At 37.7% G+C, this 70921-nt stretch overlaps 5 protein-coding genes and 1 long non-coding RNA gene across 16 annotated transcripts; 2 read left to right on the top strand and 4 right to left on the bottom strand.

Annotated features, from left to right (window-relative positions):
- Positions 1–12942: 12942 nt before the first annotated feature.
- LOC137730497 (uncharacterized) lies at positions 12943–13768 on the bottom strand. Of its 2 annotated transcripts, none has more exons than XR_011068168.2 (3): positions 13483–13768; positions 13188–13287; positions 12943–13095 (listed from the first exon to the last, which is right to left on the bottom strand). It is a non-coding gene; the product is annotated as an uncharacterized LOC137730497 (long non-coding RNA). The 2 variants fall into 2 exon arrangements; XR_011068167.2 differs by having other exon boundaries at positions 12943–13088; positions 13483–13762.
- Positions 13769–22000: 8232 nt separating this feature from the next.
- LOC137730609 (plastidal glycolate/glycerate translocator 1, chloroplastic-like) lies at positions 22001–27150 on the top strand. Of its 9 annotated transcripts, none has more exons than XM_088687722.1 (8): positions 22001–22368; positions 22521–22805; positions 24522–24777; positions 24921–25036; positions 25582–25691; positions 26142–26319; positions 26512–26641; positions 26808–27150. In XM_088687722.1, exons 1-8 carry the CDS (start codon positions 22131–22133, stop codon positions 26953–26955), a joined length of 1461 nt encoding a protein of 486 aa, XP_088543848.1. In that variant the 5' UTR covers positions 22001–22130; the 3' UTR covers positions 26956–27150. The 9 variants fall into 9 exon arrangements, 7 of the variants coding, with proteins under 7 accessions (XP_088543848.1, XP_088543847.1, XP_088543852.1 ...); XM_088687721.1 differs by having other exon boundaries at positions 24516–24777; XM_088687724.1 differs by having other exon boundaries at positions 22038–22368; positions 22490–22805; positions 24516–24777; positions 26811–27150.
- An 835-nt stretch (positions 27151–27985) lies between these two features.
- Positions 27986–31344, bottom strand: LOC137730608 (phosphoribulokinase, chloroplastic). Its single transcript, XM_068469594.2, has 5 exons — positions 30193–31344; positions 28984–29068; positions 28818–28902; positions 28460–28704; positions 27986–28328 (listed from the first exon to the last, which is right to left on the bottom strand). The coding sequence occupies exons 1-5, from the start codon at positions 30735–30737 to the stop codon at positions 28080–28082; spliced, it is 1209 nt and encodes a 402-aa protein (XP_068325695.1). The 5' UTR covers positions 30738–31344; the 3' UTR covers positions 27986–28079.
- A 1223-nt stretch (positions 31345–32567) lies between these two features.
- LOC137732507 (secretory carrier-associated membrane protein 4) lies at positions 32568–41046 on the bottom strand. 2 transcript variants are annotated; one of them, XM_068471825.2, is made up of 12 exons: positions 40710–41046; positions 38152–38265; positions 38011–38073; positions 37558–37591; positions 37341–37463; positions 36183–36245; positions 35985–36078; positions 34839–34884; positions 34693–34760; positions 34475–34523; positions 33335–33400; positions 32568–32839 (listed from the first exon to the last, which is right to left on the bottom strand). In XM_068471825.2, the coding sequence occupies exons 1-12, from the start codon at positions 40776–40778 to the stop codon at positions 32807–32809; spliced, it is 822 nt and encodes a 273-aa protein (XP_068327926.2). In that variant the 5' UTR covers positions 40779–41046; the 3' UTR covers positions 32568–32806. The 2 variants fall into 2 exon arrangements, with proteins under 2 accessions (XP_068327926.2, XP_088543559.1); XM_088687433.1 differs by lacking the exon at positions 38152–38265 and having other exon boundaries at positions 40710–40895.
- A 476-nt stretch (positions 41047–41522) lies between these two features.
- Positions 41523–49730, top strand: STRS1 (DEA(D/H)-box RNA helicase family protein). The gene is made up of 13 exons (XM_068471824.2): positions 41523–42159; positions 42252–42376; positions 43611–43718; positions 45259–45339; positions 45646–45724; positions 47327–47412; positions 47488–47544; positions 47648–47715; positions 47962–48030; positions 48114–48207; positions 48860–49024; positions 49125–49217; positions 49367–49730. Exons 1-13 carry the CDS (start codon positions 41649–41651, stop codon positions 49457–49459), a joined length of 1629 nt encoding a protein of 542 aa, XP_068327925.2. The 5' UTR covers positions 41523–41648; the 3' UTR covers positions 49460–49730.
- Positions 49731–56725: 6995 nt separating this feature from the next.
- On the bottom strand, positions 56726–60189 carry LOC137732552 (transcription factor bHLH18-like). Its single transcript, XM_088687332.1, has 5 exons — positions 60073–60189; positions 59497–59581; positions 58703–59311; positions 57238–57609; positions 56726–57150 (listed from the first exon to the last, which is right to left on the bottom strand). Exons 2-5 carry the CDS (start codon positions 59521–59523, stop codon positions 57076–57078), a joined length of 1083 nt encoding a protein of 360 aa, XP_088543458.1. The 5' UTR covers positions 59524–59581; positions 60073–60189; the 3' UTR covers positions 56726–57075.
- Between the last annotated feature and the right edge of the window lie 10732 nt (positions 60190–70921).

Here is a 70921-nt window from a genome sequence, read left to right as displayed (position 1 = left end):
TGGGAAACAGAAACTGCAAACCAAATTGCAGTAGCTGCCTCCCTCCCTCATCTCTCTTGGAGGATATTAAAATCTAGAATTCCCAATTATTTGGTTTCCCTCGTGCACTCGTGAAACTGAATGAAAACCTTAAAAGAAAACCACTAGTGTAAACGTTTTAAATTGAAGATAGAATTAGTTCATTGTATTCTTATAGGGTCGTGGAGTGTAATTGTAAAAAACATCAAATCAGAGCTAAAATAGCTGTTAAATTGTGATTTTTCATTTAGAACCATCGAAAAATTTCTTCATGTTACCTAATCTCAGAATGTTTATTTTTTTGCAATTTTTTACGCATGCTATCTTGGAGTATATACAAACAAGTTTGACGGTTTGATCATTGAAACCAGTTTTGTAGAATGCATATCTCATCAAAACGATAGATTCAACTAACACTTAGAAACTATTTAATACTTTTATTAAGTATAAAATAAGATTTTGTGTCCACTTGTGCAAATATTTTAAATTGACAATCGAATTAATTCATTGTATTCTTATAGGGTGGAGGAGTGTAGTGGTAAGAAAACATCAAAATCGGAACTAAAATAACCGTTAAATCATGATGTTTCATTTATAACTGTAAAAAAAATTCGTCCCGTTAGCTAATCTTTGAATGTTTTTTTTTTTTTTTTTTTTTTTTTTTTTTTGCGATTTTTAACGTATGTGATCTCGAAGTATATACAAACAAGTTTGGCGGTTGGATCGTTAAAATTAGTTTCGTAGAATGCATATCACATCAAAATGATGGATTCATTAACACTTAGAGTTTATTTTATACTTTCACTAGCCTTTATGAACGTGCTCACGCATGTGCATAAGGCATTTTTTAAATCATGACATGTTTTAAATGTATTTATATGCATAAATTGACAAAAGAAAAGTTAAATATTTGAAGTAAATGAATGATCTTAGATCATGCTAGAAGAAACCCCTCATAAACCAATTAAAGCAGCTAAATCCACGTAATAAAATCGATCTCTATTGAATTTATATTAAGAATAGAGAAATAATATTTGATAAACCACTAATTGAATCATATTATTGATAGCCGATTGTGAGGTTAAACCCACCCCTCTCTCTAGTGTAGACAATATCGTTTGTTAAAAAAATAATAATAATGATTTGACAACTAATTTAATCACATTATTATTGTGAAACCCCACCCCTAAATTAAATTGTATTATCATTTTTGTCCCTGAAACTTTATAAAAATGTGCAATTAAGCCCTTTATCCTAATCTAATCTAGACCCTCCATCTAGATTGTTTTTCTCCCCTACACTGCCATGTGGCAGGCCACTAGCCCACTTACCCTCTCTCTCTTTCCCCGGTCTCTCTCTCTCTTAGCTCACTCTTCTCACTCTCTCTCTCAGATCTCTCACTCTCTCGTTCTCTTAGCTTAACTCTTTCTCACTCTCAGTACTCTCTCTCCCTCTTCCCTGATCTACTCACACATGCACGCCGAGACACCACCACCATGCCGACGTCAACAACACCACCACCATCACCATTGTGGACTCTCTCTCTCACTCTCCCTCGTCTCCGTGAAGCACATGACACTTAGAATCCACTCAAAAACCCTTGGCGCACCCGCAAGCTTTAAACCCATATTTCGGCCATCTCCAGCCCTTTTCACGATGAACTAAAGGTACCAACTTCTCCCTCTCACCTTTATCTTCATTTTGGCACTTAGATCGAAGGTTAAATCGGTCGATTGCCGTTGACCGAAGCTCAGGAGGCTCCGGCCTTCTTCCTCGACGAGAACAGGCCTTTGAGCCCAAACCAAGGAGACGAGGCCCTTTGGGCCGTTTTAGAACTCGGGCTTAGGCCCGTTTAAACCCAAAAACTTTTATTTTATTTGTTTTTATTTAATTCTAAAACCTAAAGGCCTATGGGTCGTTTCTTTTAGGGCATTAGGCTCGTAAATCATTTTAACCCAAAACCCTGGGCCAGGCTTCCAAGCCCAGGCCCATGTGAGCAACCTAGGGCTTCAAGCCTTTTCGAACAGACCTTCGGGCCATGTAAGAAGCCAGGCCTTCGCCCCGTTTACCTAGAACCCTAAACCCTAAACCCTTTGGGCTTTAGAAGCCAACCCATTTGCAAAGCCCAAGACCCAACCAAGCCCAAACCCACTTGGGCACAACCTGGTCCGACCCGAACCGGTTGACTTTGACCTGGTCAACTCTGATCGTTGACTTTGACCGATCAACGTTGATCGTTGACTTTTTGGGTTTCGTCCGGAACCCCTTTTAGGCTAATTTCGCCATTCTTGACTCGTTTCTGACATCTGTTTTCCCAAATTAAAATGTTTGAGTACAATTTTATTAATTGTACCCTTTATGTGCTTATGTGCAATTACTAACAGCGATTTTGTTATTCCTATTTCGTACGGCTCATCTACGACGGAGTATCTGTGAATGGACCCCCTTCTAAAATGCATGTTTTAATAGTTGGTCTGTCATTTAAATATTTTTATTAAAAAAAGATGGGACCCATCCCTTACAAACCCATGACCCTACCCCTTATTCCAAGTTCACCCAGACATCGAACTCACCCATCTCCGGTCACCCCAACCTCTCATTCATCACCTCTTCGACTGCCCCTCCATCCATTCATCTCTGTCCCTCCATTCCACCAGATCTCTACGTCTCACGAGCTTGAACCTGACTCGATCCCCCTTGTCTTCTCCTTCGCAACCACCTCCCTTGCTCGCCGTCATTTACTCCAACATTTCCCACTTTCTCTCTCTCGTCTCTGTCCTTTTTAAACCCTAAAAAGCAAACCACCAAACTCTCCCTCTCCTCACTTTCTTTCTCTACAGAGAGCCAGTATAAGCCATGAAAGAACCAGACCACCAATCTTTCCGCCGGCAAACTCCGCACCCAGAGTGGCGTCAACTCGATCCTGGCCTGCCTTGACTGCCATGTCGCCAACTCGATCCTAGCCCGCCTCGACCGCCAAGTTGCCAACGCCTAATAGGCTTGTTGGCACTTCAAGCTCTGAGCTTTTCGAAGAAGAACGCGAGGGCATTTGGGTCTAAAGGTGGGGTTTCGTCACTTTTAGACATTTGCCAGGGTGGCATGCCCAACTCTTAGGCTTCGGTGGGTGTACTAAGAAATTTGGCAGGGTTTGCGAAGAATAAAAAAAAATTGGGTTTTTTTTTTGTTTCAAAATTTGTTTGTTTATGGGGAGAGAAGAGAAGAGTGGGGGAGTGGGATGAGTGGTCAGGGTGGGGGAGGATGTTGGTGCGGGTGGGATATGGGTTTAGGGTCGTTCTGGTTTTGGGTTGGGGGAAGACAGGAGCAGGGAAAAATTGTGATGGGGATAAGGGGTGGGGTGATGGGTTTGTAAGGGATGGGTCCTACCTTTTTAAAATAAAAATATTTAAATGATTTTATTTTTTATTTTTTTAATATTTAATTAATCTTTTAATCCAGTTGGGCTAAGGAGTGGGCCATTCCTTAAGCCACGTCAGCATTTAATGGAAGAATTGACAGACAAACTGACGGAGGTATGACATTGCAACAAATTTGTAAGATAAGGTATGACATTGAAATGTTTTTAAAATGGGTTATAAAACTGTGGTTGGTCCAATAGTTGAAGTAGTTTTATGTAATTTACCCTAATTAAAAACATTTGGAGGAGGCGGGAGATTAAAAATTTGGAGGGTTGCAAAAATTTTGGCATGGCGCCCAAAATCTTAACTCCCTATTTCCAAAACCTTAACTCCCTTTCTCCTCCATTTCATTTCTCTCTCGCAAATTCTCTGCCTTTCCTCTTCATAAATTTCCAAACGCCTCTACCTCTACATACCCGAGCCCACCAATTCCACCTTTTCGAAATCAGAAACAAAACGATCTATGATTGCAAACCTAGCGAGTTCCTCGCGATTACGTCACGCACCCAAGTCCGCGTCTTCTTCTGGAAGGTAAAAATCCCAAGGCTTGTTCCAATATGCTCATGTATGTGTTCTGTGTGACATTGCATTTAACTTGTGATGAATGGTTGAAAAATATGACCACAATATGGATTGGAACTTTGCTTGGATACACCATGGCCTCTGTGCTGCTTGGATACTCAATGCTCAAAATTTGTTTGGACATAGTTTCTGTCGACAGTCTTCTTACCCATATGATCATCATTCGGTTATTCTTGCAGGAGGGAGAGAGAACTTGAAGTGGTTATCAAATTTGCTGTAAGTAATTTGGGGTAAGCATAGTATGGTGTTTGACGAAATGTCTCAAAGAGTTATGACATTTTGGAACGCGTTTGGAAACTGGGTTATTTGCTTCTTTACTTGTAAATCCAAGTTTTGCTATGAAATTTGTATTGTTCAGGAAATTCGAAGAAACCACTTGTTGTTCTTAGGAAATGGGGTTGTTTCTTATGCTATAAGATTTGACGTGAGTGTGATGTTAATCAGCCATTGAAATACCACAAATTTTGGTTGTAATCATTTTCTTTGTGTCTCTTTCTTTATCTATTATTTATTAATTAATAGTTTTCTAATCTCATTTGTAGGTAATGATACCAAGAGGCAAAGACAAGGGCGGGTGTTATCAAGTGAGTCATTCTTTCTACAAAAATGTGGTACCTCATGTTTTCGAATAATTTTGTATTTAACTCCATTATACGATCTTCTTCTTCTTTGGTTGGGTACGTAAGTTCTATTTTCGTTTGTATCGTTTTGTATCTTCTTTTAAATTAGTAGATGTTGTCAATGTTAGTCTTGTGCCTGTCCTCCCTTGGTCAAGCATATGCTCCATGCACACACTATGCATCTAATTCATGTCGGAATTTGATTAACCTCAAGTGTCTGATTTGTATTCTGGAAAACGGGGACCTGATATTACTTTTTTATTTTTTTGGGAGTTTTAACGAAAAGTTCGCGGTACTGTTCATTTTAACGAAAAACCACATTTTTATACTAAAAAGTCAACACTAGTACTATTCACTTTACTATTTATTTTGTCCTTATCATTAAAACTCAAAGTTTTCAAGCCCTTTTCATTAGTTTTTTTTTATTTATTTTTTATTTTTAAATTTTTTTTGTTTTTTATAGTGCATGTTTGGTTTTGTTGTATAATAACACAGGGGAATTTTCTGGATTACCTCCCTGTTCTGTTTTGTTACACTTACAGAAATAAGTTGTATCAAAATAATGTAGGAATGTAGAAGTCTCTACGTGCCTTAGAAGGCATAATAGATATAGGAAAGAGACTGCGGCATGCCACAACCTAAGTTGTGAGTCTTGAGGCCTTGCTGTTTCAAAATCCATTGTTATCCTCTATATTGGTTTAGAAGTTGTTCTTCGACAGATTCAGACTTAATTTTTTTTATTTTTATGAACTTGTTTGAAGAGAAGCTTGTATTTGGGCATCTTATAAACAAGAGTTTCATATTAATGTTGTATTAATCATCACGAATACTAGTGATTACTGATAAATGAATGCCGCAACACAGTGTTTTAGTGTCGGGATTAAGCATTTCTTTCTTTCCGTCGTTAAGTTTTGTTCTACTTTGTCACATGCTTCCATGGATGGGGAAAGTTTGGACCTAATGATTTTTTCTTTATGCTTGAGATGATCACCCACTATCTTCTTGTGTTCTCAATCTCATACAAGCCTGTGAAGCACGGTAAACTGGTCCTGCTCCACCTTCGATCTCTCAGCCACTTCACCTAACTGATACCTGGTAACTCGATGCATCAAACCCGGACGACTATTTGTTGTAGTTGTTTTTTTTAAGACAACTTTTACGTACATTTTCATATATTTTATAATTAAATACTTTTTCTTAGTTTATTATTTATAATTTAATTAAATATTTATAAAAATTAAATAAAAAATATATTGTCAAAAATAAAAAAATAAAAAAACTTTGGGCGATGACAATAACTTGCGTCGCGCAACTATGTTTCGTGCGACGCAGGTTATTATTGTCACGCAAAGTCTTTTTGCGCGACGTAGATTATGCTGTCGTTGAGTCTTGCTAATCCTTAAGTGATGTTTTTTGTCAGTTCATCACGCAAACTGTTATTTGTAGTAGTAGCAGTCCCAAGTTTTAATCGCAGGACGCTTGCATCCGAGCAGTTATACCCTAATGAAATATAACGAGCTCTAATAAGTTTACCTTGGTAGTTCCTAATGATGCATGGATCGGTGACAATTTGTCTAACCGTAAACGGATTTAGATACTAATAAGGGCATGAACTAGGATTAATACCTGCATAGAAATCTGTTTAATGCCCTTAATTATGTTTAAACTACCTTTATTATTCAGTACGTGCTTCATGTCTTGTCCCGAATTGACTGGGAAACGGTGAATGCCATTCTCCTGGTTAGAAGTGGGAGTTTGGACTAATTAATTCCATGTTTCACTAGAAGTGGTGGATTATCTAGGTGGTTAGGTCATTCCACTTCATTGAACCTACTGCATCCGGATTTAAACCCTCCCCCTTCTCTAGTGCAGAACATTATATTTTTCCTCAACTTTCACGCCATCTACTTCCTTTGCTAGTGTTTTTTTCTTTGTTGGAATGTTCTTTCCTTTTCGGGAAGCTACTTCAATACATGAAGAGGCGTATTGAGAATATAAATTTAAACCGAGGAAGGAAAGCCTTGACTAACAGTTTAAATAATCACGAGCTTCTCATTCATATTGCCAATGGGTTAATGAACGCTCACATTCTAATATGTATATCGTATCATATTCATAGGCAGAATAGCGTCTATCAAATTGCATGCCCATTTTGCTTTGATTCCTCGGTTGATCAGGAATACGGCCTGGAACATCTCTTCCAAAACATGTTTCCAAACAATGGCCTTAACTACCTTCCACGACAAGAAAACTAATCTCTCCATAAGCATGTACTCATAGAGAATCGTAGGAGTTCCCATCTTTTCAACATATCTGAAATCTTGTCCGTCTCAAGTGCGTGACTTGAAGCCTTGAAGTGGTCGACAATGTAACCTAAACAATCGACTTGACCTCATTGTTCTGAGCTTGCTCAAGAATTTTCAAGTACGACTCATCATCCACATCACTTTCTCCATCACACAAGCAGCTGAGGGCAGCTTTGACACAATCCCATGTCAAACTACAACCAACTTCGCTCTTTATCACCTCTTCGTAGATGGTACTAATTGATAATGGAACTAAATTTTGTGTTTGTACTTTTGTTGACCTTAAAAATTACAAAACCTACGTGGCACGCAGGCTGAATAACTAATAAGCTAACTACGTCCTTTGGTTAAATGTGGGGCGTGCCAACTCGTCGGCCGAGCTCGGCCGAGGAATAAAATTTGTCGATGTTGCGTGAAGCGCGTTGCTGACTTCTTTATCTTGCGACTGCGGCCGAGGAAGGAACAAATCTTGGCCTTTGGATTCTCGAGCCTGAAGACAAGGCTGCTAGTTCTGCGAAGTTCACAAATCGTCGGTGCCGAATTCGGTCACATTGATTATATTCATAAGAGTATAAGCACGTCGAATCGACACCAGACTGTATGGACACAAGTATTCAAAGGTGATGTATGTCTTGACGCTGAAAGTGGTTCGGCCGTCAAAATGCCGAACTCTGAAACTCACTTGTGAGTATTCAATCATAAAATCACTTGGCGTCCAGTACGCCGAATGTCGTAACTCGTAACACCTTACTTCGCCGAAAAGGCTAATAAGATGACCTCTGCCAATAAGGATTCGAAAACCCTTCTCGACCGAGACTTGGATAGGTAACCAGTCGGCCTTGACGCAATGCTGTTTATCCAAACTGAAGGTGCTCCTCGGTCAGCTGATTCTACGGCAACAATGTTGTTTATCCAAACTAAAGGTGTTCGCCGGTTGCCTTCACAATGCTGTTTATCCAAACTGAAGATATGTCAGTGAGAAAAAGAAAATAAAAAATCTCAAGATGTTTGAGACGTTTTGCGCAGGGCAATTGTGTGTTGAATTGAAGGTCCCGAATTGTTGCATGATGTCTTGTATTTATAACACCAATTCCTTCTTGAGATCGAGTTAAAATCATATCTGGATAGGGACTTCTTGTTCTGTTCCAACTTTGCTTCGACCAATCCTACCCCCATTAGGACTTTGAACTCACCCCTTTTTGAGGCTTTATTCATTGTTGGTCGAGAATCCTAATTGCACTAGGACTTCCTCGACCCCCTTTTCTTATCTGAACTACTCCTTCTTATGATAGGACTCGACCATCCCTGCTGAATGGCCCGGAATCACCAGACAGCTCATAGTATTTTTAAAACGGCTTTGGGCCGAGCACAAACCTACACTCGGCCCAACAATATTATTTTGGGCCCAAACAACTTTCTTCTCTGCAGTTATAGTAAGCATTGCTCTTAAGACAAGTGCAGCAGCTCGTTATCCAGTCGGCGTGTTCTCACATTCTCAACGCAAGCCTTGAGCCTTAGACAGCGAATGAATTCCTCAAAATTAGCACGCGCCAAAGAACAATCACTTGATCATTATTACTTCGTCCAACTGATCCAAAGATCATGCTTGCGCTCATGCTTGCGCTCATGCTTGCGCTTGTCCCCGGCGCTCATACTAGAGGAATTATATATCTGTCAGAGTTTGAAAATCTCATAGCTTCTGAAGGCGCTGCTGCCCTGCTAGAACACGTTGCTATACAGTCTGTGGTACTTCAAACATCTTTTAAGCAGACTTATTAGGACCTCACTTCTTTGCAGGAGCATCTTCTAGTTTATTTACTGACTTCTTCAACAAGTGCTGCTTCAGGAGTCGGGCAGCGTTCAATCAAATGAGCCTTCACAAGTTTAAGAAAGCTTTCTTCAACAGTAGTATCCTTAACTAGAGATTCTCCTCCAATTATTTGTTTTAGTGCAAGTCTACCATTCTTAAGCGTATCATTAATAATTACTTCACAATCTTTGTCGATGAAACGAGCGCCATGATTCTGGCAAACCTCCATCGATGGAGTATGTTATCGACCAGCGCTACATAATGAGTGACTTTTGGGCTGCCCTCAGATTGATCGACAGCAGAGAAGGGATTTTGCTGGATTTGTATTAGGAGAGAGTTCTTGACTTTCTGAGGGGTGACCTCTGTGAACCCAATTAGTTGTTTCAGGGTTAGGAGTCCTATTTTCGGAAGTTTTTCACACTTTAGCGACGAGTTCGCCGAAGTGGCAAGTGATGATGTTTACAGCGTAGATGCTGCCAACATCTTCTTCCCCTCCCTCGCTATACTTTATTCTTCTCCATAAAGAGGTATGTATACAAGTACATAAAACAAAATATAAAAAAATAAAAAAATAAAAACTTAGCCTACAAGGACAAGGAATCTACTGAATCAAAACAAACCCTAACCCACAGAAACAAGAAAATTTATACCTTAAATAGGTCGACATAATAAGACAAAACAAAACGGGTTGGCTGCCGGCCAGTTCCCAGGTAGACAAATAATACCCAACTAAAGCAGGAATTAATTTAATCGGAAAAAAGGAACCAGGTAATCTGAATTTTTAAGGGGCTAAAAAAGGAAACCGAGAATCCTCAGTCGTTCAGAAGTTGAATGCCAACGGGAAAATTCCCATTGTGTCGGGATCCACTACCGATTTGGATTCATCTTCTCCAACTTATTATAAATAGGACTCCTACACATACACAAATCGATTAATTCTCGCTATTCTTCTCACTCTCTCACCTCTCGTGCTTGCCTAGTTTCAAGCTCAAGTTTGAAGATTCGAATTAGAATAATGGAAGGGACGACGCTGTCAACAGGACAAACCCTTGGCCGTTCAAAACCAAGCCCACAACTACGACGATCGTCGCATGATGAAGTTTCTACAGTATTAGCTTTGTGGGATCCGACTTGGCCTACAAGTTTTAGTACAGATAATGATGATAACAAGAAGAAGCGAAAGGCGGACCAAGTACCTGACCAACCCTCTCCTAATACTAGCCCTCATGATCGTGATGAGACGACTAATAGTTCATCGAAACGTCAAAAACTAGTGTCGACGCTTCCACTCTTTCCCACTGGTGATCGCTTTCGGGATCTCAGTCATGAGAATAACATGACAAACAATAATAAAAATATTGCAACAAAGGAGGAGCAGATGAAGAGGAATAAAAGAGATGAACTTGTTATTGCCAATCTAAATTTTATGGATTCATGGGAAATCAAAAAGAAACTGACGGCTAGAGATCTCACACACTTCTACGTGCCAGCAAGCTTGATGAACAAACATATCCTCCCTTACGCAGACGACAAGTTTACCAAAGCCCTTGAGAACAGACAGGGCGCAGAAATTACGTTCCATGACGGCGATACGCACACTACCTGTCATCAGTACGTTTTCAAGCAGAGCGACAACAGTTACGTTTTTGTTTGGCATCGGGCATTCGTCAAGAGGAGACAATTGAAAAAGGGCGATGAAATTGGACTTCACTGGCTCAAAACAAATTCCAAACCCGTCATGTTTTTTTCTCTACTCGAACGGGCAACCAAACAACGCCCTGCACCTCTTGCAACCGTTGATTTATAAACCAGCCAATTTAAGAGTTAGGAGTTAGTGTACCTTTATTCTCTTCATATCGGTTGACAATTACCGAATGTACCCTAATTTTTTTCTTTTTCTAATCTTAATTTTATTACTTGTGTGTACGGAGAGAGCTTCCGTATTTATTAAAGCTGATTACATACATGCACTGTGAGAGCTTCCAATTACTGATCTGCTTGAATGGGGAGCTTGCTTTCTGATAGAATAGCTTTTGTGCTAATTAATTAAGAGAAATAGCAGTGCGCTTTATGATCTGTTGAGAGCTGAGAAATAGTCTGGTCTAAAGACGCACATCATCCTCAGTCCAAGTCAGCAGTGCCAACTAGATTCCAAGTCAACAGCACAGTACTCCACCTGTTTCTCTTCTGTTCGCAGAGGTTGGGAACTTTAACGAAAAACTTCCGGTACTGTTCATTTTAACGACAAATCACATTTTTACACTAAAAAGTCAATCTTAGTACTATTCACTTTACCCTTTATTTTGTTCTTATCGTTAAAACTCAAAATTTTCAAGTCATTTTCATTAGTTTTCCTTTAATTATAAGCAAAGCTAAAGTGTATTTGATTTATTATGTGAGATTATTGTACACAACTCGTTAACATGACCCAAAGTGATATGTGTTAGAGTTGAACTTTAATGGGCTTGGATAGAAATGGGTGAACCCGCTAGCAATCTGTAAACTAACGTGACAGTTCACTATCACTCACGTGTACTTGTTTTAACCCGTTAAAAGTATGGATCCCGAAAAGTTGAGTACTTTTCTATAATGTAGAAGATAACAATGGGATAATTTGGTCTCGTTGATTGTTGTTGAGCGCTACCCATTTGAAGGGAGTTTCAAGTTTCATTCCGCAAAAAGAAGTTCTTAACAAGTGACACGGATTGGATTAGATTAAGATTTTTCTACCAGTTAGTTTAATGGATTGGCACGACACGACCTAGCTGTTAACATAATGGGTTAAGACGAACACAACAAACACAACTGGTTTACTAAGTTTGGGTTACAATCGCGACATGTTTGGCAAGTCTAATTAGACCTAAAAAGATTGTACTAAACACGTTAACGCAACATGAAAAATAAACTGTTTGGGTTGATCCTTAGTGGGTTCAAGTTGAAACAAGTAGACCGTTAGCTAGTGACCCGTCTAACTTGTTAAGAGTGTATATTTTAAAATTTTACATTCCTAGAACCCCTTTCATTGGTTTTTAGACTTGAAAAGGAGAATAATTTTCTATAGTGTGCATGATTATAAGATTAGAGCTGAATGTTTCTTATCTTGTTAATTCTAAAATGAAGTTTCAAGTTTCATTCGGGAAAGAAAAATTCTTAACCACGGGCCAGGTCGTGCTACTCATTATTGTAACAAGTTGAGTTTGGGTTAAAAGATTTCCACTTGTTAGCTTAACTAGTAGACAAGAGTGTTAATATAATTGGGTAATATGTGTGGATGCAAATTCAGGTGAAATCTAAAAAACAAGAAACAATGTCAGCTTAATTGACGAACACCTAAGAAAATGGGAGAGAGGGGCCGCTAAAGGGCCTTTGGTGCCTAAGTCAGAAACAGTTTGAGAAAAACTAGAACAAAGAGAATTATGAGTAGTAAGTGGCAATTACCGATTTTCCTGTTGGACTTAGCTATTTATAAAAGAGACTCTGAAGCGCGGAACACATAAGGAAGACTTTGAAGTGTCAACTTCTGCCTCATTGAGCCCAGAAATGCATGGTGGTAGAAGTGGGATATCATCGATCCGAATGACTCCTTAATATATATATATATATATATATAGGCCCTAAGGCCAAAGACCAATAAAGCAGATAGATGCTTAGCCCCTTAGAGTTTGGTGTGGTCTACTCATGATGTCAAGGGTAAATCCATCATATTGAGTTAAAAGTCTACGTGTTGTTCTTCTATTGGTTATGTGGTTACTTTATGTCTCTACAATATGAACATGAAATATGATATGCATTATTTCTTATGTTTTTGTATCATTTATCCTTAATCATTGCAAGATAATTTAATTTAAAAGAATCTTAGGGCACTACAAAAAAATATGGTCACTGAGCACAATAAATTTTATGTGCCCTTTGAGGCCAAAGACCACCAACATATGTGCCCATAGACCAATAGCAACAGTGCAGCAACTATATTTCTATATGTGCCCTCTATGGGCGTTACCTTTGCTAAAAGAACACAATAGATTGTTTCGTGCTTAAAGAGGCAGGCACAAATGGACCACTATTTGTGACTCGTTTCTGACAACTTGTTAGATAACCTTTTCCAGACAAGTTGGCACTTTATATTGTAATTGTGCCAACATGAATTAAATATTAAAAAAAATCAAAATTTGAAACTAAATTTGAGGAAATGAAATTTTTTAATTTTCTTAAAATGAAAAGGCTTGCAACACATTCCCAATCTCACAAACATAATGTAACGTTACATATTTTTATCTCTAATACAATAAAACTTGAAAGCACATATTTTTGGACAAATGCATTTTCCCCAGCAAGCCTTGCACCTCATTAAAAGCCATTATAGATACAGTCGAATTCAAAACAAAATTAGTCCAAAATTACACCTAAAAAGCAATTAGCTAAAATCAATACGTACAAGTTCCAGATTTGCCATATCAAAGATTCATATTCCTCACTCCAGGTTGTAAAAGTAGCTTCTAGGTCTAAGACAACACATTTCTTCAGCTCATAGTCACCTGAATCGAAAAAATATGTAAGTTTGCATATTATTTAGGGTCAAAGTGAGTTGCTTAATTTAATGACATATCTAGTATACATCATCAATAAACCTGCAATTTTAAAGGAGAAAATAAGTCTTAACTATTGGAAACAATGAATAAATAGAATATTCACAAATATACAACTAAACAATGGAGAAAATGAGTCTTAACTGTCAGTGATACTTAAATCTTCAAAGTGTGGAATGTCCAAATAGGGAGGCCAGCTTGCTAGTACTTCCAAATCTCTGGTAACAAGACAAACACACAAACAAAAACCGGTACTCTTTAGTCTTTAGTAAGAATAATTAAAGAAAAAAGTGCATCTTATATACAGTTCCAAGAAGACATAGTATAACTAGAATGCAAAATAGCAAACCCCTCAAGCCATTTCTCCTTGCAGAGATTGATAAAAGCATTTGTATATCTTCTAAAGATACCATCCGATCCACCAAAATATCAATATCTTGTAGTTTAGGCAATTAAACTATGGGTAGGGCAAAAACAAGCTTTTATGATAAAGCTCTACAAACTAATTCATACAGATAATGAAACCAATAATTCCTAATACCATTGCATTTGAATTCATCGGAAGCCAAACAACCTTCAACCACCACAAATAACCCAATATTGACATCCCTTGCTCTGACTGTGACAGCCCGTCCCAGAAAAGATGATTTTGCCCCTAGTGTGATTTTTCGTTGTGTAGTTATTCTTTTTGGCTTGGTGTGGCTGGTTTTGCACCACACACTCCTCCCCACACTCACCCTCACTGTTTTCCCCTATCCCTGCACCTGTCCCGAGTTCCCTTTCCTTCTTATTTCCTATCCAAACGTACGGACACACACACAAACCCATCAAACCTCCACAGATCGAAGAAACCAAGCACATATTCATGCTCGTGAGGCTTGTAGGAGTCCAACCATACCTATTTTAGGTGAGAATACCTTCGTTTTCACGTCGAACTCACAAGGCCCGATTTTGGTACTGTTCATGCACACGTAATTTCTCACGTTTTTGGAAATTTCAAGCTTGTAGGAAGCTTGGTGAAGTCCCTAGGAGGCTCGGGGTGGTTCGTTTGAAGGTTTTGGACGTCGGGATCACGAGTTTCGAGGTTGGCCGGAGTTGGGGTGATTTTTCAGGTGATACCTATCCCGAGGACGAGCGTGGTCACTCGAGGCAGGGGGGTTACGACCCTTCCACATACCATTGAGTGGGCTTTTGATTTTCCGTATATACCTATATACTTATATTTTCCCAGAAAATGATTTGAAATGTTTATTCGTTTTATGCCATATATTATATTACCGTTTGTTATGCATGGTTACTTGCATTGTATATATGTGTGTATCGGTGCTGCGGACGCACAGGTAAGTGCCAGGTGAGTGGTGATTTATATTTACGTTCAGTAGTGATTTTAGAGGCATAGAGAGCTCATAACCTGCACCCCGGTGTTAGTGCTCCCGCCCAGAGTTAGGCACAGTCCTTCACGTGATGTTCACCTCCCGCACCACACGCTCAGCTTGGATCCAAGTTAGGTGCACAGCCCTGTCGTATAGACCACTTTAGGTGGTTCCGACTCGTAGGTGACCCGCGATTATTCGCACAGCCTTCACGTGATCGTAGCACTTGAGCGGTTATATGTATTACACCCAAGCCTGTCGTACAGACCACTTTAGGTGGTTCCGACTCGTGTGCAGGTCTAGTTAGTGAGATTGAGATTTGAGCTCTAGATTTAGCCGTACAGGTCACGTTAGGTGACTCCGGCTGCCAGATTATATGACTGTGATATGATTATACCTGAGCACTTGCATTTTATTCTGAGGTTTTGGCACGGCATATTCTTGAGCATTGGTATATATATCTACATATCTATTTCTGGGAAGTATACAGGTTTTACGGCGAGGGGTTAGAACTTATTTGTTAAATGGTTTTCGAAAAGCTTTGTTTTTACCCACTCACGCTTTTGTTTTGCGCCCCTCTAGGTTTTAGAGTTGGATAGCACATTTGGTGGTTCCCCAGAGGATTCTCCCGGCATATCTGACAGACGATCACCAGCGTAGGGCCACCTTCGGGTGTACTATTGTTGCGTCGTTTTCTTTTGGACTGCTTTAGGCTTTATGCTCTGAACTTAGCGTCACATTTACGCTTGCACTTGTTATTACCTTGTGTAAGACTAGTTTTTATTTATTCGTACTATTTACATTATTATTTTATTAGCTTCCGCACTGTGCACATGGTTACGTCACCTCCACGTGACGGCCAGCATGCCCTGATCTCGATCGGGGTGTGTAACTGACAGCGTCTAAAAATGACCATGAGTAAGAAATAAATCAAGCAGTAAAATACATTATCATGTTGGATATCGCTGAAAAAATGAATTATAAATTTAGACTACCAAGAAGCTCTTGAAAATGAAAGTGACATCATTTACACAGAGCAACAAGAATGAGTATGTAATGGCTTCCAAATTTTTAGAGTAAATTACATAAAAATACCTCAACTATTGAGTCATTAACAGTTTCATACCTCGTCTTGAAAAAGTTTCAATGTTATACCTTATCTTCGAATTTGTTGCAATGTCATACCTTCCGTCAATTATTTGTCAATTACTCTGTTAAATGTTGACGTGGCTTGAGACGGGACCCACTTTCTATTACAAAATTAATTAAATATTAAAAAAATTAAAAAAATTATTTAAATATTTTTATAAAAAAGAAGGTGGGACCCACCTACCCTCTTCCCTCCCACCCATCTCCCCCAACCGCTCCCCCCCCCACCCCCACCCATCTTCCCTCACACCTCTCCCCCTTTCTCTCTCGATCTCTTCCCCCGCCCCCCACCTTCTTCATATCTCTTTCCCGTTAATCAGTTGTTCGATAGCACCAATCCCATCAGACCTTAAACAAAAAATCAAACCCAATCCAAAATTAAATCTCATCATCCCACCCCCAGAACCCCCAAAAATCAAAATTTCATCCTCACTTCCAAACCCATCAAGAATCAAATCGCATCCCACCTTCTCGAGCAGTCGCCGTTATGGGTCGTCAACGTTAACGCTGTGTTCATCACCCTTACAACCACAAGAAAATGAAGAGGAGGAACGCCCACAATAGAACAAATCGCATTCTCCATAGGGGGAACGTCGACGTCGTCTCGGCCGTATGCATTTTTCCCTGCATAGGTCTCGAACCCGGACCTAGTTGCGTCCGCATTGGCCTCTCGCTCTTCCATTCTTTGCTTTGGTTGTGGAGATTCGAAGAGAATAGAGAAGACTGGAAGAGAAGGGGGAGAGGTGTGGGAAGGTTAGTGAAGCAGCAGGAGGAGGAGGGGATGAGCGCCATGGGAGGGAGGAAGAGATGGAGGAAGAGAGGGCGCGCAGCGGTGGGGTTTTGGAGTGAAGGGAGGAAGGGTCCGGGGGGGGGGGGGGGGAGATGGGTGGGAGGGAAGGAGCTGGGTGGGTCCCACCTTCTTTTTATAAAAATATTTAAATAATTGTATTTCAATATTTTTTAATATTTAATTAAAATTTTAATAGAAAGTGGGTCCCATCTCAAGCCACATCAGCATTTAACATAATAATTAACAAACAACTGACGGAAGGTATGACATTGCAACAAATTCGAAGATAAGGTATGACATTGAAACTTTTTAAAGACGATGTATGAAACTGTTAATGACCCAATAGTTAAGATAGTTTTATGTAATTTACCCTTTAAATCAAGATTCCTTTTCTTTACTTGTATATCCTTCCTCCCACAGATTAATTGGTGTAATTCTGCTATGTATACGTGCACTCATTCCTGATTGAAATATAATGACTTTTGCCAGACACTTTAGTAACGTTTTTTATTTCTTCATGCATGGCAATCAATCTTCACACAGATTAACACATGCAAAAAGCAATCCACAGTCCCAATAATGCGATTCTACCTCTTTCGAATGTAGAATAAAAGAGAGAGAGATGCAAAAAAAAAAAAAAAATCTCAAAATAGGTCATTTCCTACAACATATAACAAACACAAATTTTAGGAACTTAGGAGATAATTAGTAGTTGGTCTGGAGTTTAATTGACATAACACATAAGTGTAATGGAAAAAAAATGCACATCTCATCATGGGCATCGCAATTAACTGTAAGACAATGACAAATTTTCACATTCAATGATAATGACGTTATCCTATAGTCAAATTGAAACTTCCCCAAAAGAAACCTAATGTAAATTACCTAAATCAGAGTCAAATCTGAGCAACAAAAGAAACCTAATGTAAATTACCCAAATATTATGAGGGGCATTCTTAGCTTGATGGAAAATAGAGAATATTTGTACTATATATGAACACTTCAAATTTACAGGTTACGTTACCTGCATGCACGTCACATTCATCAACTACCATCATACATTCCAGGACAACAAAGTGGAACCAGGCGCCCCAAACGAAATAAGACAATTAACTACTTCAAGTTTAAACGAGTAAAATGAATGTGAATCTTTTCATAAGCTCTTCCATAAACTTCCAGAAGCTACTTGTGATACTAAGATGAATTTAAGCAAAAACCAAAAAAAAAAAAAAATTACAATCTTTGACATGCATGCAAAAAAAATCCATACGTGGGTGGGTCTAATTCTTCTCGGCCCAGGCTGGAAACAAACTTGATTCACCTTCCTCGTCCCAATCTTTGACATGCATACAGAAGATGGATTTTAAATTCGAAATCTAGAATCGACCCCAAAACTAAAAGTTTTTATTTTGGAAAAGAATTTACAGTGGAGGACAACCCACAAGGAGAAGATCATTTTTACCTCTTGGGTCGAGGTCCGATTCTGGCAGGTTTGGCTGAAAATTTGTCGGAAAATTCGTGGCCACCACTTCTTAGATGTGAAATTGACGAAATTCAGCTACGAATTTGTAGAAACTAACTTGGGGTTGGAAAGAGGACGTGAAGAGGATTCTGGAGGTTTAATTTGACGGTCGTTAATGATTGGTGGACGGCTTGCGTGAAAGAGAAGAGAGAGAGAGAGAGAGGACAAAGGGAGAAAGGAGCAGAGGGAAAATGAGGGGAGAGAGGAGTTGGACGTTTGTGAAGGGAAGAGAGATTTTTTTTTTTTTTAAATTTTTCATATTTTTTATAAATGTATTTAACTTATCCTATCTGAAATCTGAAGGCAGGCACAATACAAACCTCCTTTGCCCCATAAAAATCCCAAAAGTAAATATGTAAGGACACGAAACTTATTTTTTATTTAAATATATTTAGAGGGCACAATAACTTTTTGATTTCCTTTCTTGCCCCCTAAAAATCCCAAAAGTAAATATGTAAGGACACAAAACTTACTTTTTATTTAAATATATTAAACTAGCACAATAACCTTTGTCGTGTTTTTGCAAATTAATAAAAAAAAATTCAAATATGACACATGCAAGGCTGGATGGACATACAGCGCTGCTAGCAAACATATTTTATAGACATCAAATGTTTTTTTGTGCCCATCTTCAATAAAAAACTTGTCATCTGACCTTACTCGACATGATTTCCCTGTCCATTACTGTTTTGTGTCTTTTTTTTTTTTTTTTAACATTGGGCACCATCTATGGAATGGGAACTGTTTTAGCCTTTTGGTGGTCAAACAGACACAAAATTCTCAATTGTGCCCTTTATTTTATACCCAAAGGTCATTTTTCTTGTAGTTTACTTTGCTTATCATATTCCCTTTTTTTTTTTTTTTTCTTTTTTTTTTTTTTTTTTTTTATTTGCGCACTTAAAACAATTTTGATGAAAATTAACTTTACGAAGAAGTTTGATGCAAGTCCATTTGGAGAAGCTACCCAAGAGGTCGATCAAAAAAAATTATCCAAGTTCTAGATTCTTCATGTAGATGTTTATTTCAGTTTGTCAAGTAAATATAGCCGGAATTGCATTCCTGTCAGAATTACACAACATGGTTGAATGAAGATGCTAAGGGATTACTGACTTTTTCAATAGAAGTGCGATATATTCCTAGAAAGCTAAAACATAGAGCTATGTTTCTCATATTTTACTACAATTTTCAAGAAAAGAGAGCGACTTAACTAACGTGTTTCTCAAATTAAGAAGAATTTCGTTTCTCGTTTGGTTTTACAAGTTGTCTAGGTTTTTGTTTTTTTTTTTTGGGGGGGAGCTTTTTCGAACTACTTAGGATTATGGTTTTGATACTTCTTCTATGGGAGGCCGCCCTAATTTCTCTACACACGGTCTGATACACAATTTCAAGTTTGAAGACGAGCTCGCGAGTTTGAGTTTCTAGTCTTTCAGATCATTAAAGAGCATAAACGTAATTTGACCACCCAATTATAAGGGCATAAAAAGCATGGGCATGCCTTATTAATTGACACTACAATAAAAAAAATAAAACTAAATAAATAAAATAGTAATAATAATTCTTAAAAAAAAGGTAAATTTATTTTTTTATTTTTAAAATAAACGATATTATTTATACTAAGAGAAGGGAGTGGGGTTAGCCTTACAATGAGATATCAATAATGTGGTTTAAATTAGTCTATGGCGAGAATCAAACCTAAGATTATCACTTATAAATGAAGAGAAATACAACTAGACTATAGTACTAAGTGACAAAAGAAAAATTTAAATTAAACATCAATCTTAATAAAGGTTTTAGGAAAAAATGCCAACTTTAAGGATAATTTCTGCCACTCAGTATTATGGTATGATGATATTCCTCTTCACTTAGAAGTGAGAGGTCTTAGGTTCGAATCTTATGAATGGTGAATTCGATTAGGATGCCCATTGTGCGGCTTAGCCAAACTCTCCCTTCTCTAAATGTAAAAATATCAATGCTATAAAAAACAAGAGAGGATAACTTCTAATCCATTCTCATACTACATGGATTAAGCCATAAATTATGGACAAACACATTTATAAGCATAAGAACATTTATATTTTTGTTCCCATTGCACATGATCCACATGCCACCGGTGCCTGCGCCAGAAATTGTTGTCGGCCACGGTCATTGTGCTTGAAATTTTTTTCTGATCGTCGGAAATTTCAAGTCACTGTTGTGGTAGCAAAAATCTACCGCCTTCAGTTTTGATATATTTATACCTACAAAACAATCAACACATTTGATCAAAGACCAAAGCCCTATACGCCCATGAGGTTGGGGGAAGGTCTAGCTAATGGATCTCCGATGCATAGTAAAAAGCTTACCAAAATTTGGTGGAATGGAGGTATTTATAGGAAGAGGTGGCTAGTCATAGTGTGTAGTAGTAGCCTTACACATGGTGGCATTCTATTGACCAAGGTGTGTCATCTGTAGGATGAATAAGGAAAGAATATTCGCAAAATTGATTGAATTAGGGATTACTTACTTGATGAAGTTGATATTTAATTGAGAATGTAATAAAGATAGGATTTAGTAATTAATCTTTACCTTTAAGCCTTTGACTTTTTTACGTCACGAGTAGGGGAGTTTTGAGTAGTCCTAGTCAGCTGATTAGACCTTTAGAGGCTGATATACGCGTGAGAGTATTTGAGAGCCTTACCCATTTAACGAGATTGAGAGCAATTTTGTTGAGTTGGAAGTACAAAAGGGCATTAGGTGTAGAAATCCTATGCTACTTAGGTGTGCAAAGAGTTGTATCCCAATTTAATGTAGACCTTCCACCTTATTTTGAAAATAGAATCTTTATAGGAAAGGGAAAACAAATGCTACCAAAACTTATTTAAGCCTGTCATAAGTAGAGGGCTAAATTTACAATTTTTTCCCAATATCATCCGTGGTCTCCCTTTGTTGGTGATTTGATCTTCATTGGAAACCCTAGTTGCTTCCCATATTCTTTGTAACATGCAACTAGCTCATCAATGTTGTAAAAAAACCATCCCTACTTTGGAATGTTGCACGTCAGCTCTTTTGTCCAATTCAGTCTCGTTGGTTACTACTTCATTGTCAAATTTTTCTATTTCGACCTCAAAATCTTCTAGACCAATATATGAAGACTCTAAACTTCCTAAATCAATTAAAATAGGTAATCTTTAGTTATGTGTGTTACCGGTAACAATAAGAAAATCACTTGACTCTAAACTTTAACACAACTCCATTAACTTACAGTTAGAAAATTACCAGTGAGAATAAGAAAATTACCTCGATCATCCATTTTGTTGTTATTTGTGGGGTTGTTGGATTCTTCAATGTCCATATTAAGGCACCTAAGAGCATTTTCAAAGGAGATGTGAAAATGTCCAAATCAGTAATAACGGTAACAAAAGACAACATTAATGTTTTCCAACAAAGAAGCCAAATTTGATATGACATGACATGAATTGACATCAGTCACGTTGGTGGACTAGAGGAAGGAGGGAGCAGAGAAAAAGAAGGGAGAGCAGTCGGGAGAGAAGAGAGAGGAGGAAGAAGAAGAGTACCATGTAGTCAAACCTGCAAATGGGTGATCATAATTATCGTTAATTTTTTTTATTAAGTAATTATGAATTTTAAAATCTAGATTAATTACATGGCTACGCTAACTCATCAGCCACCTCGTTGGATTTAGGGATTTGATTTTGAAGATTTGATCTCCTGATATTATCCAAATAAAACATATACCGTGGCATCCAAGTGTAAATTTTGAAAGTCCCGGATAAGTTTCCAGCTTTATATCATGTCACGTTGTCGGCACAAATAGCATTGGGTGGGCGGTTGAAGTCTCTTCCTCCTTCCTTTGACCTAAAACGTTCGCTTCGGGTCCGCACAATTTCAATGGTTTCCTTTTCCCTGTTGCATCCAAATTCCAGACTAACTCCCTCACTTTCTCCCAACTTCTCTTTCCATGTCGACCGTTTCAGCCAAACCCAATTATTTAGTCTCGAAACTTCAGAAAACTTCACCTGTTGTTGCTTTCAATGGCGCCAGGTTACAACACAAGCAGCGGTGGACTAATCCTCAAACCACACTTGCTATAGTACCCAGTTCCATCTTCTTGCAAAGGGGTTCTCAGGATGCCTCCTCTGAGACACCGATTTTGGTGAAATCAACAGAGTGCTTCCACTTCCTCTGCCTCTCAAACTGTGAGTAATTCAAACTTTCTGCGTTTAAAATCGGCCTGGATAGTCACTTTCCTGTTGTTTCAATGGTATTTTGTTAAAAGTTGGTGGCTTTGGTTTAATGTATGATTCTTACAATTTACAGGTGGTTGGGATTTTGCATTTGGTTGTTTCAGTTGGTATTTTTCTTGCAATGGGCAAGTTTTCGAACAAGGCATTTGTGGCAGCTGCCATTAGGTTCCCAAGTGCGCTTTTCGGGATGTTTTGCATATTCTCCGTTCTTGTTATTCTTGATTCCACCGTCCCTGCTGTGGCAACGAGCTTGATAGACTTCTTTGAGCCGGCGCTTTTGTTCATCCAGAGATGGCTCCCATTGTTCTACGTTCCTTCTCTGGTTGTTTTGCCCCTTTCTGTAAAGAGTATTCCCACGGCTTCGGGTATCAAGCTTTGCTTCATCATAGGTATGCAAGTCTTTGCTACGCTTTCTAAGATAACTTCTGTCCGATGAAGCTGCACACTACTTATATTTTCCATTGGTCATTGGCCATTTAGTGATCATAAATGGGTCATTTATTTTCTAGATCAGCCAGAGCAACCTAGAGTAGTTAGCGAAAATGCATAGAAAAGTATCCAGTTAACTAGTTCTCGATGAAACAACACAGATAAGGCGGGGGCTCAATTGCATGAGTGCAAGGATAGAATGATCTCAAGGTAATTTTGCCAAGCTGATTAGATATTTCATTTTTCGATCTCGGTCCTGGCATCCAGGTGTCAAGTCTTTTCCTTTGAACCATTGTTTGTACTGTTTATTTTTCACGATTAAGCGGTCTCCTCAAAAGAAGACAAAATCATCTGAATTTGGTTTTGTAAACTATTATGCTGAGATGAATTCTCTGCGTTGATGCCAATTCGATCAAATAAATGGATGTGTGGTTTGGTCGATCAGATTTCTTCATGAAATATTTTGCACAGTGTTGTGCAAGATTTCTTTCACCTAATTTTCTACCTCCATAGATGATGAGACTTCATGTTACTTTGTTCGAGCATAAAATACTCAAAATTTTGAGCAGCAGTGGAAACTTTCTGTAATACTTCAAGAATTAGGGAGTGATGCCTACAGTAATAAGTTTCTGTTTTGATTTATGTATTGTACCTATGGTTCTGTTATGCCATCCGATGCAATGAATAGTGAAGAGAGACTTCTGTTCTTGGAGAAGCAAAAGAAAAAAATTTAATTGCAATGCAGATTCTTCCATACATTAATTCTTTGACTGCGCAATGCTAATATGGAGTTGGTTTGTTTTGAATTTAACTGCTATGGTCAATGTCAATTGCTTAGCTTTATGGAAATGAAGTAAGCGAAAATAGCGTAGAAAGGTGCACAATTCTGCATCATAACTACTGAAATGTCAAGTTACATTTAGGATAGAGTTTCATAGATGGTTTCTTACCAAAAACAAATAAATGGAAAGATGGTTTGGTGTAATTAAAAATTTCACATTCTTGTTACCCACATTAGGGAGCCGTTGATTAGTTTCAGTAATGTTATTTAGGCCCCCAAAGTGGACTGGAGATGCACGGAAAGTATCAGAGTTGCATGATAGAGTTTCATAGGTGGTTTCTTACCAAAAACAAATAAATGGAAAGACGGTTTTGTGTAATTCAAAATTTCACATCCGTGTTACCCACATTAGGGAACCATTGACTAGTTTCAGCAATGTTATTTATGCTCCCAAAGTGGACTGGAGACGCACGGAAAGTATCAGAATTACATGATAGAGTTTCATAGATGGTTTCTTAACAAAAACGAATAAATGGAAACACAGTTTTGTGTAATTCATAATTTCAGATCCATGTTACCCACATTAGGGGACCGTTGATTATTTTCACTAATATTATTTATGCTACCAAAGTGGACTGGACATGCACGGAAAGTTTCAGAGTTGCATGATAAAGCACATGTTTGACAAAGATACTAGTTCATGCTTGGTCCGTGTGTGTAGTCAAATAGTTATGTTAGGAAGCATCTGCATTGTAGTTGATTTTTTCTTCTACTTAATAACAAAAGTAGGAACTTCTCTGTTGCCTCTTACTGTCTTCCTTTTGGTGTCTGCATGCTTTGTTTTTCCCTTTATTACAGTTACATGCTAGTAATTAATGATTTTCTGCAGTTGGAGGCTGGCTGGCTACTCTTGCTGCTGCAGGATATACGGCAATAACTGTAAGAAGAATGGTAAGGACAGAAATGACAGATGCCGAACGTATGGGAAAACCCTCTCCTTTTTCCAATGTTGAACTATGGTCATGGAGTGGGGTCTTCCTGATATCGTTTGTTGGGGCATTATTATACCCAGCAGCTTTGGGGACGAGTGCTCGAACATGCCTTCCATTCCTACTTGCATCAACTGTTCTGGGCTACATAGTTGGTTCTGGGTAAAACTTCTTTTTCCTCAGTTTACAACAAGAACCTTTTCATGAAAAGTACACAAATATATATAAACCAAATAAAGATTTTGATTTAGTACACATTTTCTCCTCTTTTAAGGTCTCACTCATTGGTTGAAATCAATTTTCAGATTTCCATCAGATGTGAAGAAGGTTTTCCACCCCATTATTTGCTGTGCACTATCTGCAGATCTGGCAGCATTCGCTTATGGATACTTCTCCAAGTCCGGGCTTGATCCTGTTCTTGGTATACTTCTGAAACGACATTCTTGGTTTTGACTAGAACATTGTGCCCCCTTTTATTGCTGAGCATTAAGATTAAAAGTCTAAAACAAATTAGAAGGCGGAATTTTTAACAACTTGCAACATGTACTTGTTAGATTTCAGATTAGCTTTTCGGGTCCCTTAGTTCATCCTAAGTTTACCTATTTTCTTTGTTCCTTCCTTTTGGATGTGGTATTTTTACCAGTGTGCTAATTTATGTTTTTATGTTCTTCCATGCAAATTTATTTAACTGCAGAAAGGATGATTACCTGACGTACTATTGGACTAAATGGACATCTTGTTATTAAATGATTTGAAGAATTATATAACTTGGGTCTTGAAGGAGACATTTTCTTCTTCTTATCGTGTAACAACAATTTTGAGGTTTCAATGATTTCTAGAAACACCTATGATGTCATTCGACGACAAATGCTAAATTGTTAGCATTGGAATTATGGGGTACATGGTGGTTCATGATACCCTTAGTGCTTTTAGTATGAAGATCGTCATTCTTCTTGATATGCACAGGATCTTACCTTACAAAGGTTTCATCGAATCCTGGAGCTGGTGATGTTCTGATGGGATTCTTGGGGTCCATTATCCTCTCATTTGCCTTTTTGATGTTCAAACAGAGGAAGGTAAATAATGTTTGAAGAGCCCGGGTTTCCCATTTTTCATTAGCTATACTTGTTTAAGTTTGGTACATTGTTGACTAGAAAAGCATAAGAGTATCTGGACTAAATTTTATGGATTATCCATAGGAATTACTTGTTCTAGAAAACATTGTATTCCGACATGTGAAGCAAATATACTTGGGAGACTACCACTCTTCAATGCACTACTGGTTGTGTAAATATATGAGGACATAGCAGCAAGTTGAGAATCGAGGCCTTGGGAAAACTTTTAGATTTTTAGAGAGATGGGTGCTGAAACCATAGAATTTTGGGGTTTTCCTGCAGCAAGGCTCCGTTATAATTTTAACCTGATTCAACTCTGTGCACTCGCCCAATTGGCGTCTTACCTTTCCACCAATGTCTAGTTGATACTGAAACCATACTTGAACATTATTTTTGTGCTACAAATTTCAGCTCGTCAAGAGGCATGCAGCTGAGATTTTCACATCTGTCATCCTGTCTACCATATTTTCATTGTATTCAACTGCTCTTGTTGGACGTCTTGTTGGGTTGGAACCTAGTTTGACTGTCTCAATTCTACCGCGATGTATAACTGTGGCATTGGCTCTCAGCATTGTGTTGTTGTTTGAAGGTACTAGTTCATACTTTTGTAGTTGTAGACAAGCAAATCTCTGACCTCATAAATGTGTTCTAAGTTTGACATGATTTTCTAAGACGTTATTATCTTTACTTTTCTTTCTTGCAAAACATTACAACTTTATAATGCATACAAAATAATATTGCATGTGAGACGTAATTGAAGCCTGTATCCTTGAAATTGTAGGTACCAATCCATCTCTCACAGCCGCCATGATTGTGTTAACTGGTCTGGTAGGAGCTAATTTTGTGCAAGCAACACTTGATAAACTACAATTTCGTGATCCTATTGCTCGAGGAATATCTACTGCATCTAGGTACACATCCGCAAAACCCTGATCTTATGCACTTATATTTTGTTTTTGTGAACTGTCTGTTATGCACATACGTTTTGTTGTAATGATTAACTGTCTGTTATGCACTTACGTTTCGTTTTGGTGCTGTGTTCTTTTGTTGCTCCGGTGCTCATGGGACTGGGAACAGCAGCATTGTCAGCCAAGGAACCGGAAGCTCTCCCTTTTTGTGCCATCGCTTACGCTCTGAATGGTATATTTGGCTCTTTGCCTTGTTCAATTCCAGCAGTCAGGCAAAGCTTGCTTGCCGTAGTTGGATGACACTATCAGCTGCTTAGTTTGCTTTCAAAATAAGCTACTGCTTCGAAATCTTTTATTAATCGTATATAAATATACACGATATTTTCTCATCGGTACAGGAATTCAGTTTAAAAACCGAACTATATAAAACATAAACTGTAAACATGAACAAACACCTGTACTCGGTTACCTTATTGGAATTATGAACACTCAGTTACTGCTGCTCCAGAAAACTTAGGTTGGTAGGAAGCCAACCTGAATAGTTTAGTTTTTAGCTGAATCAGCGTACCCTAACACCCTTGCGAACATGTAAGCTGCACCTAAAAGCGATGAACTTGATGTCATGGGGAATCAAAGAAATTAACATAAACGAGTTTAGGAGGTTTTTGAATAGAGGACCAAGTGGTGAACAAGTTACCCTAAAACTTTACTGTGATTAAGCAAGCCTAATTACCATGAGATGTTAGTTAGGGGTGTAGAGTGGCTACACTCCCCCTTGGTTTAAGTGCACGCGGAGATTAATGGGCTGGATAGATTCAAGTGATAAAGGTAGAATATCGGTTTCTTTAAATCTCACTCATTCATTTCACGTTGCATTGAATACAACATGGTATTGTAGATTTTTCTGTTAGTTTAATAAGATTGGAAGTTTCTGGACGGGTCCGACCCTGAGATGGTGCAAGCGGAGCCACCACACAAAGCCCCGATTTTATGGGGCCCCCAATTCTTATGCCAATGTGAGACTGAAGATGGTAAAATGGAAGATGAAGGAGTGTATTGCTAAACTCATTCCCTAGTCCCTATGAAAGAAGAAGCAAATATGGAATAAAGGACAAGAAAGGGGGCCATCATATTCATAGGGTTGTTGGTTGGTTGGTTACATGAGTGATGCAATCATGTATTGGGAAACTGAAATGCTGAATGGATAAGATAGAGAGGTGAACCTCATAGCTGAAAATTTTTCCAACTTTTTTATTTTTTATTTTTTATTTTTTATAATTTTATTAAACTTGTTTCTCTATCATACAAATACTCTTCCACAGAATTACAACGTAAAGAAAGAAAGAGTGATAAAAAGGCATGCTTGCATTCTCTTAAATAATTAAGTAGGTAGAAATATTAATAACAATATAATTCGGCAAAGAGATTTGATGAAAGATTTCTAAGCTTTTGCTTCTGCTGGAGTTTTGGCCCTCGCTGCAATGAGCTGCTCGTAGAGGTCGCGTATCTTCAATCCGACGATGGTTTGGAAGAGACCGGTTCCGTTGTTGCTTCCGGGGAAATCAGAATGCTTCAACATTTGTTGGGTGACTTCTCCATAGAACTTGGTGGAGATGTTGCTTAGATGGCTCTCTACATAGATCAGCTCATCTAGTCTGTCAAATTGCCCGTCCATCTCCAACACTGACACCTAATATACATAACCATGCATAACAAAAAACAAAATGATCAGTTAAAAACGCTTTTGTACAGCACCAAGGCGGGATGCATGGTGACACATCATTTGGTGAACAGATTTGGCAACGAGTATTAAATTCGTACCTCGTTGCCAAAGTAAGTGTCGGGGCCGTAGTTGAATTTGATTCCAGGGTAAGAGCAGGTGAGCTTCCTTCCGCAAGGAATCCACGAGATGGTGGAGCCCTCATCAAACAAGTAGACTGGGTTGAAATATTTCACACCTTCCTTCATTATCAACCTCACTCTCAACACCTTCCCCTCGTTGTCTCCTGGAATCAATTGGGTTGGCAACACTTCTATAACTGCATCTGCATACTGCTTTTGGGGATCTGCATACAATTGACAAACGGTTAATAATTACGAGAGTGCAGAATGACAAACTAAGAGTGCGAACAAGATACATTTTCGTAAATAAATCATGCATAGGTGGGTGGCTACGTACCAATATAAGCATCGAAATCAGGCTTTCGGGCTTCAATGCTGGCTTTGATGCTCTCAAGACTGTGCCCGCGTTCCGCCATGTCTCTCTGAACAATCCAAGTTTTAGCTTAATTACCGTGGTAAATTTATCGAAATTAAGTTTAATTATGCGAGGTTAATTTAATTACCTGAATTTTCCATGCAAACTTAACCTCATTGCTGATGTCCAAGTAGATACTGAAGTCCAACAAGTCCCTAACTCGCTCATCATACCTACACATATATATATATATATATATATATATTGATGGATTAATATATATGTTCCTGCTTAATTAACTATCAGGTAAGTACGTTGCATAGTGATATTTCTCTTTTCAAGTTTCAAATCCTTTCTCCAACAAGCTTGTAATGAGTTGTACATGTAAAAAAAAAAACTATTTGTGGGACGAAAATTTACGCGACGCATGCCATTGGTTCGGTTGTGCATTGTTTGATGTTGATGGAATTAATTAATTTATCACTGAGTAATTACAATACTAGTAAAATAGTCATTTAATACTACATTATAGCCTTTACTTGTAAGTAAGAGATAGTAAGTGAGTATAAGGAAGTCATCTTAGTCTCCTTTTTTTTCGTTTTCGTTTTATTGTTTGGCTAACGACATCAGTTTTTTTATTTCTTTCTTTTCATTTTACTGATGTTAGTTAAATTCTTTTAACCATTCAAACATAAGGAAGTCATTTTAGTAAAACATTATCTGAAATTTTGTGGAATTTGACTACAATACTTATTTAATATTATTTTAAATACATGTATGTAAGTATTGTAATCATTTCCAAAATTATGACCTACTCCAGCATTTATTTATTTGAAAATGAAAGTTCCTTAACTCCCCTCCCGTCTATTTTGAGGTTTAACTTAATATATAAAGGAAACTATTTTCTTGTCAAATATTGACTTGATACTATTGATCAGGATAATGTGTTTATATAAATTTTGTGGTACAAATTCATGGTCTTGCAAAAAATTCCAGTGGTCCTTAGAAGACATTTTAACATTAGTACACACATACATGTAGAAGTAACTACTAATACAAAAATTAAAAGAAGGTTTGTTTTCCTCTCGATATAAATTACGTGGATACTCTCATTCAAAAAATAATAAGAGAAGTGGTTGTGTGAAACTATTTTTCATGAATTTAGTGTAAAATGCCGTCTGTTTAAACAAACAAAAAAAAGTTGAAATAAATTAGAAAGAAGATCCAAAATAAGAACAACTCCAAGATTTCATGAATGTTTAGTGAAAAATGAAAGAGAGAGTGAAAATAATAAAGTAGTAGCTAGTGTAATCAAAGTGATTATGATGAGTAACTAGTCAATTAGACAAGCACTTACATTGGGTGTAAACCTTCAATGACAAGAATCTTGGGGGGCTTGATGAGCTCAGGAGGATCCAAGAGACCAGAAACATGGTTGTAAATAGGTTTCTCAACAGCCTTGCCTTCCTTGATGGCCTTCACCTGTTCATACATAAGATCGAAGTCGTTTGCTCTTGGGTCCAACGCCGTCACTCCTTTCTCCTTCCTCCCTGTCCTGTCCAGGGAATGGTAATCATCCAAGCATATCACCGTCGTGGTGTCGCTGATGAGCGTGTTGGAATCAGGGTTTCCACCTTTAGGCGGCTTCGCTGCTCCTCCAAACACGCTCGTCAGCCTCCTCATGAATGTGCTCTTCCCACACCCTGAGTCCGCTGCTAAACCGATAACAATCGTCTCTTGCTCGCATCTTATCACACTCACTCCAACTCTCCTGCTGCTGCCGCTTCTCTGCTTGTAAAACACCGCCACCTGCTGCTGCTTTTGGCCGTTAAATCCCAAGGACGAGGAAAATGAACACGTCGGGTTCAGCTGGCCACTTGTGTGCACTGCACAAATCGCCATTTTCCCACTACTACTACTACTACTTTCTCTCTCTAGCTCTCTGTGTTCTTGCTTACTTGGTTTGATTTGGGAAAGAAAGGCTACACATATTATTCTTTCTTCTTTTTTTTTTTTTTTTTTTTTTTTTTTTTCCTCTGGATGCTAATAATAACAAACTAGAAAGTTTGGGACACAAATAAGAGGATGGAAGAGTTTGATGAGAGCAAGTTTTTTTGGGTTGGAAAAGAAAAGAAAATGTCGGCTAAGACCGCTGCTGTTGACGTGTCATGTTGTTTTTTTTTTTGGGGTTTCTTATTTTTTATTTTTATATACTTCTTATTTTTGTATGAGGTGATGTCATATGGGTAGGTGATAAACGCAGGCATGGGGGCAGAGGAGAGGAGGAAGAAGAAGCTTGGTGGTCATTTGTTGTGGTTTGGATATTTGATGCGCCACGTGGCAATGCAGTGGTGGCTAGTTAAAGATTAGGGGTGAAGGGTGAGGAATGGAAAGAGGATATCTCTGGAGATAGATAAGAGTATGTGCTCTGTGCCATCCGCTTATGATTTTTCCCCCCTCTCTCTCGCTCTTAATTTGTCGTTTTATATTATTCTACAAAGTTTCGACCAAAAAATATTATTCTATAAAATATTTAAAACTAATCTTGTAAAAAATCTGCTTCGCGCCAATGACAAAGACACAACGTACATGAAACTAGAAACGTACAGATCAACGGGAGATTTTTCAATTTGACCGGAACACGGAATGATACACTACATGTTATTATACAAATGGTGAAATATATGTGTTAAAAATTAATAGCTTAAAAACTAAAAATTTTCACTACTTAAATAAAAATACGTAGTATACCAATCCGTGTTCTATCACAATAAAAAATTTATCCAGACCAACGTGTTAAGATTCGTCATGGAAGTCAGGCATGACGAATTACGTGGCATCGCATGCATTTATATTGGCATTTTAGGGAATTTTTGAAACTTTTGATTGACTGTTGTTTAGGTCGTAAACTGATGAAAATGTCGAGAACCCATCTCTTTCTTTCTGCGACCCTTGTCTCTGGCTTTGTTTTCTTGAAATGTTCCCACCCTTGTCTGGCTTTTGCCGGATCTATGGCAGAGACGCACTTCAATCCTCTCTGTCTGCTTTGAGAACACTCTGGACCTTGAGGAACGTTTTGACAGCAACACTGGCTTGATAGGAACGCTGATTGCAGACCATGAGCCGCCGTGCGTTAGCGGTGGTCGAGGAGGTTCTAACCCGGAGGATTTAGGAAGGTAACTCTTGGTTTGTTGCGGGATACACGTTTTGTACAGTGAAATTGTGGCCGCTTTATCACTCCCTAGATGACATTAAGCGCATGGAGCTCCACGCCATTGGTGCACTCAGAAGAACGGTAGAGTTCTTGCACGTGTATTTTCTTTAGTCCTAATAGTGTTGGTGTATTAGATTTCCAGTCGCTTTATTTAAGAAGAGAGAGCTGTGCCTTCTTTTACTTCTCACACACACCCTTTTAATTTTCGACCGTCAGATCAGATAAATTGAAGAAGATCAAATAACATAAGTTAACAAAGAGTGAAAAGTTCAAAGATGTGTGTGAATAGCACTCCCAGGATATTGTACCGTTGCTCTCGAAAATGGAATGATTAAAACTAGTTTTTGTCCATCTATGTATCCACGTCTATTAGTTTTGAACAAACAATTCACAACTTTTCTGGATTAATCTAGTGATGGTGATGGGAAGTAAATCCTCGGCACCAAAAGCCTATTTGGCTTGTAATATTATAACGCAACACATAAAACAGTAATATTATAACGCTGTGAATACGAAAATGCAACACATAAAACAGTAATATTATAACGCAACGTAGTTTGACGACAAGAAGGGGAGAATAAACATACTATTAGAGTCTGGGTGGAACACTACATATACAGCTTACTCATCATTCTTTACTAACTCATATCGCAACGAAATGGCAAACATAATACGCCGCACAAGAATATACTAAAACCACTCTAGAAAGGCAATGCAACTCTGAATCTCAATCGGATCACGATCCCACCATCAAATCTCACTTGTTCCCCCTGAAATACATGTATACTTTCTGCACAAACAAAACAGGGAAACACGATCAGATCATTAGTAACGATAAATAACATGTTAACAATGACTTCAATCTGACTAGAACACAAAAAAGAGGCATTCGGACTAGTAATGAAGTTCAAATCTTTTAGGAGACGACAAATGAAAGTGAATAAACATATTCCAGATATGGTTGTACAAGCTTTTGTAAACATACCTAAATGGATATATTTCGTGAAAGTGAGAATAAAGAAACAAACATACTAGTTGTTAACGGTAAAGATTAAGTTTCTTCTATAAGAGGAAAAACAAAAACAGAATACATCTGAAGCAAACTGGCGGGGTCACGGTGCTCTAGGAGCAGTCACAACAATCGAGACCTCCATAAATCCATAACTAGAGACTATTCAGGTAAATGCATGCCTTTGTAAACCACCAGAAGCATTTTCTATACTTCTAACGAAAGGCTATTAATTTTTAAAATGTACATAGGAAACAAGGGAACTCTGTCTCTCACCTGAAGTACCCATAAGCTTAGAAGAGACTCCAAGCAAAACAAGGCAAACCCAGTTAAGTAGAATATCTGCACAGGATACAACAAAAGAAATAATATTAGTCATTGAGATTTGCACCAAACAATCCAACCGACAACTAAGATCCCTTGGTTATCAGAAATCCATATCATGATGCTAGATGTTACCCTTTCTGTTCTTATTTGTAAAGCTGGGCAATATGGCTATGAACCGGGAAGCAAGTCTTCATGAGTTTTATTAATAGTTTTGATCCATTTCCCCGACAGGATTGATATTTAGGGTACATAAGATCTCATTAGAACCTAAAATCTAACTGAGTAAAGTGTGCCAGCAACCAAGAAAAAAACCACTGGGCGACCGATGCACATTAAGGAACCACCTCCGATCAAGAACGATAAAGTGGATATATATGTGTGTGTAGCATAAAGTGTATCCTTCACTGTTCTGTGTTGAGAGAACCTTTCAATGCTCAAGTAAGAAGCATAAGGAATGTATTATTGGCCAAATTTAAAGGGCAGATATTCTTTTACCAAAATTTGCTCCAGTATATTCTCAATGCTGAGCACAAATTCATGAATTGACCAGCCAACCAGAGCAAACAAAAGTTCGGCAATAATCTGATATTCTCAATAAATGCATAGCATTGAGAACCTGAAAATGGAATCTTGGTGAAAAGAGGGTTCTCCCACTTTAGATCATTGTGAAGGTGGTTACTGGTTCATTTGTTAAGAGTGCTTAGGAAAAGAAAACATTAATTCAGAAGTCAAAAGTGAACACAAGTCTGAGTTTTCAGTTTTGGCAGAAAACCAGCGCAACTTTGTATTTCTTCCCGGCCTACCCCATACCTTTTTGTTGCTGTGGCCTACTTCATAGTTTAGAGTCTAGACCATGATTTTTCTTCCTTTTATCAGTTAAATGAAGTAGTCCAAATTCTTTGTAACTGTTTTGATATTTTGAATCTTGAACAAAAATCTCAACTACGAATCTATTCTCTTCTTCAACTTTAGAGGTTACATTAAAATTGAAGACACTGAGATGATGGAGATGAGAAATAAAACAAACATTACACTTCCAACAACATTCTAGCAGCAGTGTCTATAGATGCAGGCACGTTAAAAACTTACCCCTACCACCACATGGTCAGAGAAAACATCAACTGCCGAAAGAATGCCCCTGTATATAAGAAGCAAAAATAAAGAAATAAAAGGAGGAAAATATATTGGATCAGTTACACAGCATCAAAACACTTATTAAAGACAATTGGAGGAGCCATCACGACAAGTAAATAATATTAAATGCAAGAAACAAAAAACAAAAAACAAAAAAGAAGGGAAGAGCTTACGTCAATGATTTCCCATTAAAGACAATTGGAGGAGCTATCGCCGCAAAAACACAAAACCCAATGTGGAGCTGCCACAAGAAAATTGATTAAAATCAGATTGATAAGTCAAGCATAATAAATCAAACATATACGGTATCAGTACATACCATGTAGAACAAGAAAAACCAACCAAACTTCAGGGCACTATCAGTCCTGCAAATTGGAAAAAATACACCTCAACAGAGTCAGCAGAAGTGCATGATATTACCGATTTCAATTTAACAAAGGAAAAACAATTGCACATTCCATTTCCATCCATATCGATAACATTGACATCATACAACTGATTCTCTACCCATTTGTACAACAAATGTGAAGGGTCCCATAGATCATAAACTTCTTTATCAACTATAAATGGAAAAGGTCACAGCAACAGTAAATTTTTTAGAAGTTCCAAAGAAAAAAAGAAATTTGTTACTGTACAGTGGCTGAAAAACTGACGAGGTGTCATCTTTGAGCAAAAGAATCAGAAAGGCTACATACAAAATTAAAAAGTTACAATCATGCTAGCTGCACATAATTACCACCTCCCCCCTTCTTTCCCCCGGCAAAGGGATTCAATTCCAAACTCTTGATTTCCAGGAAAAATTGGTTTCCACGTTCAACCACAACCACCATGTTAGATGCACCACATAACAATCCCACCCTAGTGACTAAGCAGCACTGTTTCCAAGGTAGTATGATACTGAAGGCTGGTATGATGCTGGAATCTTCTGAATTTCTATCAGAGTTATTCCTATTCACCTTTTTTGGAGTGAGTCCGACTCCATTATATTCCTTTCTCTTACTATTTTCCTAAATCAAACTTTGATTTACCAAGTCCCCCCATAGGTGTGCCCATGAAATACTAAAAGCAAGGACAAATAAATATTATGCACCATAATTTCTGGTAGAAACGAGTTGCGAGAGAGTTATTGTGCCAGTTAGAGTCCATAGTGTAAATTTGATTCGTTCATAACATAAACAGGGCATAATTTAAACATGGGTCCATCATATGCCAAAGGTCTCTTCCATTAATCGGATGAGGATAATTTTAGGATAAATACAAATGCCTACTCTTTCATATTTGGTTCCCAAAAATGTTGAAGTGTTTTCTTGTCTTAACCTAAGATCTGTGATATTACAGTCAAGCAATTTTCTCTAAAGTGCCAAAAAATTTATGCTGACATTGCAGCTTCTCTGTAATCTCCAGAGGAACTACAAACCTTTTATTTACCTGGAAACTAGAAACAAAGCCATCTTTAAACATTTACCTCATAGCACGATAGAGAGGCCTGTACCAAAGAACATATGAAAGAGGGCATCCCATTAGAGCATAGATCGTCGCAAGCAAAAATATTTTAACACCTGCAGTTTATGAAACTCATCAGAAGATCCAATGAGCGTGATAGCCAAGGAGCTAAATTCACCTACAATCAAGTAATAACCAAATATCATCAAGGAAAACTTACCTCCGCCTCTAATCCAACAGACGATAATCGCAATCACATTGAAAAATAGGCAAAGAACTATGCCTGCAATGACAATATTACTCAAGTGTTAGACAGGCATGTAAAGGAAAAATAACATAAAAAGATGAATCCACTTAAGTCTAATAAGGAAATATATGTGATGATAAGAAGAATAATGATACCAGGAGTCCACCCACATATTCTGCCAGACTCTTAATCTAGCATCACATATTAGAATTAGAATTCAAGTGACCAGTTATCCATATTGAGAGTCTGCCAAGAGAGCATTTCCTCTGTATTATCTACATTATACATATACATGCATTTTTTGTGCACGAGCCTATGAGGAGCTACAAGTGAGTATTTCCCTAATTAGAAATAAAAAATGAGGACATCCTAAACTCTCTTGGACTGATCAGAATCATTTCTTCAAAGGATCATCCACGCAAAAAAGTAAGATCAGCCAAACCAAAACTCATTGTGCCATTTGATTACCAATATTTTCATTTTATTGGACCAACTACGGTTGTGTACATAATTTATATGACCAGACGGTTCTCTATCTGGAAGCTTACTTTTGAAGGAATAATTCTTGAGGAGGGACCAAAAAGTTGGCCAATTTCAATTTGGCTAACATTATGTACGGTCAATATTTAAACAAGGACCTAAAGAAATGGACGTTTGGATCATTGAACTACATTTCCAGATGACCCCAACAAGGATGTCCAAACTCCAAACTTTTCAAAATTCGTGGCCATCCTCTTTAAAAACATCCATTATATGTCTGTAATCAGAAACAATGGAAAGACACTAACCTTATTTAAATATCCATATTTAAATAAACAATTTTAACTCCCAATCCTCTCCTTGGAACTATCTATATTTAAGTAAACAATTCTAAGAGAAATACTAGGTACTGACACAGTCCAATCAAATATAAGTACGTACATTCCTTAAATCCCAGCAATGAAATAACTTACTACTACTTGATTGTTAGAGAAAATGTTCCATAAGCATATAATTTTATGTAAATCCAATTTATAACTTATACGGCAGACTATTTGAAAATAACTCTTTTGTAATGGAATCCTCAACACATGGATAAAAATACAAGCATAAAACACATAGCACCACATTGGCATAATAAACATGCCTTACCTAGCCAACTTGCAAAAGCCAGATATTGTAGCCTTTGAGCATGTATTGGTATTTCATTAGCTATATCATGGTGAATAATTGGAAAAAGAGGAGGCCAATTTCTATCATCAACAGGGACACCAGCTGATACACAAAGAAGAAAAAAAATTAATTACTATGATTTAAGAAAGGACACCCAAATCACTAATAATATAGGTTGCAGATTCATAGTGCTTACCTTTTGCAACAGAATCTTCTCTACGTTTAATATCCTGTAAAAGTTAAATATTAACACAAAAACTGTATTGAAAAAAAATACAGGAACGCATTAAGCAGTACAGCACAAATGAGTGACTGTAACCAGGAAAAAGAAAAAGAATAAATGAGATATAAAAACAAATAACGCATCTAAACTGGGGCCCACCACCGAACCCTACAATTATTGGGGACAGGAAACACTAGCAATGGCTAGAAAGGTACGTTGGGGTTTCAAACGTAAGGCAACATGGGACAAACCCATGTGCCTCAGCCACTCCCACTGTGCACTCAATGGTATTATTACAGGCAACATATTCCATATTGTGATCAATTTATCAATTTGTAAACTCCACTTCAAAAGAATATAAAGTGATTTATACAATAAAGGTAGAACTGTTTACAAGTAATCAATAAAAAAAACTTGTCAAATAACCTTTTCTCTCTTCTTGAGATCTGCTTCCCAAGTTGCAAGCTCTTTTGCCTTTTGCTTAGAATCCTGCAGAAGATAGCCAAACAATACATAAATAATCTCATAGAGAGCAAAAAAAATGTATACGACAGAAAACTACTTTACATTCATTGTATCCAACGGTATATCGACTGTGGCATCGTGTTTCTGCCCAAAGCCCAGATGGTCAGATGACACTGGTGGAACTCGTGACTTTGACTTAGGAGCAGCAGCACCATTCTGCAAAATTCTCAAATTATGGCACATTTTAACACATTTATACGAGGATGACAGGGAAAATATATGTAAAACTAAGCTTCACACCAGTCTTAATAAACATGTCCAAACCATGCAGCTGTATGGATTATAATCCAAAAGTGATTTTTGTATCATATCATAAATGGAGTGGAGTATGCATGGTGTGCCAACATGTGACTTCTAAAATGCCTGAAAATCAAATAGCATATGCACTTGACATGGCATGGGTCCTATAATTTCTAAAATGCATATTGCCTAAGTACAAAGAACTAGGACTTCATAAAGATGTGAAAGAAGCACACAGCACTGCATTTGTAACCCTCATCGTTCCACTCAACTTTTAAGAACCAACATCTCTAATTCATCATTAATATGTCATACTGCATCACTGAAATAATCTACAGTCATGGTTTCTTACAATTTTACATGAGGTTCAAAATCCAATGACATGACAAAAAACACAAGGAGTTGAATTCTATACATATAAGAAAAATTAATCCATGATTTTTTTTGTGTTGTTGACTAACGGTTACTCCAAGGAAATGGTCAAGATACTCCAAGGAAACGGTCAAGATACTCCTAGGATACAGTTAAGATACTCCTAAGATACTGATCTTTGAATTAAGTTAGGAATTTGGGTTGTTGTAGTTTCTAAATTCCGTGGGTTTGCAAGGTTCTAAAAGACGCTAGGTGCTAGTCGGGCGGCGGGCTAGAGCCTAGTGCCTAGGTGGATTTAAGTAAATGTATTATATCATGTAAATAAGTAACTATTTACACATAAAAATCTCTACTTGTATTTTTCTTAGTTTTTAGTTGACAAAAAGTGTGGTATTGATATGTAGTATAATAGACATCATTAAAAAAAAATGTGAAAAATATAGATATTATTGGTGAGACAGTGGGGTCTTAAAAGAGAAAAAATAATAATAAAAATGAAAAGTTTATAATTAAAAAAAAAAAAACGGAAACGAAAAGTCATAGAAAGAAGAAGATGGTGGGCTCTTTTGTTTTGGTCAAACTAGATAGTGGGCACTTAGAACAAAAAGATTGAATAAAAAACTCAAACATCAACTGACAAATTTGCCAAAACGACACTCTGCATACAAGCCATCTTCTTCTTGGAATGAGCCGATCAGTCTGCATCTAAAAAATTCCAGATTCCAGTATAGCTCTCCACAGATCCTCGCCTAGCCCTGCCTAGCCCCGTCCAAGAAGCCACCTAACAAGCTTTCTGATTTTCTGACCAATTAGGGACTAGTCGTGATGGCAACTCACAGTCTAACGCCTAGGCCGCTTTTTAGAACAATGTGGGTTTGGTAGACTCACCAGGTCATTAAGAGATGAATGTAGCCCCATTGGGCAAGGAAAATCATTCCAGTCCTGGGAGAGGCGAGGACCAATCTCAAGAATCACAAAGACTAAGCAGTGTTCTATTTTGTTACTGTTAAAAGATAAACATGAATGTTTCACTCTTTTGTGATTTAACTTATATAATGAAATATGAACACATCAAATATATATATATATATATATATATATTATTTTTACTGCCATATTGTATCCCTTTTTTTAGAAATTTTGTGTATCAGCGTACTGTATCCCGTAGCCGTGCAACATAGTCATGTGCCCTTCAATGCAGGGAGGTAGGCGGTAAATCATAAGAATATGCAGACTATTAAGTAAATGTATTATCGAAAAGATGCAAAAGGAATAAATATCACTATTAAAGAATGGGAGGGGCAACAAAATGTAAAAGGATGGCATTGCTTAAACCGGGGATGGGGGCTCAATGATGGAAACATTTCTACAACAACAACAACAACAACAACAACAAAGCCTTATCTAAATTGACTGGACTTGTTTCTTTTTGGTTTCATCTTAAAGAACAAGTTAAATAAATGTTGTCCAAATCCATCTTCTTTCGTCACCACTGAATTTGAAGTGAATGAGGCAAAAAAATTCAAATTTTGAATTTTTATTCAAAATAACATAAGTTAAAAACCTAACCCAGTTCCAAAATTTAAATCCATCTTTTTTCGTACATATTAGGTTTGGTCTAAGACTCTAAGCTAAGTATTCTTACACAGGGAGGAATGGCACTGGCAAGAGCTTAAGACTGAAAATCCGCATGTTAATTTAAATTTTACAACTCAATTTTATAGGTTAAACATATTATTATTTCCTAATTCACATTGTTTTTCTTCATTTTCTTCACTACCAAAAAAGAAGGAAAAAACAAAAAAAATTAAGGTATTCAAATTTCAAATAACAAAATTTCACTTTTCAGATCCAGATCGAATAACCGAATTCACGAAAGTATGCAGGAATTGAGATCACCAAGTAAAATGGAAGGTAGATCTAAGCGCGAGGAAGAAAAAGAAAAGGGTTAAAATTGGAGAAAGAGAAAAGGGAAGAGGCAAAATTACCGAAAAGGGATTGACCTCGACCTCGACCACTTCTTCGTCAAACGGGTTGGGGTCGTGGTGGCGATTCATAGCTAGATCCCCAAATTTTGCACAAGATGTAGTGCACGCTCAGGGGGAGGGAGAGAGAGAGAGACTCTGTTGCGCGAGTGACACTACTTAACTCCCACTTTATTCTGAGAGAGAGAGAGAGAGAGAGAGAGTGAGAGAGAGAGAGAGACTTAGTTGCTACGCGTACGCGGGATTACAATTGCAAATTTGGAACGGAAGTTGGATTTGATCCAACAGCCAGCGGTCACTAGCTTTTTGAGCCGTTGCATTTTCCACCGCTTGGTAATGTGAAGCCCGCCCAAAACTCCTCCAACCCAAAAAGCCACCTTCAGCGGGCCAACAAAGTAAGGGCAAGTTGTGGGCCATGTGAAAGCCCGCCCAAACCCTCAAGCATCTCAAGACCGGATTTGCGCCAGTGCACAAGGTTCACGTCAGGCATTGGAAGTCCATCTAAATGTCGACCATTTCAAGACTCTTTTCAATTTTCAATTAAATAAATTGACGAAGATCATTTACCAAAAATTTACAAAGATATGTAAGAAGTAAAAATAAATACGTAAATAACATCTTTTTACCCGTATTGTAGGTGGCATATTCCTATTGGTGGTTAACATCCTGTTGATGGATAATTAGTGTGGGAATGCATCCTTTTTAACGTGCATGTGGCATGTTCCTATTGGTGGTTAGTTGGCTACTTAGGTAAAATGACAAAACCACCCTCGTCACGTCATCAATTTCGTGCACGTGGACAGTACTACATAATATGGTCAAACGTCAAAACCCTAGAATAAACCCCTTCCCTTCTGAAAAGTTGAAAACCCTAGAATAAACCCCGTCGTCGGCCTCTGCTGGTTTTTCCTCCGCCGTTATCACCCGAGTTGAGCTTCGACAATGGGTCGCAAACTCAAAGAATCCTCCGCCTCCGTCGGCGAGGCAGAACTGCAACAGACCCAACCTCTCCACGAAACCAAAGCCGAGAGGAAGAAGAAGAAGCAGAAAAACAAAGACGAAGAAGAAGCCCATCCCAGCCCCAACCCCAAGAGAAAGCTCGAAGACATTGCTCCTCAGGAAGAAGACTCAGATTCTATTGTCAAAAAGAAGAAGAAGAAGAAGAAGCACAAGAAATCCAAAGACAAGGAGGAAGAACCCGAAAATAATCAGGAGCCACAGGAAAATGGCCATGCCGACGAAGGTGAATCTGGAGACGCGGCTGTGGTGGTTAGTGGGAAGGATTCGAAGGAAGCCAAATACAAGCCACTGACTTCCTTTGCAGAATCGAAGCTTCCTAGTGAGGTTTTACAATGCTGTCAGAATTTCAACAGTCCATCTCCGATTCAATCCCGGGCCTGGCCGTTCTTATTGGACGGTCGCGATTTTATTGGGATTGCAAAAACCGGGTCAGGTACTAGTGTGGATTGGATTTTAGGATTTGAAGTTTGGTTTGTGTTGTGAGCTCTTTTTGTCCAGTTAAGCTGATTGTGTTGTGTTTTGTAGGCAAGACTTTGGCTTTTGGAATACCCGCTATTATGCAGGTTTTGAACAAGAGGAAGGGTAAGTTTTCGAGGGGACGAACTCCTCTTTGCCTTGCACTTGCACCTACAAGGGAGCTAGCTCAACAAGTATGTACTTACTGACCCAAGATGCATATTCTAACTAGTGTTGGATAATATTTTTAAGTTTTCTGTATCGATTAAGAAATTGAAATTGTGTTCTGCATATTAGATTTTCTCTCTGAGGTGGCATTATGTGTCTCTGATTCAATATTGCCTCTTGTAGCATAGGGTTCCGGCTTCAAAGAATGGGTTTAAGAGTAATTGTGTTTCCCCCTGTCAATTTCTGTCCTCCTAGAATGCAAGTTCAGAGGAAGACGAAAGGTGTCGAATAATGAATAATTTATTGCTATAGTACCCTTAGATAAGTCCAACGATGGATGACTGTGTGGTAGGTATACGGCGGTGGGTGGCTAGTCGCAGGTCTTTTAATCTGATGCTGATTAGCTATTATGGAATTACCCTTGACCTCAAGAAAATCTAGAAAGTTAGAATCAGTAAAATTAAGAATATCTTTTTGGTCTAAATTCAATGAAAAAGATTGATTATTATGTGACAAAATACTATCAGTCGCTCAATTGTCTCAAGGATTTTGTTACGTGAATTAGATATTCATCAGAAAATGTGTAATGAGGAATCACTCACATACACGGGGAGTTGAGAAAATTGATTTTTTTTTACTTTATTTTTTTGGGTATGTGGTCATGCATTTCACTATAATAGTCCATAAATGAGTTTTGAACAGAGTTGCTGCAAATAGTACCTTTACTTGCCAGAAAGTTGATAGAAGATGATAACCCTCTTTTGGATTGTTGCCTGTTAAGGTTGAAAAAGAACGACATAGTTGCACAAATTGTGAAATTGGTAGTCATGTGTACAAATTCTGCGCTCTTTCAATGTAGGCGAATATCTTTGGGTTAGTCCACAGTGGTAAGGGAGGGGTGGGGGAAATGTTTTTATTAGGATAGAACAAGAGTTCCATTGGTTCTGATGTAAGAAGAAAGGGGAATTCTTTTTAAGCATTCAAGGAGATTCAACAATGGGTCAGCAAGTATCATATCCTTCTGTGCCAAACACTTAAAAGCCACAAACTTTTCATGTAAGAAGTATGTCCAACAAATAGTAGAGTGAAACAAGTTTGTGGACTTGGTTTCCTTTTTGTATTTGGTCGTACTGATAATTTGTTGTTCTTGCTTACATTCCTTTTTCACCTGCTGCTTGGGCATGTGATATGTTCATAGGAGAAATTCAAGGTTATTTATTGAAAAGCTGACCAACCATTTGCTTTATCTTCTGGTGGCAGATTTCAGAGGTTTTGTTCGAGGCTGGGAAACCTTGTGGTGTGGTATCAGTTTGTTTGTTCGGAGGAGCATCCAAAGGACCCCAAATATCTATGTTGAAGTCTGGTGTTGTAAGATACTTAATTCTTTCTTATTTAATGTGGCACAAATTCAAATTTATACTTCATCCCCTCATACTTTACACTGGTCTACAATTGGCTAATCAAAATTAACTTCATGTTTTAAACTGGATCAGTAACGCTGTGACTTGGAAATACGATGATGTCTGGATTAAATTCTTTATTTCGAACTTTGTCCTCGTTTTGAATACACTTAAACCAAATAAATTTCACCTAATGATGTATGGATTCTTTGTCCTTTTTGAAAGCTTTGCACATAGTCAATTGTAGCCAAATCATGGAGGGTTCTCTAATGCAAAGCTTGCCCTGTACTTGATGCGCACAAAACAGTTTCCTCTTTTGTATTCTTTTGTTTTACTGGTCATATAACAACCAAGGTATTGAATATTAATGTTAACGGAAGTATTGTGAGGTTCAAAATACCAAAATGTAGATGGTAATATCGACAAACATCATTTTTCAGGGAAATGACAGGATGGGTTTGGTGAAATCTACATAAAAAAAAGATTGGATAGTTGTTATAAATTTCACAAACACAGTGGATGACATGCAACTTAGAGCATCTTATCTGTTTAGGTATGATCTAACAAGTGAGAACCAAGCTAGATGGATGAGTGCATCCGGCGTTTTGTGTGACCGTCGTATGCCACTGCAGCTCAAGGGAAAATTTTATAGGACGGCAATGCTTTATGGCATGGAATGTTGGGTTGTGAAGCATCAACACATACATAAAATGGGTGTAGCAGAGATGAGAATGCTTCGTTCGATGTGTGGGCACACAAGAAAGGATAAGATTAGGAATGAGGATATCCGAGGTAAAGTAGGAGTAGCCGAAATTGAAGGAAATATGAGAGAAAATCGGTTACAGTGGTTTGGACATGTGAAATGAAGGCCTACTAACACTCCGGTTAGAAGATGCGATTATGAGACAGAGGTTCACGGCCAAAGAGGTAGAGGAAGACCTAGAAGCACTTTGGAAGAGGCTCTAAGAAAAGACTGAGTACTTGGATCTAACAGAAGACGTGACACAGAACCGAGCGCAATGGCATTCTAGGATTCATATAGCCGACCCCACTTAGTGGGAAAAGGCTTTGTTGTTGTTGTTGTTGTTGTAACAAGTGAGAAACAAGTTCTCATTTGAAAAGCTTATTCAAAGATCTTATTAAAACAAATTTTTTTGAATGTGTGTCTACAATTAAAGATTATATGCATTAATACCCTGGTAGCCCTGAGTATAGTAGTATCCTACTTATAGAAGAGAAAGAGCTTATAATTTAAACTAGAATTGGGGTTAGTCCTGCTGACTAAATAGTTTTAACTTAAAAATTTCAGTCATTGCTACTGGTAGTCTGGTATACCACATCAGTTGGGTTTACTTGGAAATTTTGAAAAGTTAGTTCTTTTGGTTTGGGCAAAGGTCTGATTGAGTTAATTCAGTACATGTGCAGGTGGAAGTATTCTTTAGAGGTTCTATGTGTGTCATTTTGTATCTTCTTACAATTGGTTTTTGTATACTTTTCTGTGCTCTTAGGACATTGTCATTGGAACTCCTGGTCGTCTGAAGGATCTCATTGAAAATAAGGATTGTTGCCTGAAGGAAGTATCTTTTATGGTAAGTATCTGTTACCTGAAGGGAAGTATCATTAAGTTTCATTTTCTTATTTTACTTTAGTTTGGATGTGAATTTTTCTTTGGGTGGTGCTATCCGCACACTTATTTTTACTTCTCACACACCCCACTCAATTTTTGGCCATCGGATCGAATGAATTGAAGAGTATCAATGAACAAAAAATTGACAAGGGTGTGTGGGAGGTAAAAAGGGGTGTGTGAATAGCACTACCCTTGTCTTTTTATACATGGAATGTTTTAGCAGTGTTAAAGATCTCAGAAAATAGAGATTAACAGAAATTTTTCATAGGTCCTTGATGAAGCAGATCGAATGCTAGACATGGGATTTGAACCAGAAGTTCGCTATATATTGGGCCAGACATGCTCTGGTATGTGATGTAGCATTAATAGGTCTCTCTTTATCTAATGTATGATTAGTAGGTCTCTCTTTATCTATCCAGTGACATCAAGTACTCTAGTTTGTTTGGAAGTACTTTAATTAAGTCTAAAACATTTTAATTATTTGTTTAAAATTTAAATAGTTTATTCGATTCCATTGTCATATGGAGAAGCTGTGTGAGGAAAAATATGCTCTTCCAGTTTATGTTACTAATTGTTTCGTCCCTTTATTAGAAATAACCACTCATCTCTACTTACATACACAGGTTAGTGCTATTGGATACCTATCCATAGAGAGAGGAAAGACATCATTTTGACTTAGACTTTTGGACAACTGTTTTTTGTTTCTAATAGAAATCATCTAACTGAAAATGATTTTAATTATGAGGGGCCTGGAAGTAATTCAGTTATGAGACCTATTGATGTAGGACAGTAGAAATAGATAGGAATATAGAAGATTCAGACTCACTCTGGCCATAGGCATCACAGCAAGGGTATACTGGAATCACACCAATAGAGAAATCAGAAAAATTCCAGCATCACACTGAAGGTACCTTGGAATCACTCCAAGGTTGCTGTGTCTCACACACAAGCAGTAACCCAGAACTTCTTTTCACTGACTTTTATTTTAAAAACTTACAAAGTGAGCCCTTTTTATATGCCAGTTGGTACATGAATCTGGAAAGATCTACATTAATATACTGAGGAATTCTAAAGAAAAATTTATGACACCAAATAATTAATATTGTAACATTGAGAGACTCAAACACAGAATTTGCTGACTAAACTGCATTCATTACATAAAAAGTAGAAAGACTAATTTATTGAATTTTAACTTGGCTCCTCCATTATTCTCCCTTGGTTGCAATTAAAGACTCGACATTGAGTTTGACATGTTGAAGTAGCAGTATCTTCAGTCAGTCACCAAGTTCCCAGCCTTGCTAAATATACCGGGTCTCCCACCAAACTGATGTAGGACAATAGGAATATAGAAGAAGATGTGTACTCACTCTGGCCTTTGGCATCATACCAATGGTTATTGGAATCACTCCAATAGAGTTAGAAAAATTCCGGCATCAGACTGGCCTTCAGCATCATACCAAGGGTATTTTGCAATCACTCCAAGGTTGCTGTGCCTCCACGCAAGAAGAAACCCAGAATTTCTTTTCACTAACTCTTATTTTAGAAGCTTACAAAGTTGCCTTTTTTATGTGCCGGTTGGTACATGACTCTGGAAATATCCACATTAATCTACTGGGGAATTCTTTAGGATAATTTGTGATGCTTGCCTAAATATGAAATAAGAAGTAATCTATTTCCCCTGGATTGCTCTCCAAAGATGTCTCGTAAAAGGAGTACCATGAGCAGTTTGAATTTCTGAAATGAATTTATTGGAAAATTTGTGGCCAATTAAACTCTAGACTGCTAATTAGGTTGAAGTCTCTAAGTTTTCTCCAATTTTTGGGCTAGGTAGGGTCTGTCCCACTTGAACCTTGACATTTCAGTACTCTCGGATCTTTCCTACTAGTTCAATTAGTTTTGTAGGATAATTTCAGTCTGGTGATAATGATATAGATGTATTGACTCTGCAGCTCGGCAAATGGTAATGTTCAGTGCTACATGGCCTCCATCAGTTCATCAATTAGCTCAGGAATTCATGGATCCTAATCCTGTTAAGGTGCGAATTCTTAATTATTGTGACCTTTAATAGTTCGTTTTCACCTTTTGGAAAACTAATAACACATTATTTCAGGTAGTTGTTGGATCAGAGGATTTAGCTGCCAACCATGATGTTATGCAGATAGTTGAGGTACAAGTTCTCAACACACGTGAAACCTATGTGATGAATAAATGTTTATTTTGTTCATTCAATATATGCTTTACTGCAATTGACCTCCATATCACGTTCATAGGTCTTGGATGAGCATTCACGTAGTAGGCGCTTGGTTGCATTGCTAGAAAAATACCACAAATCGCAAGAGTAAGTTTTGGCACATTATGTCCCATTATTTCATTTGTAACTTGTGCCTTAGACTCTTAGCCAATCCCTGGTGGATTATTTTGGAACTAGTGTTGTGTGTATTTTGTGTGATCAAATCCCACTTGGTTTTACCATCTGTACATGTTCAATTTTTAGATCAGACAATGGAGCTCCTTCAATACTTCGTTACTTTCCTTGATGATGTAATTTGATATCATCTACTACCGATGTTATACTGTGGAACAGGAACAGAATTTTGATTTTTGTCTTGTACAAAGCGGAAGCCCCTCACCTTGAGAATATGCTGCACAAAGGGTAAAGTTCTTGATCCATATTTGGATTGCTGCCGAAGATTTTTGAGGAAAGCTACTGATGGTCTATGTATTTCTTATTTTTAGGGGTTGGAAGGCTGTTTCTATACATGGTGATAAGGCACAAAGTGAGCGTACGAAGGCACTCTCTCTATTCAAGAAGGGAAGCTGCCCCTTGATGGTATGTTGTTCGATAGAAGTGATATGTTTTATCTAAATACAGTGTTTATCAAAATACTAATAAACTTGACCGTTGACACTACGTCTTATTCTGCTTTGCCCTCCCCTTTTTATCTAAGAATTGGATGGACATTTTAGCTCGTAAGATTACATTGGGAGTTAGTGCCACATGATGAGAGGCACCATTTTCTTTCCTACCCTGTTTAGGAGGGATCTCTTAATTTGTATCCGAACTTTTTTAACTTGGTTACAAAAATCAGTATTAAGGAAAAGTGAAAGAATTAAGGTTTACTAGAATGGAACTTGAAACTTGAAAGACAATAATGATGACAAAAAGGACCCACAAGTATCTTGGACAAGGTAGGTACTCGTATTTACCAAAACAACATTCTTGTATATCGTGGAAGTCTCGGTACATTTTTACATTCCTCCCAACTGTTTTATAGTTTCCTTCCAGCTGGTTTAAAATGTTTTTGTATAGGGGTAACTATTTATTGAAATCTCTACGAACTTTTTGACAGGGAATTTGTGGTTAGCATATGCTTGCTTCTATCTGAAAGACCCTATCTGTATGAAGAAATATTTTAACTTCTTGTAGCTATGTCTGGAAACTGGTTATAATATGTTGCATTTTATCTGAAACATATTTTCAGATAGCTACTGATGTGGCTGCTCGTGGATTGGATATTCCAGACGTTGAAGTAGTGATCAACTATAGTTTTCCCCTCACTACTGAGGATTATGTCCACCGAATTGGGCGGACTGGGCGGGCTGGAAAGAAGGGCGTTGCTCATACTTTTTTCACACATCACAACAAGGTAACACTATATGTGTTAAATCAATATTCTACAAGATTTTGAGAATTATTTTTTGAGAAGAATTCTACGTCAAACTACTATATATTGAGTACTATTCCAGGGACTTGCGGGGGAGCTGGTCAATGTTCTCAGAGAAGCCAAGCAAAATGTGCCAGAAGCCTTGTTGAAATTTGGCACCCATGTTAAGAAAAAGGCACGCATTTGGTTCTCTTTCATCTTATCTCATATTTAGCTTTTCCTGCTGGTTGCTGAATAATTCGCATTCGTGTTCCGTGTTCTTTGATCTGCTTGCATGAGTGGCATTTTAACAATCCTTCTTCTTATTTGGGTATTGAAATACAGGAGTCCAAACTTTACGGGGCTCACTTCAAAGAGATTCCTGCCGATGCTCCAAAGTCTCAAAAAATCACCTTCAACTCTGACGATGAAGATTAGTTCTTATTGCATTTATGAAAACATTTGTTACTCGAGCAGTAAAACACCCAAAGTTGGCTGTGGGAAGTAGTCCTGGCTGCACCAACATAGAACGATAGAACACAACGGCTGACCGCTGCTTGGGTTAGGAACGTGCATTCATATATCATTGTTCCCGCATTCTATCCCTATGTAATTTACGCAAATTTTGTTGTCCTTTTTTTGTTTTGTTTTCCCCCTCGATTGTATTACATGGATTCTCAATGATTATTTACTTCGGATTTTCATATTACCTTAAAACTTGTAGCATTTTACGTTATAACTGAGAGCTTCACATGGAAAGTGTTCTGAAACATTTTACTTGTGGATATCATAACCAATATTGACCTACCTAGAAAATATAATTACAAAAATTAAAGAAAATTAATTTATGAAATTAAATGTAATATAATCAAATATAATCACAAAAATTAAAGTAAATTCATTTATGAAATTAAATGTAATATAATTAAATGTTTAAAATAAATTATGAAAACACTTATTTCGTTGTAGTAATTGGTGCCGTTTTCATGTCTACTTGCGGTTGCTAACATTGCTTAATGTCATTTATTCAAACTTGGATGAAGATGTTTCTTCCATTTTGAAGAACAACCTCTCGTAGTTTTGGGTATTCGGTGGAGTGGTGATGCCTTTGTAGAACTCATAGTATTTTTTGGACACACGAGTCCAAATTCCACTTGTTTGAGAACTCCCTTTCACACTATCTTCTAAGACCCATCTATAAGCCCTGCAAAGAGCTTCATCTTCTTTTCGAGTCCAAGTCCTACATTTCATTGCATATGAAAAAATTGAAGGAAATATTATTGGAAGAGATATGAAAATATGAGAATTGAAATGGTGTAGGAATGGTGAAAATTATGTGATAAATGATGTAGGAATGACTTGGGTATTTATAGGAAAAGATGAGAATATTTTAAAATTAAAAAAAAAAATGGCCCAAAAAAAAAAAATTCAAATCCAACGGTAACTGGCATCACGCTGACATCAATTAGCCGTTGCATTTGAATGTATGGCCAAGCCCGGGGCCGGCTGGCTGGCTGGCTGGGTTGGGCCAGCCGATTGGCCCTTTGGCCCCTTTTTTGTCCTGTGGAGCCCACAAGCCATTTGGTCTAGCCCTTAGTTGAAGATGATTTTCGAGTTATTTTTGGCCCTCTAGCTTGTAAACCATTCGGTTGGAGATGGCGTAACACGGTATTGTTGGAACCGGTGACCCGAAACGTCTTGTGAGTTTGTGTAGTTGACTGCAAACGTGTTTGTGGCATACCGAGTGAGAAAAAGACAGGTGAGGTAATTGGAACATTGCTAGGAAATTTATACCGGCCGAATGATTCCTTCCAGATCCTATAATATGAGGCAACACGGTGTTTCATCGGACCACGCAACTCAACTTTGTTTATCTGCCATCTTTTATTCATTTCTTATTAAAAACAAAAATAAATAGATAAATTTATTCGGTTACAACGATATTTTATAGGGTTGACAATTTGGCTAAGTTAAATAACTTAGATATCTTAAGTTCGATTCTTACCAAAGACGAATTTGAATTGCGTTATTTCTAGACCCTTGTGATGTTTAGCCCACTCTCCCACCCCCTTAGTGTAGATAATATCGTTTGATAAAAAAAAAAAAAAAAAAAAAAAGAGAAAGTAGATATCGAACTTGCCTAAAAGACCTCTTAGTATTGAAGAGAAATATCCCTGGACCATAATCATTTAGTTATTGTGTTACAAAAATTTGTCAAAGTATCTTAAGGCAATGAATTGCCTGGTAGTTTACTTAGATAAAACCAAAAAATTGGGAAGCTGCAGAGTAATGGGATGAACAAATGTTTGAAAGAAACTTTGACCATTTCTCTTGTACCACCATTTAACCTATAAAAAGGAAGCACAATTCACGTAAAACAATATCAATATATTTTAAGACTTCCACACAAAACCCTTCTCTTCCCAGCTACCACTCATCATTCTTCATCTTTTCAGTTTCAAAAGAAAAGTTTCAAAGCCAAAGAAATGGCAGAAAATGTTGTCACCTTCTTGCTCAACAGTCTCACCTCCTTGATCGAACAGGAGGAGAGACTATTCTCAGGGGTCCGAGCACAAATCGAGGATATCATCGACGAGTTGGAGCGCATTAAAGCCTTCTTAAGGGTTGCTGACACAGAGGAAGACGAAGACCCTCAACTCAAAGTGTGGGTTAAACAAGTCAGAGACGTGGCTTATGAGATTGAAGATGCGCTTGACAAATTCAGGCTCTCTCATTCACATGTTCACAGGCACGGATTCCATGCAATCCCTTCGTAAGCTTTCTTGCATCATCAAGAAATTAAAAGCTTGGTTGCTGGTGATATTCAAGGCATCAAATCAAATATCAGAAGCCTCTCAGAGGGACGTGACATGACAAATACAAGCTTGATGTTGACCCTTGCTCAAGCAAGGTTCGAAAGCCTCAGATCAGTCAAGGTGATGCCCTTTTGCTGGAAGAGGCTGATCTCGTGGCAATCATGACGGGTGAATCTGGACGCCAAGTAGTATTGGTGGTTGGGATTGTTGAAGGAAGATGGATATGAGAGAATATGGAAGAGAGTTTTAATTAGAAATTGGCTCCCCGGCCCTGAGTGTTAATTATTTTGCTGAAACATTTGAAAGAGTAGTATTCACATCTGATCCGTCCCACCAAACAGTGTCTACCAAGTTAGAATACATGATATTCTAATTAATAAGACAGCAACATTATTAATTAATCTAAACAATCAAAAATTTTAATAGCCCTTTGCATTTTAATAAATCTAAGAGGTTTGAACCTAAAAACATCAAGAATGTCTCCAGAAGCCTACAAACTGGGCAGATCACATAAACCTTGGTGGGACTAATGTTGTCCCCTACCTAAACAATAATTGATCATGAACCTGAATTTGTTGGTTTTCAAGTTGTCCATTCATCTGACCACTGCATGTAGTTTTACTCATCATTATAATTAAATTTCTCGCATTCCATTCAACAAAAATACATATACGACCTCAGTTGAGAATTAATCTAGAGGAAGCATCTACTCATATAAAGCATGGCGAATCCAAGTTGATAGAATAGTTGGATTGCCTTGCCTGTATTTCCTCTTTTCTCTCTGCGTTGTAGTGAAAAAATCGCAGATTTCGTTGAAAATAATTCGTTGAAAAAAATTGAATGGTTTGTTCAACTTCAAAAGCATAATGTGCTAATTGAATTAAACGTAAAGTGGACTATGATGAAATTCGAGCGAGTTCATATTTTGGTCACCACCCCATTTCGTTGACTGTGGTATCCCACTATTATATGAAGTTGTCCAAGATGAAAACTAAGGGTGCGTTTGTTGCACTGAACTGTCTCGAATTGGATTAGCTTCAAGGACTAAGCTGGATTGGTTTAGACTAGACTAAACTGAACTAGCTTAGTGAAGCGTTTGGTGCAGTACCGGACTAGAAAACAGGATAATGAGACAACAGATATAAACCCTTTAAACATTATGCAGCTTATTTGCATATGATCATCAAAATCCATGAATTCATTCTACTAAAAAAAGTTCCAAATCCAGAAGAAACTTAACTTAGTATAACTTAAGAATCAACCAATTCCAGAAATAAAGTTGGTAACTTTAAGCTATTAATCAACAAATTAAGATTCAATACAACATCAAAAGCATCAAAATCTATGAACTCGGAAACAGATCTAGCAAATGAACACTAACCCAAATCATTCACCAAAAAGAGAGGGAAAAAAAAAAACCCAAATCAAAGAAACGAATCCAGCAAACAAATCCAGAATTCTAATCGATTAACCCATCAAATGAAAAGCAAGAAATCAAACAGTACTTGAGAAACCAATATTATGTAGAAAAAGGGAGGCAGAAAACCCAATTCAAAATTCAAAATTAAGAAAGCGGGACCCAAATTTCACACTCTTGACTCCCTCTGTGTATTTCTTTTCCATCTACTTTTGGAACTCCGATCTGGAGACGCGACAGAAATCATCAAACTCGTGGGTGATGCAGGTCCGTCGTTGATCATCTACACGCTTCACGGCTATGAGGCGGTGCGACGAGGAAGGAGAGAGGAGTTGGCGAAGGTGCAAAGCAGAAGAAGACGACGAGAGAGTGGCTGCTACAGCAGCGACTGATGCGGGAAGGTCTGAAGGAGAGAGGAGAGACGGGATTAGCTAAGACCTTCGTTTTTGGTGGGCTTCGCTAATACCTTCTAACGAAGTGTATAATCCGAGCGAGTCCTACCTAAGCTCATTAAACCTAATCCTTGTCCAGAACAAACATGGGACTACACTAGCAATTAGTCTAGTCTAGTCCAGTCTCCCCTAATCCGCCCAAACAAACGCACCCTAAAAGTACAATCCAATTTTTTTGTCTTTAATTATACTTTTTTGGTCTGAAATTCAACTTGTTGTCAGTATTGCAATAAATTATTAAAAGTGAGAATGAATTTTACATGAAGAAATTTATAGTATTGTTAAAAAGATATTCTTTGTCAACCAAAAACTCATTAAATCACAATTATAACCCTTCACAGATAATTGAATTTTAAAAAGTAAGTTAACTAAGGACCTGTTTTTTAATCAAAAAAATGCTCTACTTTAAAGTTTAACAATAAAAAAGTATTTATTAAAAATAAAATATCCTGCATATTTTAAGAATAAGGGCTGCTCCAGACAGCAATTTTTAAGAGCAACCTACATATTGCTTTTTAAAGCTTTTTTTATAAAAAGCAAAGTTGAGCTTTTAATAAATATTTTCAATTTTTGTAATACCATCATTACTTTTTTTTTTAAATGACATTATTGTTCATTTTACACACATTTTATCCCTTGAAAAACAAAGTGAGCCCAACCATCTACCACTACAAACACTAACCTTACACTACCACCACCATTACCACCACTACCTCCACTACAATCACAATCGTCACTACCACTACCACCACCACCACCAGTATAACCATAATTGCCAGAACTGCCACCACAACCAGAACTGCCACCCCCGCCTCTACCACTATTATTACATTTGGACGCCAACCACAACCCTCCATTATTGTCACCACCATCATACTTCCAACTTGTTGCTAGTATCAACACCACCGCCCTGGCCATAGGTATCGTCTCCACCATTCAAACTACTATGTCTATTCTTGTCATTATAAATAATTATATTATTAATAAAACACAGTTTGTAAACCAAAAACCCATTAAATAACAATTATAACCCTTCACAAATAATTCAATTTTAGAAAATAAGTTAACTAAGGTACCCCCCCCCTCTTTTTTTTACCAAAAACTGCTTCACTTTAAAGTCAAACAATAAAAAAATGTTTAGTAAAAGTAAAATATCCTGCATGTTGTAAAAGCAATAGCCTCCAGCTACCACTATTTTTCATTTTACACAACCTTTGTCCCTTGAAAAACAAAGTGATCCCCACTAGCTACCACTGTAAACACTAACCTTACACCACCACCATTGAGGTCACCACTACCACCACAATCGTCACTACCGCTATCACCATCGTTGTTGCCATCACCACCACCACCACCACCACCACCACTATAACCAGAACTGCCACCACCTCCTCTACCATCCCCCCTACCATGATTATTATGTTTGCACCCCAACCACCACATCCCACTATTGTCACCACCATCATACTTCCACCATTGTTGCTACCATCACAACCACCACCCTCGCCATCAATGTCGTCTTCACCACTCCCACTACCATGTCCATTCTTGTCATTATAAACAATTATATCATTTTTATATTAAATTCACCGAATACCTTTACACTGTTTTTCATATTCACAACACTTTTAAAAATACAGTTTATCAAACACTCAAATGTTGTATTTAATAGTTGATTATTCTTAAAGAACAATCGAATCAATCTTTAAAAAAAATGCAGCAATCTAAAATGGCCCTAATTGCATTCCCACTAGCTTTGATAGATTTAGATCTAGAAGTAGACTTATGGTAGTTACTATTCACTTAAATAGTAAACTACGTACCATGGTTGTTACTATTCATTCTTCACCCATTGTGAATAGTAACTTACATAACTATTACTATTCACAAAGATTTATTTATTTTTATTCAATTATTTAGTAATTATTTTTTAGAATAAGTGACAATGATATGCCACGTGTCCATTTGCCTAGCCGATGACATTTGCCTAACGTAAAACTCAAAACTTTTGCCTGAGCATCTCTCCATTTGCCGAACGAAAAACTCAACTTTCACCCAACCAATAAATGCGCCTTCCCTAGGACTAGTGCCATACCGACCGACATAACCTTCATGAATTTGCTTCCACATATTAGCACACCTCTGCATGCTCATTGCCCGTAATTGGACAATGGGTAACGACTTTCCAATGCTCACACAAAAAAACATATTCAGCGGTCGACCATGCGGTTCCGGCTTCAGCTACACCTTCAATGGGAGATGCCATTTTTGTAAGCACAAACAAAATAGGAATGTAGACAATGAAATAAGAATGTAGAAAATAAAAGATTGTACAAAATTTGGTGTGGGAAGAGAAAAAAAGATTTAGTATTTGTATAAAATCTGCAAGTAACTTTTGGAATATTTTTTTATTTGGTTTTTCTATTTTTTCTTATATTTTCTGGATTAAACAGTTATTATTACGAAGAACAGTATAATAGTTGGATTAAACTGAAAATTGGAAATGGATGTCCGAGATTTGGCCACGTGGTTATAGTGAGTGTTGAAGTAGTGGTTAGAAGCCCAGCCGACCATTGTGGCTAGCCCAAGCGTCAGTTTTTGTAGCACACAAAAAAAAAAAAAAAAAAAAAGAATTGGATACACTGACAATAGGGTCATGGATTTGGGCTCGGACTCAAAATTGACATAGCGCCAGCCATGATTGGTGAGCCTTGGCGACCCAAAAATTGATGGTGTGTTTTAGGTTGGATTTGAGATCTAGCCATGTCAATTTAACATGGGTGAAAATGCTCTCAGTATGAATAAATATATCAAACAACTAATAAAAACAATTGAAAAAAAATAAAAAAATAAAAAAATCAATCCACGTCTCCCACTTCAACCCCCACTCCCTCCTCTACTTTCACTCTCAGTTTGGTTCCTAAAAACAGTAATATAAATATTTTATAACAAATAATAGACAAATATAATTACATATGTGAGCATGTAACTAGTAATATATGATCAAACAAAAAAAAAATCAAAATAAAAAAGAATCAATTGCCAAGAAGATAGCAAAGAGATTGCTAAGGAAGTTCACACAAAAGCGCTTCACAACAACAACAACAAAAAACTGCAGCTAGGTTTTCATATATAATCGAACGTGGTTAACGGCCGGTCAACCACGCAAAAATCACAAAGGAAAAAACCCTCCTGCAAAATAAAGCCTTGCTCGCAGCATGAGTACAATGGCTGGTGTTTCCTCCAAAGGTCTTGAATAAAAATAAATAAATAAAAAAAAATGAAAAAAATGAAACTGTCAGGTTTATTCCTATTTATCTAGCTCCAACTCTAGGACACCGAGCGAACGTCAAAACTTCAAATTTCTGTTCACACCAACTTGAACAAAGCATGTCTTAGGTTTTTTACCAGATGTTTCCCTGTCATGCTGAATTCAACATCCATCTGTAATTAAGAAATAGAGTCTTATTAGTTAAGGGTAAAAAAAATGTCAGGTTTAAGTACTAAATTGACCTAACCAAGGATCGGTACCTGAGCAACTACAGTGATATCAAGAATTGAATTGCCAAAGGGCAAGGCACAGCTGTGAACTATGGTGAGACCAAGCTTTTCTATTTCACTTAATATGCTTGTCAAACATCCCTTGGTTTTCTCGCAGTGGATTCGTATGAGAACCTCCTTGTCCGAAACTCTTGCTTCAATTTCTGGCAGTGGCTGGTCAGAGCAGCTTTCGGAGTTCTCGTCGGATGAAGATATATCATCATCCGCTGAGTACTGCATCCTCTTCACAAAAACCACTGCTTCCCCAGTTTTCTTGGCTGCTTGGTCCTCCAGCACCTTCGTACGTTCTTGAAGATGATTCACGTACTTGATCGCATCTCCGAGGACCGAAGCCTTGTCCATCTGTAATTTTGTGAAAAAGGGTAAATTAGAATCTTTAATGGCATTATAACCAAAGTAAACTACGGAAGTGTTCTCTTAGCAGACAACACGACTGCCAGATTATTAATTTGGGTCATTGATTAGACAAACTCTTCCATAAAATCTAGATCATTAACAGTTTAAATTATGATAGTGTGAAAAAGGTGTTATAACCAATCAAATGTCAAGTGTATATTGTAGAACAATTTGCACAGTTTTATTTCAAATATAAAAAACTCAACGACAAATACAATATATTAAAACATAAACATGTAATGAGATTATATATAAAATCACAAATCACTGACTTGTTTCTTGAAGATAGAGGCTTGCAGAAGCAATCTCCTAAGACAGAAATTCGTCCCTACTCCAGTGCAGCAGTTCAATGAACGTCTATCTTGCAGGATACAACTATCTAATCCAAGTTCTTGCACTCGAACTTGGATTCTTGACGAATTGGTTGTGTGGTTCTCAGCGAAATATGGAGGAATGAATATGAAAATTGATTATAGTTTCTGATTTTATTGCCATATATATAATGGCATAATTTGAACTTATCCAACCGTTCATGCTTATCAGTTTTTGTTAAAAAGAAAACTGAATGCAACTGTTCAATCAATTTAAAAACTGAACGTAACTGTTCAATCAGTTTTATCCTTTCGGAAAAAACTAAATCCAAAAAATCAAAAACGTAAATTGTGTTTTTCGTCCATCCGAGCCCATCCTTTCGGAAAAAACTGAATCCAAAAAATCAAAAACGTAAATTGTGTTTTTCGTCCATCCGAGCCCCAAGGCCCAAGGCTCATCTTTGACATTTAATATATACACCCAAACTCTCCAAGTCTAAGGCCCAAGGTCCATGGTTTTAGCCCAATTCAATTCAAACTACAAGTGAGTGAACTCACTTATAAAGAATTAGTGTAAAAGGTGTATGGGCAATGTGGGATTGGCAGTCTCACATAACACAAGTTCCAACAATACCCCACATTAGATCATAACTTTACAAACATAACATACTGTCTAACAGTGAACAAATTAGAAGTACCAACAAAAAAGTTAACTGATTAGCTAGTACCTTCTTTAGTCCTGGAAGTAAGGCAGATAGAGCAATGAACCGCTGGCTGAGCTTTTCTCGGCGCTTTCTCTCAGCAAGAACATGATCTTGAGCATATAAAGGACTTCTAGTCACCGTAGCTGCCCTCTTGATCCCTTGTCCATGATTGGGTGAACAAGTTTGGGTGTCATAGGAACCTTGGGAAACCAAAGCTGAAAGGTTCACTTTTCCATTAGAATATTCCACCTCATTCTTTGGCTTGATAACTGTGCAATCTAGACCATAGTACTGCTGAGAAGTAGTTGGAGGTGAAGAGTCGGAGTTCTCAAACGAAATTAGGTGTGACGAGGAAGAAGAAGAAGCTTTGGCAGCAATTATGTGGTCAGCGGAGCAAGATTTCCAACTAGTAGTGTTCTTAGGCTGTTTTGCTGGCCTTTCCTGAGTGCCGGTCTGATGGGGATTTTCAATGAATGCTTTGCTGAAGTTGTGTGTAGCAGCTGCGGCTTTCGAGGTGAAATTTGGGTTGGATGAGTAGCTCTCAGATGAGAGAGACAAGAATACGAGCTCATCAAATGAGTAGTCCAGAGAGTTCATTTCGTATTGATTGATAAAAGTGGGATCTTCCATTTCCTATAATATAAATCAAAACATTACTAGAGAACCAAAAATTTGAACTTGTCAAGATTAATATTTTACTCTTTTGCATCCATTTTTTCAGATTTCCCATTGCTTTCTTGAATTCTCTTCGTGTTAAGAGATGGGAAAGGAGTATACAATAAATTGTAATTAGAAATGAGAAATACAAAATCAGATACCCATTCTGCTGATGAGATCATGTCCATTATGCACCTGGTTTCTTTCCTTGGGGTGGATATTAGTTAGCAGCAGCGTTTGATTCAACTGAACAAAATAGTAAAATCTTAGTTATGTACGAAGGCATGAATAAAACTTGAACAAAGAACAAAGATTTCATGGAAAGCTGATATTTAGGCTATAATATGATCATAAATATTATCTTTTCTAGAAACTTCAAAACAAAAACAAGATTGCAGAGAGGTGAAGAACAAGAAGTGCAAAACGTGGATCAGATTTGTATGCATATGATCATCTATGTATTAAATGTCAAAGACTCAAAAGTACTAAACAAAATTTACAGAGGTAACAATATTGACTAAACATTCACATCTCCCAGAGATTAATTGATCGAATAAATTAAAAAGAAACGCAAATCTCAAAAAGCCTGCTTGATGGATAGTAATGAACCCTCAAAAACAAGTTCAGGGAACTTAAGGAATCAAAGAAGCCGAGAGATCTCGTTGCAAACCCCAAGAAAACTCCTTGAAACTTGGAAAAATGGAAATAGGAGCACTGAAAGTTGAAAAACACCTCACCTTACGACCGGTGAAGACTATCCTAGTTTTTGTTTTTCCAGTTCTCCAGGAAAGAAGAGTCTTGCAATTGTAATCTTTTTATAGGTGTACGAACGCGCTCCACATCGAGACGATGACTCAAAAGCAAGCAAATTAAGAAAATACAATGTACCGATCCAATAATATACTTTAAGTTACAGTGGCACGTGTGAAAATGTTTCCCGCATTCTGATGAGTGAACGCTATTCATTAGGAGGCTTTTTCTTGTTTTGACCTATAAATTCAACTGATTGGGTAACCTGATTTTCGTTGAATCGGACCAAAAATACATGTTTTCACTTTCAATTCAAGAAATTTTAAGAAATGAATTTCAACCCAATTTCGGAATCAAAATTCCGAAATTTACAGCTTCATCTGTACCAAGATCAAGAGTATTTCCTGTCCACTTCTAGGTAATATATTTCTATAATTCTCCTTTTTTTATTATTATTTATAAGATATTTAAGGGAGTTATAATTGAGAAATTAGAATCATATTTGAGTATATTGTATAACAAATAACAAAAAAAACATTGTTATAAATTTCTTTTTTGAGTGCGATTGTCTAAATCTTAGGTTAGATTTGGTTATTATTTCCTTTTAGGAATTGTATTCTTTGGAGGAGAATGATTTTTTATCTTTCTTATTACTACAAATAAAGGCATTACGTAGGGGGGAATAACATATCTTCTACACAACCCCACAAACACATCTCTCTCTATATTTTCTCTGTGTTGCCGATCCCCTTTCCGTGTCAGTTAAATATAGGCCACAACACGTTATCAGCATGCTCCTACCGCTGCACTTAGGAACCTGACGTTGAAGTGTTCTGCATCAAACCAGTTAATCAATATCATCACGCAATCAGGTTCTTTCAAAACAACGGTTTTTATCTCGATATTTTTGCAGCATTAATAGCATGAACACTCACCATGATGCATGAACCAACTTTACGTATTTCGAATTTTGGATTCTACATAAATTGTGTATGCATCATATTCATAATTGTTGAATTATGTGAATTGATATTGCCATGAATTGCATTAAATATATGTCCATGCATTAAATTAATTGAAATGCATCGAATTAATCTGGAAATTGAAAAAAATAAAAATTAGGGTTCTTCGAACCCATGACCCGAGCCACCAGAAACCCCAACTCACCTGTAGTGAAACCACGGCCTTGCCGTGCAATTTTCTGGAAAAATTTTGACATTGTGTCGTGATTTTTGAACCAAAATCGTTGAAATTCCAGAAGAATTTCATCGAATTTGGATGAAAGTCAAGTTTGAATTTCATGAGTTTTCCCCTTTTCTGTTTCCGCCCGACGTTGAGGTACCCCTCATCCGTCACTAGGAATTGGCTCGTCGTCGAACCCACTGCCATGCACTGAGAACGTTGTACCAAAACCTAGCCACCTAAAGCGGCGGCGCCATCTTCTTTCCCCGACGACATAACCCCGTTCTAACATAGGATGTTTTGGACTTTACCCAAGCCCAGTTGGGCTTCACCTCTCATGGCCCGCATCAAATAGCCCAATTAGGCCTCTGTTTGACTCAGCCCACGACACTAGCCCGAATGACTTAGGTGTTCCCATGCTCCCCACCATAGTAGAACCCATCCCTCGATCCTTACACCTCGATGCACTGGATTGCGTCCTCAGGATCACCTATGTCGCGTCGCAGTGGATCCGTGCCCCTTACGGGCCTTTATAGACCTCACCCAGTAGGTTGGGCCAGCTTCCACAACCCAGAAAGGCCTAAAGCCCTCATCTGTTGGCTCGGTCCGATTTATCCCAGCCCAATTTTTGGGCCTAGGCGCACGGTATAAATTTAAATTAGCCTATCCATGGGCTTTGGCCCATGTTTTTGGGCCCTAAATTTAAATATCTATTTTTTTTAGGCCTTATGGGTTTTATATTTTTTCACCTGCACTTTAATTTGGCCCGAAGTCCAAATAATTAATTCAATTATAATTATAGATAAGAAGTTCTATTTGCATATTTCTGTATATATATTTGTGTTTGTTTGCACAAACATATGAACTTGAAGTTCATAATTATTTTGAAACCTAAAGTTTCTAGAAACATGACTTGTTCGAACACCTGAAGCTTTCCTTAAAACAACACCCATGAAAACCTGAAGTTTTTCATGTAAAGTTAAACCAATACATGTCTATTAAAACCTGAATGTTCTACTTCTAAGTGAATGGATTGATTTTTTATCCATTACACTAGCCACATCTTGTCCTTTTATTTTGTGATGGGAACATGTCGAATTTGAACAAACTTGACTTCACCGCTTTGGAGGTCTCTAGAATGAACTAACTCAAGTGGGTCCAAGATGTGAAGCTCCACCTCACCGTAAAGAATTTGCGTCATTGAAGAAGAGATGGACAACCCGGTTGGCGAAGCTGATAAAGCCTCTTCCATGACCTTCATCCGAAAACACATTCATGATGCATTGCAAATCGGGTACCTTGCTAAGGTAGATCTACGAGCACTTTGGGTCGCTTTGGTTGATCGTTTTGATCACCAAAATGACATCTTCTTGCTTGAAGCAAGACATGACCAATAGCATCTGCGCTTCCAAGACTTTAAGTTTGTGAATGAATATAATTTTGAAGTTTGTCGAATCTGATCACTTCTCAAGTTCTGTAACGAGACCTTAACCGAAGAAAATCTCTTGGAGAATACCTATATGACATTCTCTTCTACCAATATTCTCATGCAGCAACAATATAGGGCTCATAAGTTTACTAAGTTTTCAGATTTGATCTCTGTAAAATTGTCAAGCTCGATCTGCTGGGGCGACTGCTATGGCTGAAGCACATTATAGCATGAATCAACGTCTAAAACACCAATGTAGGTGTGGTAGAGGCGGCCAGAAGCCACCCTGTCAAGGTTAACAGAACCAAGGCCCATCTAAGGGAGGAAACCAAGCCCATAAGCACCATAACCTCGCTCCCAAGGCCCCAAACTTTAAGAATAAGGGCAAAGCACTTGAAACCATGGATGCAAACATGTGTTATCGCTTTGGTTCAAAGGACCATTGGTCCCGTGTTTGCCGTGCTCCCCAAAAGGTCGTAGCTGGATATCATTCTTGTCATAAGAAGTTTGAATCAAACCTTGGCAAGTGGATGAACCAGAGAGTACCAAAATGGAGGTTTCTAATTTTTAGGAGGATACCGCCCCTATGGAAGATTAGAATATTAGACATAAACTAATTTTTCGTTAAAATTAGACATTGGGGCCTCAATGAAGGATGGGAATCTATGTCGGATATGATTCTCTTTCGATCATTTGTTACTTATAACCTTTGATAGGCAATCTATTTACCGCTCGCTTCGCGGATTGTCACTTTTATGAGACAGTTTTCCTGTCGTTAGGGGGAGATAAGAATGTCAACGTTCCTGAAGAACGACGCGAATTATCGTGGATGACTCCTATTTTGTCTCATTTAGATCTGTGCATCACTGAGTTTGAAATTAAAGTGTATTACATATTAGATCTTCAGAGCATAGCTTAAAGCATGCCAGATGTTTTCATCGATCTAGCACGAATGACAAGATCACATATTCCAGTTGCGAATATGCCTGCAAAGTTGGATGTACCAAATATACGACGGATTTCCCTCCTGGAGGCCCGGGACGCCACTTTGGCCGATCCACGTACATTAGCGGCTAGCCAATCATCGGCCCCTACACAAGCGTGGCAGACCACTTGGTTCAAATGATTCACACCCCGAGAAGAAGAAACCCACAACACAGGCACTTGAAGAGCATACTGTGAATTTGAATATCGCCTACTCATTCTATCCAACTCATGAGGAAACTTTAGATTACGGAAGCATCCTTGAAGAGACAAATCCACCTCACGAGAATCGAGAGATTTCGGTCCATTACGCTAGCTTGGATGATGTTTGGGGTAGAAATGAGATGATCGTCGATGATGTATTAGCATATGTAGTAGCTACTGAGATCATGTTAAGTGATGACATTGAACCCTGTTCTGTTGATGAATGTCGATGTAGAATTGATTGGTCAAACTGGAAACAAGCAATCTAAGTCGAACTCGATTTGCTTGCAAAACGTAAGGTGTTTGGATTTGTAGCTTCTACTCTTCCACATGTGAAGCTTATTGGCTACAAGTGGGTTTTTGTTTGGAAGCGTAATGAGAAGAATGGAATTGTGCGCAAGGTTTCTCGCAATGCCCTGCGATTAACTATGACGAAACTTATTCACCTATTATGGATGTGATTACTTTTCGCTACCTTATCAGTTTGGTAGTTTCCGAAAAACTGAGCATGCAGTTGATGGACGTACTAACTGCGTATCTCTATGGGGATTTTGACATGAAAATTTACATGAAAGTTCCCGAAGGACTTACAATGACTGGATCAAATATTTCCATACCCCGGAACACGTTCTCAATTCTGCTGAAGCATTCACTCTACAGTTTGAAACAATCTAGAAGAATGTGGTATAACCGTTTGAGTGAGTATCTGACTAGTCCGGGATATGTGAACAACAAACTATGCCCTTGTGTGTTCATTAAGAAGTCACATTCCAGTTTTGCGATTGTTGCAGTATATGTCGATGACATGAACCTCATCGGACACGAGAACTGCTGCAGACCTTAAGTCAGAATTTGATATGAAATATCTAGGAAAAACTTGATACTATCTCGGTCTCGAGATAGAGTACCGTTCGGATGGAATCTTAGTACATCAATTGAATTGCACCTAGAAGGTGTTGCGCCGCTTTAATAAGGATAAAGCGAAGCCTTCGAGTACTCCTATGGTCGTTCGATCGTTAGATGCAAAACTAGATCTCTTCTGTTCGAAGGAGGATGATGAAGAGATTTTAGAGCCTGAAGTTCCTTATCTAAGTGCGATAGGCGCTTTATAGTACTTAGCTCAATGCACTAGACCTGACATCTCCTTCACTGTTAATCTTTTGGCAAGATACAATAATGCACCTACATGTAGACACTGGACTGGTGTTGAAGACATTTTCCATTACCTTAAGGGTACTACAAATCTAGGCTTCTATCCCTACGGATCCTCGAGTGATACCTCACTCCTTTATTTCGAGTCGATTCTCGCCTTGTTGGCTATACCAACGCAGGATACTTATCTGATCCGCACAAGGCGCGTTCTCAAACAGGTTATGTCTTTACCGTTGGAGGCATCACAATCTCTTAGAGGTTAACTAAACATACCTTAGTTGCCATTTCATCTAACCATGCTGAAATTCTCGCCCTACATGAAGCAACTCAGGAATGCTTTTGGTTGAGAGCAATTGTGGGCCATATTCGAAGCTCCTGCAATATTTACCCCGTTGTGGATGTCCCGACGACAATCTATGAAGATAACGCATCATGCATCGAACAGCTGAAGAAGGGTTACATTAAAGGAGACAACACCAAGAACATTGCATCAAAGTTCTTTTTCTCACATTAACAACAAGAGCATCAGAAGATTGAAGTCACGCAAATCCATTCACAAGACAATCTGGCCGACCTCTTCACCAAATCACTACCAAAGGTGACATTTCAGAAGCTTGTTCAAGGAATAGGTATGTGTAAACTTTTTGAGTTGTAACATTGCTAGTTCTCTTTGGAATTATGTCAAACTCAGAGGGAGTATCCTGAAGTATACTTGCTTGATCCTAATGTACTCTTTTTCCTACGATTAGGAGTATTTTTCCCATTGGGTTTTTGCTACCTAACGAGATTTTGACGAGGCACCCACCTTTCATATCCCTGATGATGTTCCGTAAATGTTTCATTTGACTTTGCATTTCTCACGTATTTTTCCTAAGACTATGAATTTTGTCCCTACTCGGGTTTTTACCATATCCATAGTTTTTTTTTTGTGAGACTTACTTCCTTATACAAATTCCTACCTTATTTGAGAATAGCTTGTTCCCAAAATCAGTGTCGACGAGTCGACTTTCTCAACCTTTACATGATGACGAGTCTACTTGAGTATTTACACACTCAAGGGGAAATTTATAGGTTGAATTTGGGCCAACTAAGCCGGATATGTGTATAGAAAACGTGGGATCCAAACTAGCTAGATGGCAAAATTATGATCCCATAACATGTATCTTAATTAGCTACGTATTATTATATGAATTTTGATAATCAGGCACATGAAAATTGGGATATTGCAAGGGCAATAGAGGAATACAAGGTAGGGAGCTTAGAACAAAAATAAAAAATAGAAGATTAAGGTAATTTCCGTAAGCATTTTTCAGCTTTTTGGCGGCGAGGAGGATATGGTTCTAGTTCCGCACGAACAGTCATTGTAACTACCAATATCTCATAATTATGAGAATTTTGTTTTGGATAGTGTTGTTCACACACTTATTTTTATCTCTCACAAATTTTTATTTATTTGTTAATCTTGTCCAATTCATTCGATTTTACGGGCGAAAATCGAAGTAAAATGGACATTTGGATAACAATGCCCATCTGTATGAGACTGCAACACTATCTCTTAAATTGAATAATCTACTTATATCTACTGATATTGCTATTCACTTGTAAGATAAGAAGTACAACACCAATTGTTTTTTTGCTTCTCTTAATATAAATATATTTTTAAATTAGAAAAAAAATCTGTTCATATTATGTCATATGTCTTATTTGTTAATTATATAAACTCGGATCATACTAGAGGAGTGATGGTGTAACCACATCATGCTCATGTAAATTAAGTGACCATTGGACGCACAGCCTAGGAAAAGAAAAGCGTGAGTGTAGATAAAATGCATGGAACGGGTTAGGACTGTGTGTAACAAAGACAATATACGAGGATTGTGGGGAAGAAAAACACAATTAGAAATAAGAGGATGTAAGATCCATATGAAAGATATTGAAGATTCATTATTTCATACTAACCACCAATATTATGTCATTTGAATCTGGCAACTGTTTGAAGCAACGACTTGTGTACTATTCGTTAATTCATTTCTTAGTACTGGTGGATGTGGGCTATTGGCTGTACTAGCCAGTAACCCAGCCAATGACGATTTGAAGCAAATTATGCATGGACGCACGTTTAAGCCTTAAGCATCATTCAATTGTAAACCCTAGTCATAAACTGCTACATAAAATATTGCATGTAGGCTTGCAAGATTAACCACTTACATCGTTAAAATAAGAGATTCCAATATTTTCCAATAAGTGGGTGCTCAATCATTTTGCAGTGATTATATCATCCACTTCTAACTTTCCATTTGCAGTGATTTACAGCTCAAAAATAAGCTGATACAAAAATTCGGTTTGAATTTGACTTCTTAGTTGGATTCCTTGCTTAGTGAAGAGATGTTAATTACCTATTTGATTAATTAGGAATTGAATTTACTTCCAATTAAGATTGGAATTCTCATTGTGACCGAAGTCCTATGCACTATAAATAGGACCTTAAAGTTGGTTTAAATTGTGTGGCTTATTTGAGTGGCAAATTTGTGCAAGTCAAGTTGTATGTGACTTAGAGAGCAATTTGGGAGAATCTCTTCCGCTTGTTTTGGGTTCTCTTTTTGTGGGACCATGACTTTTCAGGGCTGGATTGATCCGAATATAGTTACCTCAGAAGTTTGGTCATGGACACACAAGCTTCTAGCAGAGTTGTATCAGACCTAGTGGTGCCACCATCACTCTACTCTGAGACACTAGGTGGATTCCTAGCGACTCCACTGGATGACCATGCTTGTTCTGCAAGACACGTGATATGATCTGGATATGGACACATCAGATTAAAATTTGAAATGACCAAAATATCCCTAACTTCATTTTTTTCAAAACCAGAGAATTTAACGAAATAATTTCAATTAAATCTCCAAAATGCTTCAATAATGAAATAAATCACTAAGTTCAGGATGGGATATCACAAAAAATCTGAGAGCATCTTCTTCGAGCTAAAGATAATTGAAAGCACTAGCTTTCTAAAGACTAATACCCTTCTCAATGTACAGAATGGGATAATACTCTACCATAACCAAAATCAAAACGTCATCATATAAGAAACCCTAGATTTTTATTTTATTTTATTTTATTTTATTTTATTTTATTTTTTTTATTTGAAGAAGAGACCCTTGAGTTAGCACAAACAAAGATTCCTAGTTTGGACAAAGAGGATGTAAAATGTAAAACAACATTTTTAATGTGCTTACCAAAATGATTTTGTAACACACGAATTGCATCTTTTTCTCCAACTTTGAAGGGTCAATCAAACCATGCTGCCCAAAGGGGAAAATGATGGAAGGATGCCGTCATGGTGAGCAAAGACATCTGCTTTACCATCCTCTGACTCAACACACTGCTACATTTAACGCTTTTCGTGATGAAGGGCAATTTGTCGCGTAAAGCAATATACGTCACATTGGAATTTATGTGACAAAAATTTCATCGCACAAGGGTTGTGAAAATAGACTTTGCGTGACAAGAACAAAAATTTTGCCGCACAAGAATGAACGCGACGACGGAGATGTTTTCGCGCAAAATTTAAGGGAACGAAATTAGTTTGTTGAGCGTAACCTGATGCAACAAAATGAGTTGGACGAGATACAGTACATGGGACGGTGGTTCTAGTGGCGGGTAAGTTTGCGCGACGAATACAACACTAGTTCACAAAACTTTAAGCAACCAAGTGTTCGTCGCACGGTGTCAACTTTTTTAATTAATTTTGTTTTGCTTTGTTAATTTAATTGTTTTCCTTCTTATTTTTTTGTTCTGGTTACATAATTTATTTAAATTATAATTACTTTTTTATTATTATTAAAAATGCAATTATAATGAATGGAGGAAAAAAGTGACATTTATATATCAAATAAAAATGTAAATACAAGTAAAAAGTTTAAAACTAAGAAAAAAAAACCTATAATCTATTTGGTCATTAAGTGGGGTTGTCTTCGGGTTAGGGTGGGAGTCAGGGTACGGGTCGGGTTGCGAGTCGGTGTGCTGGGGAGGTTGACGGTTATGTTGGTGGACGGGCTCAGAGGCCGACGAGTTATGTGGCTCGGAGGTGGAGGGGACCGTAATGCCGAGTGGGAGATTGATGCCATTCGAGTTGAGGGACTCAATGATCAATGCGTGCTTACTTATCAGGCCAGCCACTTCATGCGTCAGTTTAGTGACGCTGGGCCCTGTGGTTGCAATGATGATAAAGCCCCAATAACGGGCTAACAAGCTTGTCCCATCCCCTAAAACTACTACCCCGGCCTTCACCCGAGGGTCGCATCCAAGGTCTCAGTCAAGATCTGAAACCCCGCATCCTCGGGAGAAGCTACGGACTTAATAGAAGTATCTGGGGGAAGCTGGGAAGCAGACTCCTGAAGGATGGTTGAGGTCCTCTCCACCATCGTCAACTATGACAATAAGACAGAAGTGGATTGGTAAGAATTAATATTAAATTAAATTTTGTAAGTTTTGGAAGCGTAAAATAGGAAATTGAAAAAAGTACTTATGTGCAGCTGCTCAGCAAGCTCATCTCCGAGCCAAACATAAACGTCCTTAAAGACCTCTATCTCGAGGAATTTCGAACCCCCTAGAATAAAAGCAACAAAAAAGCATAAAGACAACATAAAATAAATTGAAAATTTACAAGAAATTGGAAGTGCAAACCAAAATGGTGGAGAAGAGTTTTCTTCTCCCAGTTGATCTTGTTAGCCTTCACCTTCTTTTATTAACATAAAATAAATGTATTAGTGTAATATTTAAAGATAATGAAACAAACGCATAACCCAAAGTAGGAATAATTTTAAAACAATTAAAATTAAATAAGTACTATATATATAAAAACGTACCACATAGGTGGTCCTGAAAATAGCTGCAGAGCCACGCCCACTCGTCCTGCCGATCCTCCAACTTTAGCGGGCAACCCTCCTCTACACCGATGTCCTGATCATCAAACAACTCATAATGTTTGTGGAGGTCACTTTTCCACTTCTTGTACTGCTCGTAAAACAACTTGTCTAGGTAGTTGTCCATCGACTCGTTTATGTCGTCAAAATTGTAGTTTGTCTAAGTTAAAATAAAATAAAAACCAAAATTAAAATTGAAGTCAAAGTTGAAAAAGGAAAAAAAATTAATATAAAAATATGAACTTGATATATAATTGAAAACAAAGTTAGGAACTTACCGATAAACAGTTGCGGACTAGGTTCTTTGTCTTTGACGGAATCTCGCGCCACGATTTCATAGCATAGGGCACTCGATCCTAATGACATGTCCCATGTCGTGGACCAATGCACTATGATGCTTCGCTGTACGTGCAACCCAATGCCTTTTGTCGTATCCTATTGTGAAACGATCAGTTATCACCTGGGTAACCTGCCCTGTTTGTAGCTGTCGGCAAGATCCCCGGGTGTTTTTTCTTAGCTGCAAAACAACAAAACAAACGTCAAACATTAAGTTAAAATTTTACCGAAATTTTGACAGAACCTCCCCCACATTTATGTTGTGTAAGGAGTCCGGGCACGCCGAGGAGTACGACGTGCACTAGGCGGAAACGCCATCGAAGATGTCGATGATGCAGGCGCTTTTGCCACGTCGGGTCCTCCTGATGCAACCATAGAAAGGTCCATTGTCGCTGGACCACTCCTCGCACTAGGAGGTGGTGGAGGAGGTGCGAGGTCCTCCTGACGTAACCATAATAAGGTGAGATATCTACAAAATTAGAAGAGAAAAAAAAAATTAAATTAAAATTTAACTATTACAAGTAAACAAATTTAAAGCTAAATGTGTAATTACAAAATAATATAACATGAATGTACAAATTTAAATTAATCCACTACAACCGTAACCTATTCTCCTAGAACCCTAAC

The sequence above is a fragment of the Pyrus communis genome, chromosome 16, assembly GCF_041283825.1.
Source record: "Pyrus communis isolate YQ-2024b chromosome 16, ASM4128382v1, whole genome shotgun sequence".
Classification (NCBI taxonomy): Eukaryota; Viridiplantae; Streptophyta; class Magnoliopsida; order Rosales; family Rosaceae; genus Pyrus; species Pyrus communis.
Note: the sequence above shows the minus strand (reverse complement) of the source record. Positions and strands in the feature narration are given on the sequence as shown.

Excerpts from the sequence above, each read along its gene's own strand:
- STRS1 (XM_068471824.2), top strand. The coding sequence starts at position 41,649 with ATGGGTCGCAAACTCAAAGAATCCTCCGCCTCCGTCGGCGAGGCAGAA. Across the intron at positions 42,377-43,610 it reads CAAGGGAGCTAGCTCAACAA|ATTTCAGAGGTTTTGTTCGA; the intron begins GTATGTACTTAC and ends TTCTGGTGGCAG. Across the intron at positions 45,340-45,645 it reads TGAAGGAAGTATCTTTTATG|GTCCTTGATGAAGCAGATCG; the intron begins GTAAGTATCTGT and ends AATTTTTCATAG.
- LOC137732552 (XM_088687332.1), bottom strand. The coding sequence starts at position 59,523 with ATGGACATGATCTCATCAGCAGAATGG. Across the intron at positions 57,610-58,702 it reads TACTTCCAGGACTAAAGAAG|ATGGACAAGGCTTCGGTCCT; the intron begins GTACTAGCTAAT and ends ACAAAATTACAG. Across the intron at positions 57,151-57,237 it reads ATATCACTGTAGTTGCTCAG|ATGGATGTTGAATTCAGCAT; the intron begins GTACCGATCCTT and ends TCTTAATTACAG.
- LOC137730609 (XM_088687721.1), top strand. The coding sequence starts at position 22,131 with ATGTCGACCGTTTCAGCCAAACCCAATTATTTAGTCTCGAAACTTCAG. Across the intron at positions 22,806-24,515 it reads CAAGCTTTGCTTCATCATAG|TTGGAGGCTGGCTGGCTACT; the intron begins GTATGCAAGTCT and ends GATTTTCTGCAG. Across the intron at positions 25,692-26,141 it reads TGATGTTCAAACAGAGGAAG|CTCGTCAAGAGGCATGCAGC; the intron begins GTAAATAATGTT and ends TACAAATTTCAG.
- LOC137732507 (XM_068471825.2), bottom strand. The coding sequence starts at position 40,778 with ATGAATCGCCACCACGACCCCAACCCGTTTGACGAAGAAGTGGTCGAG. Across the intron at positions 38,074-38,151 it reads TACCGTTGGATACAATGAAT|GATTCTAAGCAAAAGGCAAA; the intron begins GTAAAGTAGTTT and ends TATCTTCTGCAG. Across the intron at positions 37,592-38,010 it reads ATCTCAAGAAGAGAGAAAAG|GATATTAAACGTAGAGAAGA; the intron begins GTTATTTGACAA and ends TAACTTTTACAG.
- LOC137730608 (XM_068469594.2), bottom strand. The coding sequence starts at position 30,737 with ATGGCGATTTGTGCAGTGCACACAAGTGGCCAGCTGAACCCGACGTGT. Across the intron at positions 28,705-28,817 it reads TGATTTCGATGCTTATATTG|ATCCCCAAAAGCAGTATGCA; the intron begins GTACGTAGCCAC and ends AATTGTATGCAG. Across the intron at positions 28,329-28,459 it reads ACACTTACTTTGGCAACGAG|GTGTCAGTGTTGGAGATGGA; the intron begins GTACGAATTTAA and ends TATGTATATTAG.